The sequence below is a fragment of the Gouania willdenowi genome, chromosome 6 (genome assembly GCF_900634775.1).
Source record: "Gouania willdenowi chromosome 6, fGouWil2.1, whole genome shotgun sequence".
Taxonomy (NCBI): Eukaryota; Metazoa; Chordata; class Actinopteri; order Blenniiformes; family Gobiesocidae; genus Gouania; species Gouania willdenowi.
In genome coordinates this window covers 32,048,986-32,121,074 of record NC_041049.1, presented here as the reverse complement: position 1 = coordinate 32,121,074, position 72,089 = coordinate 32,048,986, and the positions used below count along the sequence as shown (strand labels likewise).

Genomic DNA, 72,089 nt, shown 5'->3' with positions numbered 1-72,089 from the left:
CGATAAGGGCCAGCAAGTTCCCCACATGGAGGCTGTCGGCCGTGGGGTCAAAGCCGCAGTACACGGTCTGTGCTCCGGACAGCAGCAGAGAGGGGAGCCGGTCTTGAGCCGCGTCCTCCGGGAAGGAGCCGCTCAGCACACCGCGTGTGTGGAGGCCGAGGAGCAGCCCGGAGCGAGCCGAGGCAGAGCTGTGGAGCTCAGACCTCCACAGGAGAGAAACAGCGGTCCCTCTGAGCAGAACACGGCGTCCACACCGCACCATGGACGCTACCATGTTGGATAATGATACCGGAAGTAGAAAAGCGGAGACGGAGAGAACTGTGGGTAAAACAGCGCCCTCTAGTGTACGTAGTGCTGCTGTAATGTTAATAACAGGGCCGGCTTTAGGTCATTCAGTGCCCTATGCAAGACTTTTACGTCTTTATGTCTTGAGTTAACAACAACAATGGTACAAAATACAAAACATTGCAATCAAAAGGTAAAATAAAATGTAAAAGTTTCAGTTCAAGGAAATTTCTACTTTCCTGTTTGGTTTAACTAGTCAGTAACACAAACCTTAAAACAAAAGAACACTGTGCACACAACACAATAAAACTATACAGAATAGAACAATAATTAAAATAAAATAAATATAAATATGCATAAATAATGTCATAAGATCAGCAGGTATAGTTACAGATTTTAATAAAGTTTAGGATTAGGTTATAACCCTATATCGCAAAGTTTTTTAGGGTTAGGTTAACGGTTAGGTTTAGTCTTAGTCAAGTGACCTAAACTGGCCAATGACTGACCTATCACGTGACCTAAACTGGCCAATGAGGGGCCCTGCGTACGTTAGAATGTGAGTATTTTGATATGGCAACCGTACGGTTAGCCACTGCCTTTGAAAAATAATATGTAATTAAGAGAAAACATGTACAGTGATTGTAAAGGGTGCCCCTTCAGCAGATGGCGCCCTAGGCGCCCGCCTGGGTTGCCTGGCGGGACAGCCAGGCCTGGTTAATAATATTAAAACAGGTGCACTTAATAGTGTTGTGTTCAAGACCACACTATCCGAGACCAAGACTTGCCCGAGACCAGAATGCACCGAGACCAAGACAAGACCAAGACTTTCGGGAGCCGAGACCGAGTCAAGACCAAGACCGAGACAAGCTGAGACCAAGACCAAGACCATAAACATTTTTTTTTCAATTTAAAAAAATGTATAAATAAATAAAATTATGGCAAGGTTAAACAGTTAAATAACTTTCTCTCTTTAATTTTAGTTTATTTTAAATACATTTGACGGACAAAAAAAGTGCCTGCAAAAAATTTACTAAAATATAAAAACTACTTCTGCTACTGATAAATTCACAATTATTCTACATATTTGAAAACAAGATTTTTATGTCAGCTGAATGTACAGCAAGTATTTAAAAGCATTTCTGCCAAGAAATAATGATTCTTGATTCTGATTCTTTCAGTTGTTCAGGTCAACAGGTCAGATTTCACAAGATAATTTTTTAGTTTGAAAAAACCTTTACACAGGCCATTTTTATTAATTCACTTAGTTGATATAGTTTAATTTGGTTGCTGTAATATAACTAGGATATTCAATTAACAAAGGTTTCCAACTGTAACTGTAAAAGTGAAACTTTCTGAAATAAAACTACAAACAAGTTGTCAGCAGTCTAAAAAACATAGAGCTACAGGTAGATGTGAAACTAAATAAAACAAACTCAAACCCTGGAACAGTCATGTAACAAATTAATCAATAGTTCTTGTTGAGAATTATTATTATTCTGGATACAGTGGAAACAGAAACTATAAAAAATAATTATATTGTGAACCTGTTTATATTGTGGGGAACATATTATATACATACATGTAATTGGAGTCTAAAGACACAAAAAAAAACACCACTTTAAAAAGATAATAGACTAATTAAAGACCTCTTTACAGTTATTTAAGTCATTCTGGGCTAGTGCAACTCTGCGGCGATGACGCGCTGGTAACGTCATAAACCAAGATGGCGGCGGCCCGGACAACAGCCGACATTATGTAATAAAGCCTTAAAAGACATGGATATAATGAAAAGAGTGGATGGACAGATGCATAAACATGCAGACTTTCACACGGACACACACGGACTTATTAAACACACACAGACTTATTAAACACACACGGACTTATTAAACACACACGGACCTCAGTAAACACGGTAAACGGAACAGGTTTCACCGCTCGGCAGGCACTAGGACCCAGAAGCAGAGTAAGTGCGTCCCCTATCCAGCCTTCACAGGCTGTAATATCATCAGTTTATCATTTTACCAGTTGTTAGAGCTACTGTCTTTACCAGGGAGATAATATTTATTACTGGTGATTGTTTTCTGGAGTTTTACTGGGATTTTTACCGCTGATTAGTTCATATCTCCCTTGTGCTCCGCGGTCCAAACTGACACCGTAGCCACACACGTATGAGTGTCACACACGTCACTCAGTCACATTAAGGAAGGTTGTGGTCATTATACGGGGTGGATTAAATAATGAATAAAGGAATATTTTATCCCGTTCTTCTCCGTGTTATTATCACATTATAAAAAAGTTTAAAAATAGCAGGAATTAGTGCTGGTCTCGAACGGTCTTGACGGAAAATCCCGAGTCCGGGCAGCCCGAGTCCGAGACAAGACCGAGTCAAAATGCTTCAGATTATAATATAAGTAATATATATATATATATATATATATATATATATTTTATTATTATTATTATTTTTTTTTTTTTTTTAATAGTGCATGAACTTTACATCACACATTTTTTTAAACATCAACATCATAACTTTAATTGTCTGAGTTATTCTATGGAGGACCAAACCTGCCAAAATTGTAAATACTTAAATAAATGTATAAATAAATATTGGAATAAATATATACAATAATGAATAAATAAATGGGTGAATAAGTGAATAAAACGAAAAAAACTGTTAAATAAATAGAACATAAATAATTAAATGTCTTAAATTTATTTATACTATTATTTATTTATACTTTTTTCAGGTTTGGTCCTCCATATTATTAAGTCTTTTCACTCCGGTTTGTCAAGCCCCGAGAATTTCAAACCTCAAGCTCCGCCTCCTTTTTCTTCTTCTACTGTTTCTTTATGAGGTTGATTTAACCTGAGGTTGCACTACTGCCCTCTACTGGAGGAGAAAAGAACTAAAGCCTTCGCCTATGTGTATTTGGTTAGATTATTGAATTAGAACGGGAATCAACGGAAAATAAGCACAGATAGATGTCACTACATTACACCTACTATATCGTATGCACTTCAGAACGGGGCATTATCTCATTAGCATAGGGCTTCTCCATCACAACGTGATTGTTTTTTAACCGATGAGAAGTCGTATCTGATTGGCTGCAGAGGGCGCTACGTCCTCAACCAATCAGGAGCAGGTATGAGATGAATGCGAGCTGTCAGTGAAGACAGAGCAGTTGCAGTTAGTGAGCATTGTGAAGACAACTGTTTATGTGACTTTTAAAGCATCTGAGTGGAAAATGTCCCAATTTCTGTTCTCTGGAACTTCAGCTGCTGCAAGTAAGAAAGACTCAATGACAAACAGGGCTTTTATACTTTAGAGAGGGCCTTTAGACTGGAAAGTGTGTGTTATTACAGTGGTGTAGCAGCAAGTATTTATGTCTCCTCATAAAAATAGTTCCTGTATTTTATTCCTGAGATGGATAATTAAGCAATATCACACCAGAGGGAGGGCTGGTGTGCTGAAATATCAGCACTGGTGTAGATTTGATTGTTGTAAATATCTGTATCTATCTAATCCTTATTTTTAACAGTCTTTTACTTAATTACTGTATACAATTATTTAACGTTTATTCTCTCTAACGTTTATTCTTTTATTTGTGATTATTTCTTGAGTGGCTGTAACAAAAGTAATTTCCCCCTGGGATTAATGAAGGAATTCTGATTCTGATTCTGATAATCATACCAGTGCTGATATTTAACCCAACAGCACCACCTCAAGTGTGATATTAGCTGTTGCCAGGCAACACATAAACGTTTCCTAACTGACCGTTGACTAATGTCTGTATAAAGTCCCAGTGCTGTTGTTGATCTATAGCAGCAATTACGTTTTCAATTACCCATGTTCAATTACAATTAAATTAAGATAACAGTGAGCAGTATTTTTTCCCAATCACAATTAAATTACAATTATTTTTTATCCTCAGAAAGTCAATTACAATTGTGTTTGTAATTCTCTTACGATAACAGGTCCTAAATCAGTTAAAACACACTAAAAATTAATTTCTATCATCTAATTTATTTCCTATCCATTGGTTACATTGTTAGGCTTCCTAATCAATGAAAATATAAGTTCTAATATTTTTGTCGTGGGCATCTGAGCCTTTTATGTGTCAGTGTACCCCTCAATTTTTATATTTTTTTAATGGTAAAATGTGGAAAAGCTGGATTTGAAAAATATTTTAATAATTGTTAACTACATATGTGTAAAACTGTAAATAAAACTGTAACATGGTTCTTTAATTTTTTGTGTCAAATTTTAATTGACAATTTTTATAGAATTTACATGGTAGTTACAATTACAAAATTAAATTTTCTGAATTCAATTACAGTTTAATTACTCTTACAACAGCAACATAATTTTTCAAATGGGATTACAATTATAATTACACCAAAATTGTACTTAATTATCAATTACACGATTACAATTTTAATTGACCCCAACCCTGATCAGCACTCATGGAATGACGTCTCTTTTCCAATCAAATTACTAACTGTTGTATGAGTTGCATTGAGTCCCTTCCAGGTACCAAGTCCTGTTGGAAAATGAAATCTGCATCTTCATAAAGTTGGTCAGCAGCAGGAAGCATGAAGTGCTCTAAACTTCCTGGTAGACGGCTGCGTTGATCTTGGACCTAAGGAAACACAGTAGACCAACACCAGCACATGACATGGCACCTCAAACCATCACTGACTGTGGAAACCACAATACAATTATGGAGAAAATATGTTGTCCACTACAGACACATACACAGACTGAACTAGTCTGTACTCACCCTCTGTTCTTTCTTTCTACTGCAGCAGCTGAACTTCAGGTTCTCCACAGCAGCACTGTGGATTACTCCATCCTGGAGTGTGTTGGTGAAGGCAACTTTGGGAAGGTGGTCAAGTGCCAGAACCTCAGCAACAATGAGACGGTGGCTGTAAAAATAATCAAGGAGGGCTTTGAAGAAGATCTTGAGCATGAGGTACTTGTTTGTACCTTCTATCATATTTGAGGGCTCAGGTTTTGCTACTTCTAAACTCTATGAAGAATATTTTTTGTTATTAATGTGTAATTACTTCAACATAGCAATGTACATTTCAGGACTTCTGTTCTCTTCAATGCAATTTTGGGAATAAACATATCTATTTTTATTTATTCATAACCTAATATTCCATGTACATATCATATCAATATACATGTAAATGTAAAGCTGATTTACACTTGTTTATATAGCTTTTGTACCTATTACTTTATATATTTATTCATATCTAATCCAACATTGAAAACAAACTTTGTTACCATTTGCACTTTTTTGATATTTGCAAAATAACAATATAAGATTATGTAAGACCTGTTGGAACCAGATGATGTATTTTAAATCAAACTGTACATTCTTCTTCTTTTTTTTTTTTTTTTTTTTTTTTTACAGATTTCCATGCTGAAGTTAATCAGTGTCCTTGATGCTGACCACACAAATTTGCTCAAATTTTATGAGCATTTTGTGTACATGAACTACAACTGCCTGGTATTTGAGATTCTGGACGTCGACCTTTACACTCTAATGGAAAACCGAGAGTGGGAGTACCTGAGTCTGACTGAAATCCGTTCTATTGCTGAGCAGGTATGGTTTATAACATTTGTTGTCAGTGTGTGTGTGTGTGTGTGTGTGTGTGCGTGTGCGTGTGTGTGTGTGTGACCTTTTAATCACAAATTAATGCAATATCATCCGACCAGCAGCAAAAAGGGGCGTTTTGGTTTGTAAGCGGGTACACCCCCTTTAAAGGCAGATACACCCCCTTCTTCTCATTCATTTTTGAATTCTAACTTAACGTCTGGTCTTGATCGGTATTTCATCTGACCAGCAGCAAAAGGGTTAGGTTGGGGTTAGGGTTACTTCTACTTCTACTTAGACTATGACGGAAGTCAAGTAGCGGAAATGATGTATTTTCAAACCCTTTCTTATTGGTTGGTGAAAGGCCAATCAGATTGGTGTAAAGCCTATACAGCAAACAGACAATGTTTATTCTAATCCTGTGTCTTCTGATCTTGTTTCTGCAGCTACTGGTGGCTTTAGATTCCCTGAAAGACCTTGGAATCATTCACACTGACATAAAACCTGACAATGTCATGGTGGTCAGTGGGAAGATCCAGCCATTGAAAGTCAAACTAATCGACTTTGGTCTGGCTATTACAACTTCCAGCATGGAGCCTGGCCTTGACATTCAGCCTCTAGGATACAGGTAGGAGGATTTCTCCTCACATGGCTTAGCTGTGGTTATGACAAACCTGTAATGCATTGTATTGATTTGTTGGTCACAGATTCTCACTCTTAACTCGTGTCCTTGCTCCTCAGGGCTCCTGAAGTCTCCATTGGCCTTCCATTCAGCGAGGCCATCGATGTGTGGGGCCTGGGTTGTTTGCTCACATTCCTCTACATTGGAGAAAACCTCTTGTCTGTGTCCTGCGATTATCAGATGATGAAGCGTGTTTCAGAGCTTCTTGGTCTACCAAAGGACGACCAGCTCCAGGCCGGGGTTCACACCAGGAGCTTCTTTTGTGAGGCTGAGGGAAGCCCAAAATGGCGATTGATGGTAAAACTGAAGTTTTTTTTTCGGCAAACCTGAGTTCACCAAAGTTTAACTTTACAATGAACTTCATGACACTCATCTTGTTTTCCCAGACACCAGAGGAATATGAAGCTGCGAACAACATCGTTCCTGAGGAGCAACAACGTTTCGTTGAGTTCTCTTCTTTGGATGATCTGGTTAATGTAAGTTTTGAATTAACATTTTCTATTTAAACATTTGTTTTTTGTCAATTTAAAAAAAGCAAGTTTTTAAGTTTAATAACTCTTAAAACATGGATGACATAGATTACTGTTTAAATATTCTAGATCATTTATTTGGAAAATGCTATTCATGATGAATGAGAAATTTCCTTTAAACAAAATCTGATGTAAATTCATGCAGTGTCCAAATCTATTCACTGTCCTGTTATTAAGTCTTGACTGCCATGAAGCTTGTGAGATATCCTGACCATAAACTACTCACTGATATGCCTGATGTGTGAGCTTGTGTAATAACCAGTGTCTTGTATTAAAATGCAGGTTCATCCAGGAGAAGAAAGTGGTGAGGCTGAGGACAGAAAAGCCTTTGTCGACCTGCTGAAGCATCTCCTGTGCTTGGATGGAGATGAAAGGATCTCTCCCTGTCAGGCTCAGTTTCACCACTTCGTCACCACATCCCACCTCAACCAGCAGGAGACCAGCAGACACTATCAACCCTCCTCACAGGCTGATAACACAACCTGCCCTGCATCTGGTGAAGAGTCTGTTCTGGATCAAGCCTGTGTGACAGAATCAAACGATGGTGACAGACTGAATTTGGCCGCTACATCCTGGAATATGTTCTATGTGACTATGCCAGAAGAAGAACTTTCCCTCTCGTCAATCAGTTGTGATGCCTTAGTTGCAGAAGCTCCACATGATCTCCCTCCTGTAACTGATGTGGACCTGGTTTCTGTTCCCACTCCTCATACAAATGATCAAGTTCTGGATCAGTCTTCAAGTGGAGCAAAAAAACATTCTTTGATGAAGAGGATTCGAAGGCTTTTCCGAAGAATCAAGACTTTTTTTGTTAAGAAGTGAATCCTTATACATGTAAAAACATATATGTTCAATAGTTGGTTTTAGATCATTTGGACTTTCACAGATATATTTTATATATTTTTTATATTAAACAAATAAACATGTAAATATTTATTCTTTTGTTTTTGTTCCATGTTTGTGTTGTAGTTTAAGAGCCTCTTAATTTTATATAATAAGTTACTTAAACTGGAGGTGATCAAAGAACAGGTGGTTCTAGAACCTTGGTGTTCTGATTGACTCAGATTTGATCTAACTGCTTATTGTTAGATTAAATCAAAAACAGCCTTCCACCACCGCTGCAGTTGGATTTGCAGGTTTGTAAATTCTCTTTAAATTTTTGTTAAGAACTAATACTGAAACACACGCTAACACAAAACAATTCAGTCATAAAATTGTGACCAGTGACACCTGCAGAAGGGGCGGAGCCACGGTTGCCCTGACTTCCTGTTGTACTGGTCGCAAACCTAAATATCCTCTTTGTCAGATATTTGTCAGTTATCTGTATCAATGATCCTGATCATGGTACCATGATCATTCACACACTATTCCCATTAATAACCATACAGTAGGTCCAAATGTATGGGCATTAGGGCTGGGCGATATGGACCAGAACTCGTATCTCAATATTTTTTTCTCGAAATAACGAGACACAATATAAATCTTGATTTTTTTCAACTCAATAAAATATTACCAAAAAGACCATTATAGGTTAAATTTGCTGCAAAATGCCACACAGGCATATTTATTACTAAACAGCTACACAATATGTGCCATTTTTGGCATTTTTCTTCTAGGAGAAGCTAACAAGCTAATGTTAGTCCGACAGCAACATCAGTGTAATATAACATGCTCTGTTAAAAGCATTTTACTGCAGCGCTTCTCTCTCTCTCTATGTGCCACACACCTCCACAGCAGCAGCAACAACAACATGTCACTTACAGCAGCCACACGGAGGCTGCTGCACACACATGAACAACACATGCACTACAGAGTTCTACTGTAACAATTACAAATCAGACAAAGTAAATCAAGCAGCAGTAATTACCTTTCAAGCAGGAAAGTCACCAATTCCATCTTCTACTCTTCCAGACCATACACTGACGCGCTCCAGCCCCGGGAAAGGGGCAGGAACTGTGAGCAACAGCTGTCAAAACAGCTGATCAAACACAATCCTGGCTCTGATTGGTTCTTTTTGCTCGGTCGTGGTGCATTTTGCCAAAGGCTGCAGGAGCAGCAGGGGGAACGCAATGAGCCTGTTTTTTTTACACAAACTACTAGTTTCGTGTAAAGCTGTCCTTACATACTGTAGTGACAGCTTTAGCAAATATGACAAAAAGTCACTTTTATAAGAGTTGCAGACTGCACCTTTAAGCCTGTGACGTCATCCACAGGGTTATGGAAAAGTGGATAGGAAAAGAGATAAAAGGGACTATTCGGATGCATCCTGCATCTCAGTGAGTGATGAAAGGGAGTGAGATATTTCGGGATCACTCCAAAAGGACAAAGTCGAAAGAGCAGTAATGATTGGTGTACGGGCTGCACATCAGCTGAGGGAATGTGTAAACAACTTCCCATGATTCACTGCTGCTCATTAGAATCAATGCACTCGGAGCTCTTCTTCTCTCCTTAATGGCGTCTATACGAAACAGCAGAGTGGGAACTGTCGCACCCTGTGGCCACAGATTTTTTTGGGTCACGGTTTTATTTATCATCTCTCAGTAAACAAAAGAGGTTTACATTGACTTTTTTTTAAAAGTTTTACTGATTGCTAGATCAACCCAAATCAGCACAAGTTGACATTTTGACTGAAAAAGCTGCTAAATGATCCTGAATGCTTCACCTCACATGGAACTCAATGGACTAAAAGGGGCTCATCACGTCACCAATGACGTCATTTCAACATGGCGGAGCACGGGATAAATTGCATTTAAAATGAATACCATACTTACTGTGGGTGTGACATTTTCAACACAACAGATATGTAGAAAATAAAATCACATAATTCTTAAAAAGAAATTAAATTATATATATATATATATATTACTGTTGTGTTCAAGACCACACTATCCGAGACCAAGACAAGACCAAGACTTTCGGGAGCCGAGACCAATACCAAGACCATAAACATTTTTTTTTCAATTTAAAAAAATATATAAATAAATAAAATTATGGCAAGGTTAAACAGTTAAATAACATTCTCTCTTTAATTTTAGTTTATTTTAAATACATTTGACGGACAAAAAAGGTGCCTGCAAAAAATTTACTAAAATATTAAAACTACTTCTGCTACTGATAAATTCACAATTATTCTACATATTTGAAAACAAGATTTTTATGTCAGCTGAATGTACAGCAAGTGTTTAAAAGCATTTCTGCCAAGAAATAATGATTCTTGATTCTGATTCTTTCAGTTGTTCAGGTCAACAGGTCACAGATTTCACAAGATAATTTTTTAGTTTGAAAAAGCCTTTACACAGGCCATTTTTATTAATTCACTTAGTTGATATAGTTTAATTTGGTTGCTGTAATATAACTAGGATATTCAATTAACAAAGGTTTCCAACTGTAACTGTAAAAGTGAAACTTTCTGAAATAAAACTACAAACAAGTTGTCAGCAGTGTAAAAAACATAGAGCTACAGGTAGATGTGAAACTAAATAAAACAAACTCAAACCCTGGAACAGTCATGTAACAAATTAATCAATAGTTCTTGTTGAGAATTATTATTATTATTCTGGATACAGTGGAAACAGAAACTATAAAAAAAATAATTATATTATGAACCTGTTTATATTGTGGGGAACATATTATATACATACATGTAATTGGAGTCTAAAGACACACAAAAAAACACCACTTTAAAAAGATAATAGACTAATATAAGACCTCTTTACAGTTATTTAAGTCATTCTGGGCTAGTGCAACTCTGCGGCGATGACGCGCTGGTGACGACATAAACCAAGATGGCGGCGGCCCGGACAACAGCCGACATTATGTAATAAAGCCTTAAAAGACATGGATATAATGAAAAGAGTGGATGGACAGATGCATAAACATGCAGACTTTCACACGGACACACACGGACTTATTAAACACACACAGACTTATTAAACACACACAGACTTATTAAACACATACGGACTTATTAAACACACACTGACCTCAGTAAACACGGTAAACGGAACAGGTTTCACGGCTCGGCTGGCACTAGGACCCAGAAGCAGAGTAAGTGCGTCCCCTATCCAGCCTTCACAGGCTGTAATATCATCAGTTTATCATTTTACCTGTTGTTAGAGCTACTGTCTTTACCAGGGAGATAATATTTATTACTGGTGATTGTTTTCTGGAGTTTTACTGGTATTTTTACCGGTGATTAGTTCATATCTCCCTTGCGCTCCGCGGTCCAAACTGACACCGTAGCCACACACGTATGAGTGTGTCACACACGTCACTCAGTTACATTAAGGAAGGTTGTGGTCATTATACGGGGTGGATTAAAGATTGAATAAAGGATTATTTTATCCCGTTCTTCTCCGTGTTATTATTACATTATAAAAAAGTTTAAAAATAGCAGGAATTAGTGCTGGTCTCGAACGGTCTTGACGGAAAATCCCGAGTCCGAGACAAGACCGAGTCAAAATGCTTCAGAGTCCGAGACAAGACCAAGACTTTTAAAGTTTGGTCTCGAGACCAAGACCGGTCTTGACCACCACAACACTAGCACTTAAGCAATAGTTTATAAGATTTGGGGGCATTTCATCAAACCCAGCTTAGGGTTTATTAACTGGAACGACCGTTTAATCAAAGCATAAACACCTCATGTGCTGCAAACCTGCCCCTGACCAGGTTTAAGCAGCATGCTTGGTTTACCTGCTGCAGGCTGCATGACACACTCATATGAAACCACATCATCATTTTGAAAGATGTTATTTTGTGGTGCTTCAAAACACTCAACAATGATCTAAGAATGGATTAAAGAATCAAAAAGACTTTGGTTCTACATTTTCGCACCGTCTAATATGGGTAAACCAGGTAGAATTCGTAAGCCTGGTTCTTTTAACTTAGATCAAATACCCAGAGGGACCACATTTTACAATGCAAAGCGGCCATTTAAATCTGAACATGTTTATGTAATTAATCTCACCCTTTGACTTGCAATATTTATGAGAAAATTACATCTAGTTGCCATTTAAAAAGCTAAACCTCATCATGTACGATGAATGAAGTGAAGAGATTCTCATAAGGCAATGTAAGGTAAGTACCTAGTTTGTGTTTAAGCCATCCATCCATCTATTTTCAGACCTGCTTTAATGCATTGGCTGGCTGAGGATCTTCTTCTCACCACCCCCACTGTGATGCGTGAAGGTAAATTGTTATTAGGGGATCCTGTAATGGAACATGTGATATCTGTGGTGTTCTCAGTCAATAGTTCAATCCACAGTGTGGATGGACTAAAGCACTTGTGTCAAACTCAAGGCCCGCAGGAGACAGTAGAGAAACATTAGGTATTGTGTAAAGTACCAAATAATTCAGTCGTAGCTATCTCAAGTTAACAATCTAAAGAGGCAGTATTATGAAAAATCATTTTATAATGGTTTTGCTACAGTGATATACATCCATTTAGCCTCATTCAGAGGACCAAAGTTGAAAAGTTTTGCTCCCTTGTTATTCCACATTTTGTAAAAAATCAGCTCCAAATGGGCGAGTTGGATTTTTCCAGTACTTGACATCACCTAGCAGAAACTCCTGGCTCCTCCTACCCTATTAGAATGTGAGCTCCTCCTTCTCAAACTACCTCACAGCTAAAACAAACACTGTGGTTTATTGTCATATACTGTATGTAAAGCTACTACAAACACAAAATGTGTTCTCTGCATTTAACCCATCCCTGAGGAGCAGTGGGCAGCACCAGTGTAGCACCCGGGGAGCAGTTCCATTTTTAGTATCCGTTATATCGCCTCGTATCACTTTTGACTGGATCTGACATGTTTGTGACACAATGCGAAGCAGCGGTGGGACAAAACAAATGATTATCACCTTAAATGCACTATTCCTGTAGTTATTAGAGATGTGGAGAAGAGGAAGGTGACTAAGCAGCTTAACACTCCGGTGACTGAAGCAGCTGAATGGCTCTGCTGCTGATGTGATAAACACAGACCCTGAAGCAGCTCTGAGATGGATTCACAATAACAATAGCTGCTTAAATAGCCATGTGTTTTACTGTAATGTGCAGTTTTTTGTGTGGATTGCAAAAGAAAATTGCTTTGATGATCACTGATCTCCCTCGCAAAAGCTAGACATGAAGTCGGCATCTACAGACACGTACACTCATGGATATGAATGATGGCCTCAAAACAGCCTGTTTATAGAAGCGTCCTGAAATTGACTTATCAGAGGGCTAAAACAGGTGAGTTTGGGAAAATAAACCTCAAATACTATGTTGTTGGGGCTCTTAGAACAATTGGAGATGGGTAAAAAATTGCATAATACTGGACATTTAATGAAACTCCACAATATTTTGAGGGGCTTGCAGTTTTCCCATGCTTATATCACTAGAATACAGTCATTTTTAATTGAAAATGGTGGAAATAACTTTTCACAAGCAATTCAACAAAATTCCTCGAAATCACATAAAATGTTTACAAAAACAAGAAGTTGTAAAATAAAGATCCTGCAGAGCCTGAAATTGAAAACTGAGGCACAGTGATGTCTTTTTTCCCACCTAAATTCTGTGACCCACTTGAGATCAAACTGGTTCGAATTTGGCCCCCGAACAAAAATGAGTTTGACACCCCTGGAAAGATGAGGAATGATGGGCATTCTCTTATCTGGAAGGTAGTGGTGTCTTTTGAAAACTGTCTCTTTAAATAAAATCCTTTAAATGTGAAGAATGTATCCTTGTTCATATTTCACTTTCAATAAAAATGAAAAGCAATTCAGTCTCTTCAACACATCAAAACACTTTAATGAGTTGTACTTGAACCAAAACTCACCAGCAGGTCTGATATCTGCAGCGTTGTGTGAGGAGGAACAGGATGAGCACTGGCAGAGCCACTGGTGTAATGTCTCTGAGCAAACAAAGAGGATGACCTGAGGGGTCAGCATCTCATTGGGCCTCGTGCTCACTGCATGGCACTATGGAATGCCAAAACATTTGCCAGAGAACAGCAGAGTTGGCAGGTCCACCCTGTACTTTTCACAGATAAGAGCAAGTTGGAACAGACACGAGATGGCCTGGAGATGCTTTGAAGAATGTGATGTGACCTGTTTGGTGGTGGCACATGTTGCAGACTGACAACAGCTGTGAAACCTATTACCAGACCTAACACTGTCAGACCTTTTGCTGGTGCAGGGTTACTGAGTTTCTCTTGATGCACGTTCCTCAAATTTTATATACTGTATACGCAACTTCAATAAAAATAACCACTTGTTTTTGTTATTCATTTTTTATTTTTGGTGATTAAACTGTTTTTTTTTGTACTCTGGAAGATTCTTTTACACTTACAGTAACATAACAAGTGCATCTGTCTCCTCCAGTTTTCATGTGTTTCACTGTCAACCCCATAACATTGCTTCTGTGTTTTAGGTGTAGCTGCAGGGTTGGGTGGAGGTCTGTGGGGAAGTTGTTGAATGCAACCCACTGTGGAACAATTCTTAAATAACATGTTATTGATCTGATTTAGCAGCTTATTGTGTCACTGCTTCATGTCACCATTAGCCACTTTTCTGACCGGTACGTGAGGGATAATTAACATTAATGTTGGCTAAACTGACCGCAGGTGAAGATATCATTATTACCACCATGATTGTTCCTGTTATGGAGCAAAGGCTTCTGTGGCTAAACTTAGCACTCACCACTCCTACCGTAGTCAGTAATATAGACAGAGTTTAAATTTCAGTCAAGAAATTAGTAAAATTGGTTAAAAAGGAAATCAATCAAGGCATTAAGGATGGTTGTAAACCAGCATCATCTTTTTTTGTTATGTCTTAACTTTTCAGTTCATAATGAACAGAGATTTTTTTTAAATATTTGTTATCAGTGCAGAAGTTGATCACGCAATGAAAGGGTCGTTGACAAAAAGTTTAAGTTATTGTTGACAAAATTAACCGTTCTTGTATGAGTGCTGAACCATCCAGGATGGAGCCAGATATTCACTCAGACATCACAGTGAAGAGGTGAGGAAAAAATAGTGAAAGAAAATAAACAATTCCAGAGCTTTTAAACATTTCATGTCACATAAGCTCCACATACAACTTACAAAAACATGAGAGAAGTCCATCCATCAGTGACTTTAACTGGACTTTTATTATTTTGTCATTTATTATTGCATCACTCTGATGTTAAACATACAAATAAAATATTACAAAAATATATTTAAAGACTTGACCTACACCCAGCATCCTCATCAAAGATGGGCTAAATTAAACGTCTAAAACATGCGCCAGCCTTTGTGAGAAACCCATCAACCTCTCATTGGAAGAACAACACACAGATGCATGTACATTAAAAATCTCTTTATTTTTAAATCCATTTAATGTCAATTTTTTTCCACTGTTATATACATTCATTAAACTTTTACAGTATTGTTATCAAGCCACAGTCCACATGAACAACACATCAAAGGACGTACTCTGCTGTCACTCCGCATGACATTACAGTCATAAGCTAAAAAAAAAATAAAATAAAATCCAATATCTACTGCCTTGGGATGCTGCTCCTCAGCCAACACTTCTCCGTCACTTCTAGAAAAACAGCAAAGTTGATCAGTATTAATTGTGTGCTATAAATCTTAACTCAGAGTGGAAAAAAGGAACAGATAGACATTTTCTGTATCCTGAGCTAGTTCAACAAAGGAAGACTAAGATTCCCTGATACGAGTTAGAAAAGCTCCCTTGTTCTTTGAAAACAAAACAGACACCACTAGAGGCACGACAACACCAATTTACACTCGACTTGGATTCAGTTTACTGAGAGACGTCTTGGAAATAAAATCTGTCAGTGGTGCTGTGTAGCATGGGATTACCCTAAAATAACAGACATCAAATCTGAGTGTTTGTGAATCTCTGGTGTTTTATGGCATTTCCGGGTTCTAAGGCACACATCTTTTATGGATCATCCCCCAGCGAGTCCTCCAAGTAACTATGACATTCAACCATCATGAAGAAGCTGAAAGGTCACAGAGTTAGTATGATGCTTGAGGAGTACTAATCTCTTGTAAATAAACACGTCCAAAAGAAAAAAAATGAGAAATGAAAAAATATACTGCACTGTAGTAACTGTAATAACATGACGACAAATGTGAAGTGTCATCTACTTCATTCTAAACAGACTCGGATGCAGTGTCCCCATATAAATGCATGTTTGTTCGATTGAAGAGGCAGCTATGAACAGCTTTATAATCATAAGGAATCTTTGTGCATATATTACTTTATTCGCATACTAAATGTGCAACCTGAGTAGAGAGTAAAAAAATGACAACCATGTGAGATCAGTGCAAGGCTGAAACTTCCCCCTGCATGTGATAAACATACCATATGTTTTCCTTGTATTCATATAGAGCAGAGCAGTGCAGCTCCATCAGTCTGCACTTTTCACTGAAAACATTATATTAAAGAAATGTCCCCTGTGGGATTCAGATCTGTGGATATTTAGATTAAACTCACCTTCTTCCTCCTTAAATCTATGTACAACGAACTCATTAGCGGCTTTTCTAATAAACAATCATTTGATGTAGTTTAGAAGAGAAATATGATACAACAATATGCAGTCGAGAACATTTCATCACCATGAAGTTTGACACATGTCTAAGTATTCACTAAAGTGAGGGCTACTAATGTTAATCATTTAAAGACATTTATACATCTGAAAATGTCATTGACGCTGCACACAGATTTCAATGCGACATCACAAAGAGACTCTGCTATTTGGTCTAGACTCCATTTCAATGAGTTTTTCCTATTCAGACGAGCACGGCCTCATTTTCTAAGTTACATTAAATCTAAAAAGTAAGAGTCAGAGCAAAATGCAAGAGGAGTCACACACTCACATGCAGGTATGATGATCGGGGCTTTCAACAAGTTCCAAACTCTCCAATTTACAGGATTGGAACTAAAATGGGATGCATTTTCAAGCTGTGGCTTGTCATCATGCTTTTACTTATTTGTAGAGCAATAAAGGACTACTTGCTGCCGGTAGACAGCACAACAAGGTTGACATTTGATAAAAGTGATTTGATGTGTGCTGCAGGGCGGTTTCAGTGCATTAGGTGTGCTACGGCTCACAGTAGGCCAAAAAGCATTAAGGAAACTGAACTGCTAATTCACTTCTCACCCATCATGTTACTAGAAAGACTACTTTGTACAATGTTTGGGTGTTGCTGGAGCTAATACCAGCTGACTGAGAAAAACTGGATGCCTTTACATCCACATTTACATTTTCATTGCTCTCTCAACAGATTTAAACCAGTAGAGCTGCTATCTTGCATATTTTAGACTTTTTTCAACAGTAAACTTAAATAAAATAAGTTTCTCATTAGAAGTTCTTTGCTGCAGAACTAGACGGTAACACATAGTTTATTCTGGTATTTTGTGCAAAACAGGAGCCCTTGAGAACTGGGTTTGGATTGTTTATCACCTAATGTAACTGTGATTTTAAAGTGAGGATCAGAACAAACAAACAAAAAATCTGAGGTCATACCTTGCAGTGTGGGCTTTAAACTTTGTGATTTATCTAGTTGGAGTGCCGATCATCTGCACACATACAAAGGACAACACGTCTAGTGAAGGACCTGTAGAAAAATTGCAATGTGTGTTTAAAGTAAATCTCTGCTTCCCATTTAGCTACGTCCCTATATGCAATAGGAATTCCTGCTGAGTTTGATAAAACCAAAAGAAAATACTGTGTTAGGTGTTAAACATTTCCTGTATCTTTATAAAATATGGCTTTGAAGACGTAGAGTTCCAATAAAATATTAGCTTAAGAATTATGTCACCATATAGAAACAATAGAGCTGGTGTGCTAATAGCCATCAGATTCAGTTCATGAATCATTCTCTGGTTGCTACTATGAAGTTCTCTAAATCAATGCCTCTGAAACATTTGCATTCAAACATTCTGCTGGAGTGGTCATCATAAAGTGAAGCTTTTCCTCTCAAGGACCAGGTTTGGTCAGAGATTGCATACACATTTGCCTACAAAGTGGCTCAATCAGCTGCATCTTCACATGTCAGTGTGATGTTTCTGGCTGTGCAGGTCCACACATTTGTCCAAGATGGAATGAAAGTCCAAACTCCCTTACTGCATTGAGCTTTCTCAGCGGATTCCTCAGTTTGTGTCCCTGACGGAAAGAAGAAGACTGTAGTTCCTAGTACATGTCTCTGTAAATCTCCTGCAGCAGTGGGTGCAGGGAGGTGTCCTCTGTCTTTTTGATCTCCTGCACTAGCTGCGCATGCTCCGTCACCAGCTGCCGTAGGTCGGTCAGTTTCTGCAGTAGTTTGGGAAAAAGGAACGTGTCATCAGGATGATTGGCCAGCAGATGGAGCTGCAGGACCTGAACAATGTTCTCCTGCATCCTTTCAATGTAAGCCACGTTGACCAAACCTGGTCGGTCTAAAAGCAAAAAAGCAGATAGGAGACTGTTAAAGGGCATGATGGAGTGGCAATGGATCAAAAAAACATATCTCTGGACAGATCCGACTCTTGCAACTGGTGATAAGAAGAGAAAAGTAATCACATTAGGGTTATTTCATGTCATTTCACAAATGGCCCATGCACTATGGGCTCAAAAAATTGTGAACGTTTTGTTTGATTGGATGAATACTTTTTGAGATATGGCCTATTTAATGAGGGGGGTATGTGTCGATTTCCGTGCTTCCTTATTTTTCTTCCATTTTCAGCTGTCATTATCTCAGGAACTACATCACAGTCAACTGAAATTTAGTATAGTAATACAGATCCACCTATTATCTCAGATTATAACAATATCTGCTATTCATCCTATCCATTGGACATGCCAGACCCACAAAAATCTAGGGCTGTAGTCAACCAAGGAAATGGTCGGTCGACCAAGACTATGGCACACGTAGCGATTAGTCGACCAAAAAAAAAAAAAAAACAATTGGAGAATGAATGAGCAGGTGCAGAGGAGGACGAGGAGAAAGAAAAAGAGAAACAAATATTTAGTTTTGGCTTTTTGTGATATGAACCTTATTCAAGCTTTGACCAGATCCCGACAAAGCAAAAGTGAAACCTAAAGGTCTGACAGATATTAGGTATTTATATCAGAGCCCGACCTGAAACCAACAATTAAAACCTATTCTTTTTTCCTCATACAAATGACATATTTACATTTGTTTTAGTGGTAAGCCTGCTTTTATTAATAATAACTGTTAATGTCAACATCAGATCAAGGCACGGGGAAACAAACCCATGTCAAACACAGGTGCGCAGGGCACCAGAAACAGCAGTAGATCTATTATCATAATCATATCATATATGGATAATCCATATGTTCTTGTACAGAAAAAGGATTGATTCAATAGTGGATGCTTGTGCTTCAAGCCTGTCTTAATTAGTTCCCTCTCTGCTCTGAGGACAGAGCAACACTTTTTTTTTTTTGCAGTCAGCACTCACTCACACAGCTGTTGCTGGACATAGAATCATGTTTAGGCATTAAATGAATTATATTTGATATCTAATCCTTATCACTTATACAGTATAAGCATTTTTTTTTTTCAATGGTATTGAAACTGATACTATTGCTGGTCGACCGATGAAAATCTTGGTCAACCACGACGGCATCAACCAATTAGTTGACTGAACGACCAAAGTTGGCAGCCCTACAAAATTCGCAGAAAGTTTTATGGGGTTTTGGGCTCAAACATGTTTGGGCCTTCAGTAAACAACTTTGCATATGCCTCAGCTCTCTGTAATTTGATTGGATTTGAGCTACAGCATGTACATGTACATCAACTGTTTAAATCCTTAATGATTAGTCAGATATATGCATTGGTTCTTGGGTGACAGTCTCTTGAAAGCCTAAGAAATACTTTTTTTTTTACTATTTTTATTGGTCCATAACTGCATGTGGGAATGTAAGGAAAAAAATCTGATCTCGGTTTTAATTTATAGTATAAAGGTTACTCTTTCTTGGGATATAAAACAATTTTTCTTTATGCAACCTCTCATTTTTTATTTTGAACCACAACTTTGGGTTATTTCACCACTCGCGGTCATTGAAAATGCTTGACATGAGGTCATTGTAGCTTGCATCTATCTTATAATCATTTGTTTGTTCACTATTAGTTTTTTTAATAGTAACATATCATATTCATCCGCTCAAACTAAAAATTGACAGTCTGCCTATTGAATAATTAAGAAACAATTGGTAAACATTTCTGAATTTTTTGAGACCGTAGTGCATGGAATGTCCTGAAAATTTGTTGAAATGATATGGAATGAGCCCTAAACAACTTTTCTTTCCAGGATGCAAATTCTGTTTTGATTAATTCTCTCAATCACCCTCACATTCTAACCCAAATCCTTTATTATACCACACTTGAGGAAACTAGATTCTGCTTTGCAAGATCCCAAAAATAAATTAAACAATTAATATAACAGCCATCCTCCATTATAAAATGGATAAACTAAGTTCCCCTTACCGCCGCAGCAGATGATAGCAGCCACAAACAGAGCCAGGTCGCTGTCGTCCAGTTCCAGCCCATTGAACCTCATGGCGAACTGGAACTTTGGCTCCATCATGTCGCTGAACGGTCGCCGTAGGCTCTTGAGAAATTCCCGTGTGATGAAACCTGATCCGTATGCCACAAGAATTCCGTCCTTGTTCATACTGGCGGCCAACATGGCGAAGAGGGCTTCATGTACTCCATACTTTAACAGAGTCACCTGGTCATTCAGGTCTAGGTTAGAGAAGCCGGGGACAGACTTGGCAAACTCCGTCAGCTCCGTGACGGTTTCCACAGACGCGCACTGGCAGACGTGGAAAATCCGCACTTCCGCCTCTCTGTCCTTGAGCATTCCAGCAGAACCGACTATTTTGGCCACCAGTGTCTGCTCTGCCAGCTGGAGGGTCTCCATGTCATGGATGACAAAAGGCTGTGTGGAGTAGAGGACGACACATTCTTGTGAGCCCAGATTAAAAACATGATGTAGCACAGACAGAAGAGCATGCTGTGATACTGCTCTACACAAATAAGCCTGACATCAGTTGACATGTCAGCTAAACTCCCTGTGTGAACATCTGACTGAGTGTGTGCGTTCACTTTGTGGAAATTGAAGGGAAAGCCAGAAGACCTTGTTGTTGACATGGGAAATCTCCAGGGAAGAGACAGTTACTCAGCTGTTATGTGATCATGTGAGGAAACTATATCTAAGCAAAAATCAAAGGTTTAGAAGTTAAAGAAAGCAGCAATTGAGGCTTTGTGAAGGAAAATGAACCCATAAGTGAATATGTGTTAAAGCAATCGTATTAGCGTTAGGAATATTTTTGGCGGTGACAGTTTCCACAGCAGCGGACTCTACACCTGCTGCTGCATCTCATACTGTATGTACGCTGACTCATGACTCCAGGCTGAGCTACAAGGAGAAAGCATGAGAGACAAGTTGAGAGCCGATTCTGAATGTCCACACAGGAGCTCTCAGTGGCTTCAAATCAAACAAAGTTTAATCTTATTTTTGAGTCAGTTAAATGAAATGTAGTTTTAGTCTTATTTTTGTCACCAGTTCTTTCTATATTTGGTTTGACTAAATTCCAAATTACTGGGGATGATTAAAAGGATGATTTAGTCAAATGACTATGATACAACCCCCCTCTCAGTGGTCAGTCAAAGATTTTAGGGGCCGCAACATCCAGCGTCCAACCTCTAAACTTCAAAAATAACAAAACACTAAGCCTGTATCAAAATGATAGTCAATCTAATATATGAATGGGTAAGAATTGTTCATGAACGTTGGTGGTGATCAGAGGTGTGAATTGGCGGCCACGTTTCTGTCAGTATACCCCAGCTTAGCTGTGGCTTCAATGTAGCTTACCACCACAGGTATGATGTAAATGAATAATGGTTTCTGTGTACTTTGATTCTCATCAAAACTAGCGCAATATAAATACAAGCCATTATCATTATTATTATTATTATTATTATTATTATTATTATTATTATATAACAAACTGTCAAGCAGGGAACAGGAAAACCTCTCTGCCCATGTCTGCTGCTGGTCGATGTTGCACCTCTCTTTCTTCCAGTCCTCTATGCCCGTTTATACACTTCTTCCTCCCTCTTCACCTGATTGGTGATTTGAATTAGGTGTTTAGCTGAGAGAGGAAGGGCAGGCTGAGGCTGTGTTGTAAATCGCATGCTAACATACTACTCATACTACCGTAAGTATGACATCAAAATTAGTATGTAGTGTGTTCACATTAGATAATAAGAAATTATTTACTATGCGAGAAATACACGGATGTATACTATATCGTAACATTTTTATAAGTATGTGCAGTGGGCACACTAGTCATTCTTAACTGCCCCAGGATGCATTGCAAGCGAAACATAAAATCATCCTGGGACCGACTTCAAGCTAAAAGTCAAACATCCCCTTTTCAAAACAAAAGCATCTCTTCTGGTCTTCTATTAGTTTTTTTTTAAATCCTTTTTTTAAATAGGGTTCTTTTTTTAAGTTAACCAGAAGTTTTGTCAGTAACACAATGGAGGGTCTCCAAAAATCTCAAAATGTCAGCATGAAATGTGTTTCCATGAGTTTTATGGATCAAACGACCACATATTTATATTCTACTTGGTCACTTTCTCGCTTAAAATGTTTTCAGAACTTTAAAAGGTGGAGAATCAACACAAATATTTAGCATCAGTGTGCTTCAGGTTTTTGTCGTGGGTTCGAAATGCATCTTGGGAAACTTGGAAGTATAATTCAGTGGGAACGGTTCATCATCGGTCATCATCCTAATCATATATATAGTATATTTATATATAGTACAATTTGTAGTGTATAGTACAAAGTATGCCATTTCAAACACAGCCTGAGAGGCCAAGTGGCACCAGCAGTAACCAGTTACCTTATCACACACATTTGACTTCCAATGTTCATGTCCCACCCATTCGCACCAACTTGCCCTCATCTTAATATTTGCCACCAATTGGTTGAAATTAACTCACTTATTTTAGTCTTAAAGATGATTTTGGCCTTTTTGACAGAAATGTGAATCATTAATCATAAACGTTTGAGCGGGAAATGGCTAGTTTCAATTCAAATCAATGTTGTTAATATAAGACCAAATACAACATAGTTATCTACTGGAACTCATCAAATTTAATTAGGTAATAGGTTGTAAATGTAATGTAAAATCCAACGTTTACAGAAGCAGCATGAGGTAAAGTTAGTGGTAAGGAAGGAGAAAACGGAAGAGAAGAGAGAAAGATCAGAACTTCCAGCTCCAACATGGGTGAGGTCAGAGAAGACATAAACGATTAAGTTTAGAGATACTTGGAAGCATTCCCAGAGAAATGAGTGATGCCTGAGTGACACACGATGGATCAGCTCCATACTAAACCCATCGGGTCTCAAGTTGAATGCCAATACAGGTGTCCCAATTATTTTATAAATTAGATTTTTTTTATATATTGAAAATAAAAAATTGATCTTCCATACAAGCTTACAGACTATATTCCACGCATTATTATTTCACTATTCAAACTCAGTCTTTATGAAGAAGTTGTCAGAAGTTTGTCACTAGCTACAATAGTTAGAAATCATACGGCAACAGCTATACTGTATGTTATAACCAGTAGCCTTAAAATGTAGAAAATAAGAGCCGACAGTGGCCCAAACAACAGGCTTTTAATCTGATACTTAGATCTCCTGAGTCTTTGTGAAGTCTGTGTCTGCTCATTGAGCTTGTTGTGACTGAATCAGGTTACACCTCCACACATGATCTCCCCATGCTTCAGTGGCCATTCCTGACCTCCATTTCATTTAGATTAAAGAACACAGTTCAAGGGAAACACTTTCAAACACTCTTTTCCTTCTTCTGTTTGTGTGTTGGTAGCACACAGCAAGTTCTTTTTTTGAGCTTTTACATTTATGCTTATTTTTTTTTTTTTTAAGTTAATAAACTTGTTTAGAATTTAAATAACCTATTTTTGTATTTCTTTCAAAATGTCAATTCTTCTGAAAACTCTTCTTAAATTTGTAAGAAATTCTTCTTAAAAACATTTTATCCCCATAACAACCATATCAAATAAGTTGTTTAGAAAAATAATAATACAATAAATAAAAAGAAAGAAAATTTTTAATAATGAATAATTTGGCTGATTGGACTTTCATTTTGAATAAATCTATCTCTATTACTTTGCTAAATATAAATCAACAATTCTTTCCTTAAAAAGTAAAAAACTGGACTTGTCATTGTCATTTGTCAGATCATTTTGAAGCATAACTGCAAATCTAAATAAATCAACAAAAACAAGACAAATATATGAGTCTACACATGCTCTGCCTTTCACTCACCAACCCACTACTCAACGTACAGGGGTGCTGGTCTTTCCCGTTAAGATGGTTCGAGCCTTCGACTTATTCATGTTGAAGTTTTTGAGGTAGGCTTCGTAAATTTGCCGTGCTAGGGTCTTCTGGTCTGCAAGTTGAGGATCCTCCACCTCTCTGTCCACCATCACCATCTCCGCCTTCAGCTTCAGTTTTTCCGACTGTGGCATCCGACCAAAGCGGATGGCTGTGGAGAGACGAGGAGTTAGGAGTGGCCCTGGATCAAACTGAAGATACACATGGACTCACAGCTCAGCCATTTACTAAAACATACTAACTCCTAACCAGTGACGTGCAGTCAGGGTAGGCAGTGTCTACTCAAGGGTGGATTAAAATGAATGAAATATAAATTTTGATTATTTGTTTTGATTATAATATAATTTATTTTTCAATTTCTGGTAGCCTACAGTACCTATAAGTTTGAAAGTGTCAGCATTTTGTGCTTTTCATAGCCCAAATGATCATCTCCTGGTACAGCAGAGACGCTGCACAAGTCACTCACACTCCTGCGCTGTATTACGGTGAAGGTCACACCCTCAGTCATATCGCCAGTCATATCGGTCTGCCAGAAAACGCAGAGCAGCAGTGTGCCTTTGGGAGAGGCCACACTGCTGCTCTGCCTCTGGCCCTCATATCAGTGTATGGATGTGTTTGCACATGCGCAGTTAGTTCCCCAATATGAAAACCATTTACAGTGGGGCAAAAAAGTATTTAGTCAGCCACCAATTTTGCAAGTACATTTTCATCATAAGTATACCTCAACTATGAGAGACAAAATGAGAAAAAAAATTTCCACAAATTCACATTGTAGGATTTTTAATGAATTAATTAGTAAATCCCTCGGTAAAATAAGTGTTTGGTCAGCTACAAACAAGCAAGATTTCTGGCTCTCACAGACCTGTAACTTGTTCTTTAAGAGCAGGGGGCCCCAATCTTGGTCCTCAAGGGCCACTATCCAGCATGTTTTAGATGCTTCCCTCTTCCAACACACCTGATTGAAATGACCAGGATCGTTTTATCAGGCTTCTGCAGAGCTTGATGATGAGTTCATCATTTCAGCAATTATTAGAAAATGGAAGACGTACAAGACCACTGATAATCTCCCTCGATCTGGGACTCCACGCAAGATCTCACCCCGTGGGGTCAAAATGATCACAAGAACGGTGAGCAAAAATCCCAGAACCACACGGGGATCTAGTGAATGACCTGCAGAGAGCTGGGACCAAAGTAACAAAGGCTACCATCAGTAACACACTACGCTGCCAGGGACTCAAATCCTGCAGTGTCAGACATGTCCCCCTGCATAAGCCAGTACATGTCCGGGCCAATCTGAAGTTTGCTAGAGAGCATTTGGATGATCCAGGAGAGGATTGGGCAAAAATCATATGGTCAGATGAAACCAAAATAGAACTTTTTGGTTAAAAACTCAACTCGTCGTGTTTGGAGGAGAAAGAACACCATACCTACTGTAAAGCATAGGGGTGGTAACATCATGCTTTGGGGCTGTTTCTCTGCAAAGGGACCAGGATGACTGATCTGTGTAAAGGAAAGAATGAATGGGGCCATGCATCATGATATTTTGAGTGAAAACCTCCTTCCATCAGCAAGGACATAGAAGATGAAACGTGGCTGGGTCTTTCAGCAGGACAATGATCCCAAACACAGCGCCCGGGCAACAAAGGAGTGGCTTCGTAAGAAGCATCTCAAGGTCCTAGAGTGGCCTAGCCAGTCTCTTTGGAGGGAGTTGAAAGTCCCTGTTGCCCAGCAACAGCCCCAAAACATCACTGCTCTAGAGGAGATCTGCATGAAGGAATGGGCCAAAATACCAGCAACAGTGTGTGAAAACCTTGTGAAGACTTACAGAAAATGTTTGACCTCTGTCATTGCCAACAAAGGGTACATTATTATTATAAAGTATTGAGATAAACTTTTGTTATTGACCAAATACTTATTTTCCACCATAAATAAATTCATTAAAAATCCTACAATGTGATTTTCTGGATTTTTTTTTCTCATTTTGTCTCTCATAGTTGAGGTAAACCTATGATGAAAATTACAGACCTCATCTTTTTACATGGAAGAACTTGCACAATTGGTGGCTGACTAAATACTTTTTTGCCCCACTGTACATAAAAAGGAAGATTACTACGCTGCCTTTGTATGTAACCGTGCTATGCTAAATGCTATGCTACGTTCTCTAGCTAGTGGGCGGGATAACAGTGGCAGGATGACAGCGCTAGAGACGATAAAGACATTTTCACAACTTTCTTTTTAGGAAAAACAACAGCTTTTAAAAGATGAGACCAACACCTGAGCTACCAGACTTTCAGCTAAGGAAAGGTCAGAAAATTGTTTGTACTTTCCACAGTGAATGGAAAGAAGGATTGGCTTTGTGGATGTACCTCACTGAACCGACTGTTCTGCTCCGCCGTCCGAGGAGTTATTGTTGTCATTTTCTCAGTGATTCTGTGTTTCCAACACAGATGTGCTGCCGTGTCTTGAGATATATCTTGTTGGGAGAGTATGGAGGCTACTATTGAATAATTGTATAAGTTTCTTTAATGGCATTTTACAATCCTGATTTTGTTAGATTAACACTTGCCAGCAGAAACATGAAATTGTCATTGGTGTCGACATTGGTGGTCTTGATTTGCAACGCCCTGCCTACCCAACCCTAGTGCTCACGGCACGTCACTGCTCCTAACATGAAGTTACACTTATAAAACATCACCAACAAACACTCAATATTTTAAGTGAGTTAGATTTCACATTAAGGCTTTGTTCAACCACTTTGTAAAGAAGTACAAAGTAAACCAATGACCGGTTTGCATTGGAGGACTAAAGTTGCAAATGTATGAGAAGACAATGGATTGTAAAATAATTAAACAAGTGATATCAACCATAGTTAAGCTCTACCAGTAGTCAGATTTGAAGTACATGTCCTCAATTTTGTTAACTAGTGTGTTAGTACACTACTCTCGCAATAGTACGGCAGTAGTAGTATTTTTACTAGCAAGCCTTAAATGCTAGGCAGGGAAAAGTAAATTCAGGCTTCCCATTGGCCTACCAATGAGTGGCTCATACCTTAATAAAATTATCTATATAATGCCTGGTCATTGACAAAAGCTTCTGTCCAAATTTTCCTGCTGATTCCTAGCTAGCTTGAAGAATGTTTCTTTTGGAGGGTTTCCAGTATAAAGTTAAACCTGCTAAAGGAACTTGATGTGCTGGTTTTTCCCAAAATTCTATCTGGATGGTGGTGAAAAAGATGCCATCACACAGATGCACTGTGTAGGGACATGCCCACACTTCTCACACAACCATGTGAGAATGTGCGATCTTGCCAGATTTGGTGCGACTGCAGCCAGGGAACACAGAGTGCTGTGAGTAAACAGAAAAACATAGCTGAACAAGGTGTCTTCCCTTTTAGGGGTTAGAAAAGGAACAACAAATACAGGCTGATCAAATCCTTGCATTACACCCGTTGAACTTTCAGGGAGAACGAGAGGCAAAAGTAGATCTGGTAGAAGAGCTGCTGTATGATCACAGTGAATGAGTGAGTGTGTGTTTTAGGATCTCCATAGCATCTGCAAGCAACAACAGATGCTACACTAATATATAAAATTAATATTACCATCAAGGTCTCCAAATGAAAGATACCCCTATTTTTCGATGATCAGTGGTAGAGAGAAGCATACAGTCACTGCATGAGTTGTGTTTTGGAAGATGGTTTCAGGCTTACATCCCTACTCTGCATGCCCCAAAGTGCAAGTAGTAAGGATTACCAGTCTTTATTTTTACTGTACTTGGATTGTGTAGGCAGGCAACAATTTGATTTCCCTTTCTCTGGGTCCCCAATTTGGTCGTGAATGGTTGTAAACACATTTTTTTTGTTATTGTGCAATGGATGAGTTGAAGAAACTTCTATTTGTGCAGCAGTATCTCAGCTGTGTTGAGTTCAGTTAATGTTCTTGGGTATTGAGAGTTAGTCATGCATTGGCTCCTGTTTCACCATGCTTTAGCAGACTGAGTTCAGATAAAATGCACCACAATCTACATAGTTTAATGATGATGATAAGATATCAGCTCTAACCTTTGGCCTGCCTTATGTGATGCAGATAATCATCTATAGTACATTTTGATTGGATTGACATTTCTCTACATCTTAAATTTCAAAAGTGAACAACAAACATTATTGCCTGCATGAAAGTGATGCATATCAGTAGACTGGAGTCAACTACTTTATAACTAAATAGTATATAATATATTAACTATATATTCCAGCTCCCTAAAAAGACGGCTCTTTCAGCTCCCAAGCTTCTCAGATGTTTTGTATCCTACATTACTTATTAACAAATGATCTGTAAAAATAATATATATATATATATATATATATTTATATATATATATTTTAAACAATAAAATTTCAAGTATTTGTTATTTAGAAAATTTAAATGTATATTTAACAAAAAAAATTTAAAAGGTCCAGATAATATTCCTTTATTTCTAGGTCCAGTTAGTGTCACTGATGGACTGCTCTCATGTGTCTGTGCAGGTTGTTTGTGGAACCTGTGTGATATTAAATGTTTAGATGGCTCAGTCTACACTCTGCTATGGAACTGTCCGTGACCTGTCCACTTTACGCACATTTCTTTCACTCATTTCCCTCACCTCCGCATAGTGTTTGTCTAACTACCTCACTCTCTCTTGGTCAGTGTGCAGTGCACAGAATAGCTTTGCATCTGTAGCCCCTCCCCTCTCCACTTACAGACACAAACACACATATTAATAATCATATATGAATAAAAAACCAAGACAAATCAGCTTCCAATCAGGAGCCTACATCCATTGTTTACATCTATCATTACACTACTATATATCCCTAAATCATTTTTTTTTTCTCTACCCAAAGTTTAGGTGCGCAAACACGTATTGCATCTTTTAGTGCGGTGCATATTGTGTGTTTTGGGAACACATGCACACCACACCATGTGCACCCTGATCATAAGTAATATTAGGGAGATGATGAACATGGTATACAGTGAGCTCACATGTTTTTATACTAGATATGTACTGTACATTGGAAATAGTATAACTATGTTTCTATTATCTAACCAGAATTTTTCTTCAAATATGAAAAATGGATGCAAATTGAAAAGCCAATTCAACATTCACTGTTATTGCTAAAAATACAAAGTTTTAGGAGAATCACAAATCATGAATGAACAGCTCACAACCCAAATTGGATAACAGTTGGCGAGATGCGCTTTAGTTACACATTGGAGTTGTTTTTCTTTGAGAGGATACTGACATCTTCCAAACCACCTGATCCCATTTGACTAATAAGATTACAGGTGAACTTTTCCTAACCTTGAGTCGACAGTTTAAATGGACACAAACTACATACTACATACTCTATCACACACATGCCTAAACACCCAGGAAGGTTCTCCATAAAAGTTTTAATGTTGATTTTAAGTATGAGCCCTACACAAGTCCTTTACTGCAGATGGAGCAACACTGAGGAGGGATGAAACCCCCTACAGTCAGCAGGAAGGGCCTATTAGATTATTGCTCACAAAGTCCTTGGATCATCAGAAGATGACAAAGCTTCTCGATGGGGGCCTGAGCAGAAGCCAGCTCTAATTAAGAAGGGAGGACGTGATTGATGGTAAGCTAAGCATTAAGTCTATCTCCTCCAAGCTGGCATGGGGGATAAGTGTATGACTCGAGGAGAGAGAAGAGGGGTTTGATCTGTCTGATCCATCACTAGTAATGACTATTCTTTGTTAACAAAGTGAAGCTATTGCATCATGACTTCTGAGGAGAGTGAATTGGTATGGCTATGTTGGTTAAGACTGCTGGAGATGTAATTATTATTTTTTATTTTAAATCAGATTAAGACATAGTGTAGGCCTCATCGAACAATAAATTGAAGATCACATGCTCGAGGAGAAAATGTAAAAGGTTAAAATTGCCACTCCAAGGTTTGCTTTGATCTCCAGTGGAAACATTCTCTTTTTGACATTTTCAGAAAAGTTTTGTGCATTGCATTGTGGGACTTCATTCTTACAGCTATTTCTTGTGTTTCTTCACCAGACAAGCTTGATGCTTAAAACCATTTTTGTTCTACTTTTTTCCTGGTATTGCCTGTGACATCACCTCACTCTTTGAAGTTGTTGACGAACTGGAGATCCATAATAACCTTTGGTGGGAACAAGTCACTGCTTCTCAAGTCTCAAGTCATGTCACTAAAGTCCAAAGTCAAGTCTCGAGTCAAGGCTGTTAAAGTTAAAAGTCCTCAACTATATTCTACAAGTCTTAATAAGTCATGAGAACATAATGTACCACAGATAGTGTCACTTTACATAGCAATTTTATTCAACTGATAAACAATGAATTACTTGGAAAGAGAACATATTGGTCAAATAATAGTGATTTAATCTAAAAAAAAAAAATGCTTTCATAAACAAATCAATCCAGCCTATTTTGAGATTTTAATTTTTTACAGTTCTTATGTTAACCAAACAAACAATAATCATACTGGAAAGTAGAACGGGGTATATTTTTTCCAAATCTTCTAATAATCACTGTATAATCTCTAAATCCAAAGGATATCGCTCTTGGAATGATTTTCTCTGCTAGTGTGTGCACGTCTCAGCCCAGCTTAATGTTTACAGCTGCTTCCTGATTGGCTATCTGTTTTTTTTTTAAAGGTGAACCTGTCAATCAAAGTCCTGTTTGCCTTCAGATGCAGAGTGCCATCTCACAGGAGCTTGAGCAGACTTATTAATAATAATTACATTTTATAAAAAATGTTGTCATGGAAGAGTAGGAAGTCAAGTCTTCCTGAGTCAATATGCTCAAGTTCGAGTTAAGTCACGAGTCATTTGTTTTCAAGTCTAAGTCGAGTTGCAAGTCCTTCATGATTTTGTCAAGTCGAGTCTACAGTCAACAAATTTGTGAGTCGTGTCTGGGTTGAATCCGTTATGTAACTCAAGTCCACACTTCTGATAACACCACCCATACTGGAGTAGAGCGCTGAAGTTTACCAACCATTATCTTGGTCTTAGCTACATGATAAAAAGGCTGACATCATCACCTGGAGCCACAACACAGATTTTCCAACTAAAATGACAACAAAGCAAGCTAATATGAAGGAAACCTCTTATACCTTCACTGAAATCACTCACTGCTTGATACAACTACCTCAATATGCAGCCCCTCCCTGGACCACCGCAGATTACGGCTCCACTGCACTCAGATGTCCATTCTCTCGCTCTCCAGTTACATTTGGATTTATGAAACTCAATAGACTTGCACTGCAACAGGATGTGTGCATGACAGAAATACTTTGAAGCCTGTAATCATTAGAATCCATGAGAAGGTTGTCATCTCAATTCCTCAGCATGACAGATACTCGGTCACAACACTATGTCCCCAAGTTCACTACCAGCAGTGTGTGTGTGCAGTGTGTAAACTCACTGATTGCATTGACCTTTTTAAGAATCGACCAACAGACCCGCAACACACACCATTAAAGTATGTATCGGGGCACTGACCCAGGCCCATGTCATGCTGTGTATACACAGTGTAAACAGTGAGCACCAGGCTCACAGCTGGATAAACTCAGCATCAACTTGAACGTTCTCTATAAAATAAGAGGTGCAACACCAATTTGAACTAATCAGTTACAAATGTTCACCCTGTGTGGTTTCTCCTTCAACACTAACAAATCTATCCAGGCAGCATTACATTTTGTCCTAGGTGTCCATGTACGACAAAGTTAAATATTTGCCATGCAACAGTTAAGTTGTATCCTTTTTTAGAGGCAATAACTGATTAATTCACTTTGTTCCATGACTACCACAGACTGGGCAGTGATGTTGCTGACCAGACAGGGAGATAATTTAATCGGTTTGACAATGCTATCGTCTCCCATAGGATTTGATCCTCATCATATATAAATTTTCAATAGATCAACCTTGTTTTGATTTAAAAAAAAAAAAGTAGGGCTTGACTCTAGTGTATGTTCACTGGTTGGCATAACCCAGGTGGAAGTCAGGAATTAGTTTTTGAAACACATCGTTTATGCATTGTATGTCTTCTTAATGAGTATTGTTGGTATAGTGGTGACTTTTATTCTGGCTACAAAACTTACCTTTTCATTCACTAAACAAGTTGTTGTGCTTTATTTTTTTTACCTATATACTGTATATGTATATATAAAAAGAGCTACTTTCTCAACATTAACAGAATAACAACAGGTGTGAAGTTTCAGGGAATAAGGGATGTCAGTCACACTATTATAACATTTAGGCCCTGTTTATGACATTTTGGTCGTTTTTACGTTTTTGTTTCCACAAAGTTTCGCATTCACACGGCAAAGTTTTCAAACGATCTCCGTTTGCATGCACGAAATATGTCTCTGCTGATCCAAGTGATGGTGAAGTAAATCAACACCGTTGGAGAAGTACCGTTAAATTCCAAAGAGTGAGGCACACAAACTGGCACACTGGTGTTGGCCATCTTTGTTTTGGGCTTCCTATCCACACATGCTTTATAAACTTAGTTGTGCACTAGGAATGTGCAATATTTTATCGTTTATGATTTATCGTCAAAAATATTCTCACTGGTAAGAATATGTCATCCCATGATATAAACAATAAATTCCCATGTCGGAAATTAGCGAGGGCCACGGGCCATTTGTCCGTCAATTTAGCCAAGAATGCCCATAAAATCCTTGTTCCACAGGCCAAAACGCTCCCTGTTTGTTGTCAACTTATTATTCTCTGGAGCGAAACGCTGTTTACGGGAACTCTGCAGCGAAGCCTCCGCGTTGTGCCCCACGCCTTCCGCCCCCAGGTCTCACACCCACAGATGGCGGTGCTTGTCACGGCTACCTGAAGCTGCTGAGCTGCGATACATCATGGACCACTACTTGGTTAAAACCAGACAACCATCCAACAAAGTGAACCAATCCAAGTTCCTCTGTCATGTTCACCCAAAGTTCCACAAACACGGGGACAGAGATGAACCCGTAGCAACGATTATGAACTGGAAACTCAACTAAAGCTAACTATGCTAAGCTAACTCACCGACACACAGACTGGGCTAAGAGCTAATGCTAACCACTCCATATAAGGAATAGACAGAGAGCCATCGATTTGTTTATGGTCAGATTTAACACTTGTATGGAAGGATAAAAACTACACGTCACATGTTAGCACAATATTAATGTCACTATTCATCTGTCCAAACTTGTGAAATGCAATATTTTTTAATTATATTTCACGTGTTCACAGACAAAGCTGGCCCCATTAGACTAATGTAACTATTGAGATTATAACACCTTAATATACTGAATGATTAAATCATCAGCTTGATCTGGTTTTAATTTAATTCATTTAATTTAATTTAATTTATTTTAATTTATTTTAATTTATTTGTAATTTAATTTAATTTATTTTAATTTAATTTTCACCTCACTTTTTTCTGCTGAATACATACTGTAAGTATTTGGGTATTAAGTAGTGCTGTTTATTAATCCTTGTCCAACTTTTAACATTTTAGTAAAAGTATTTTAATTTTGCGTATTTAGTTGTAAAATGTCAAAGTTTCTGGCCTCTAAGGTTTTGCTATTGGCTGAAACAGATTTTTTGGATTGCCCTGAGTCATCAACTTTCACTGTTGGCCCCGCCCCTCCTATAAAAGCTGAGAGGAGGGAGCAGGGTTTATGTGTCTATGTATGTGTGAGGCCGTGGTGTTCTGAGGCTCATAGTGGAGCAGGGACTGTTTGTGAGTAATATATCGTTTATGGGGCTGTGTGTTTATGCTTGTGAGCTGTGTATTATATATGCTGTAGTAGTTGAGCAGGCAGCGGTCTGTTACTGCCAGCGTTGACCAGCTGTCTGAGTGGGCGTGTCTAACTGAGTCAGGAGTAAAGCCCATAATCAAGGCATTTTGGGAATTTCCCCCCTAGTGGTAGGTCAGCAGAAAGCAGGGGTTTAGTTACACTTTAAGTGGCAATTTTAACCTTTTTCATCTTTTTTCAAGCAAATGATCTTCGGTTCATTGACCTATCAGGCCTGCACTATGTCTTTATTTGACAAAAAGTTATAATCTCCAGCAGCTTAAACATGTAATGTACATTTTTACTAGGCTCTCTCTCTCTGTGTGTGTTTGTTTTACAGGACTCACCATTGTGGGACATTCCCACAGACAGGCACTTCTGAAAGCGGCAGTATTGGCACTTGTTGCGATTCTTCTTTTGGATTTTGCAGTGGCGCTCACACTTGTCATACTCCAGCTTCAGACGAATAGTCCGCCTAAAGAAGCCCTGGACCAGAGGAGGAAATAGGATGATTTTTGGATCTCAATGTCATTCAAAACTGAACAACAACAAGGTCTTAAAGTGCCTAACCCTAAGTCTCATGGGATACTGTTTGTGTTCACTCTGGCCACACATCAGCTTGTCCCAGGGGCAGAGATGTAAAGAGGAAACTAACAAAGGCTTTAACTACAATCTCTGCACATTTAGTTCAGAGCAGTAATAATGTTATGTCATATACTGTACAATGTAATGTCATATACAACATTGCTGGCCCTACAGTAAAATGTGTCCCTGAAAGTTACCTATCCTGTTGAGGAATAATATGTAATAAAATATAATAATCTGTAAATACACAAGAAAACAACCTATTCAGAATTGTAACTTTTTGATTTATTTAAATTTCTCTCTTAAAATTCTCTCTTAAAAAAAAAAAATCTTTGGAATTTTTTTTTTGATTTCATATATAACAGTAGTGCAAAATATTCATCATCATTAAACTGTAAAATGCAACTTTAATGGGAAGCGTGAGGTTGAGGTGATGCAAACAAATTTTTTCCCACTGCTAAGGAATCTTTGTAAACCAGTTGTATTTTTCTTATTGATTTATTTTTTAATTATTATTATTTAAATGGTTACCTTATTCAGATGTAGCTTACATATATGTTCATAACAGGAACTATGCACAATAATAAAATAATATTTATAAACTTGTAAATATGCAGTAGGAACTACTCGCCATTGAATAAAGCCCTATTAAACTGTGGAAAACCATAACCATGAATAAATATTTGCTCCCTGGTAAAGATAGTAGCTCTAACAACTGGTACAATGATAAACTTGGTGATATTACAGCCTGAGCATTACGGGGCAGAATTTACTCCGTCTCCGAATTATTTCAGGGTTTTAGTATCTCCCAACTTTTGCACTACAATATACTTTGGCCGAGTAACTCCACCCGTACAAATATACATGAACCCCATAGCAATGTAGCTCTCATCATATTTACGTTTTTTTGCAGTGATAGCGTCTCTGTCTGAGGCTGCATGAAGGGGCTCCGCCTCCAACTCCTCAACGGTCTCCATAGCCATACTAGCTGGGCTATACACAGACGAGTGATGTACCCCTGCTAGCATCTTGGTCCACTGCACACTGTGAATATTTAGTTTCGCTATCGCTGTCAGGTGACGCTTAACTGTCGGTCGACTAGTTGAGGTAGTGACAGTGGACATGGAGTCGACAATTTATGTCTTTTAACCACTTCTTCATTTTCAACAGCTCGCTGTGCACCGTGAAATGAGCAGCAGTCACTCAAGGGTGTAAATCAATCAATTATGTGAGAGCAGGGCGTACCCCTGGGGGTATGTGCACCCCACTTTGGGAACGTAGGGTTTAGAGTAAACAAGGGCAACTGGTGGCCCGGGGGCCACATGTCATCCACAACTGAATTCTGTGGGACCCCTACATTAAATACAATAAATGACTCAAAAACACATCCACAGACTATTAGTATACACCAAATTACAGAAAAATAAACAAAACAACAAAAGTGACCACAAAATGCAAAACAACAAAAATGTGCAGAATAACAAAAATAAGAGACAAAATCACACATTACACATAACTCTACAAAACACACAAAATAATCATCAAAAATATATATAAACAACAAAAACAGAGTAAACCCTGGTAAATCCCTGTGTTAAATGTATTCGAAAAGTGGTTATTCTAAATGCTGACATTAATGTTGATGTCACATTTTTATACCCCTAAATGCAATGAAAGTTGCTTATCACTGGTGTAAAAGCTGCTACACAAACTAATGTCCCACTCAGCAACTGCTTCAAAAATTTGAAAGAAAATGAAACAATTTCTTTGTTACTTTGTGGCACAATGTAACTTTGTTTAAAACGAATTACTGTTTTTATTTTTTTATTGTAGAATAGAATAAAGTTTATTACCATATGCACATGTCAACAACCCCCCCCCCCCCCCCCCCCCCCCCCCCCCAAAAAAAAAAATAATAATAGGTACAACAGAATTCTTGTGCATGTCCCAGAGTCAGATTAAATAAACAAATACCTTAAACAAGTAATAATTTTGTTGACCAACTAAAAGTAGATAAAGACTACATGCAAATAAAGGCAGGATGACAAAAAACTATGACTATAATGCATGGAATTACTAACAAAAATTTAAGCCCAATTTTGATCAGACTAATATTGTCAAACTCATCGCTAATACATCAATATGATATTGATAGCCAGGGAAGTTGGTGTGAAATGGCAGAACTTTGTTAAATAAGCCAATAAGAAGCAGTCTGAGTGTGAGATAGTATAATATATTTTCATTTTGAATTCAATCAAATGAAGTCTAATTTTCATCAGAAGTCTAAAACTAAGACAAAGAGCTGTCTAATAAGAAAACATGGCAACATGCATATTGGTGTAGGGAACCAAACCACATCAAGCCTAAAGGCCCTCTTTCTAACAGGAATTAACCAAGGAGCCTGTTTCTTTATCACAAACTGTTTGCAACATAACTGTCACAGCAACTTTGAGGCGCATAGCTAACCCCACTATGTGGCCTTTTGAACGCAATAACGCAGCCGACAAGACCGGCCCAACACTTTGAAATGTTCAGTACGAATTCTTTTTACGACTCCACACGGGGAAGAACATCCGTCTTCTCCCTCCTTTACAAACAGATACTTTTGGGATGCTGTAAGATCACAGAACTGTCCCACTGACCCCTGACCCCCTCTGGTGAGATGTCACAGAAGGACACTTTCCAGGCCCCTTCTCTGAGATGTGTCATCTCAGGAGAACAAAGAAAGTGTATTATGTTTGAAAAGTTACAAATGAAAACATTATTGGAATGGTTTCTGCAGAAATTGAAATTGCAAATATTGTCTGTCCTATTCCACTCTTTTCAGATAATTTAATACCCACAGAATGCTATTTTAAATGTTTCATCATGTTTACAAGTGCTTAAAATACCAGAAAACATCACAAAAGTTAGTTTAAGGTATCTACTGCAACCATATAGTAAAGAAGGCATAACATGATTTTTGACATTTACGTTTACGAGTAATTACAAGTAAACTTAATTAAATGGTTCGTAAAGTAATGCTAGGCTATTTTCCAGTCGTGTTTGGTATCAAACTCTTTCATAATACATGATATTTCAAGATATGATGTCGAAAAGATCATTTGAATATAATAATAATAATAATAATAATAATGCATCAGTTTTATATAGCGCTTTATCATAGACACTCAAAGTCGCTTTACAGAATTAAGACATTATTCTTTCACTCCACACTTAGTGGTGGTAAACTACTATTGTAGCCACAGCTGCCCTGGGGCAGACTGACGGAAGCGAGGCTGCCATAGTGGGCCATCGGCCCCTCCGACCACCACCAACACTCACTCACACACTACATTCATACTAGGCAATGTAGGTGAAGTGCCTTGCCCAAGGGTACAATGACAGATACCACTGGGTGACTGCCACCCCACTGTGGCACCTGGAATTCTCAGTGGTCTCCCATCCAACTACTAACCAGGCCCAGACCTGCTTAGCTTCCGAGATCTAACGGGATCGGGCAATGACAGGCTGGTATGCTGAACTCATTATTATGGTTTATGTGTAAATCTAGGAATCATTTCTCCTGTTTGTCATTGTCTCACATATAGACACACCCCACACACAACCACTAACAGCCAGCTGAGATGCTGACAACTTTAAACCAATCAACGAAGCTTCCCTCTTGGGAGGCGAGTCTCAAAGATAATCTTTTAAAAGGAAGAAAACCGCCCAAAGTTTCAGTTTTGGGACGCTGGCATTTCATGCTCAACGCGTTTCCCTTCCCCACCTTTTAATTTATTTCATTTTATTTTTAGTTGAAACAATTAGATTTTTGGAATCAACAGCTGCTTGGTTCGGACGAATCCAGCATCTAGTGACGTGCGTAACAGCCGAAAAAGAAGCCCGGCCCGCGACCCATTGTGGTAAGCCACGAGCCATTCTCTAACCCAGCTGCGAAGGCCAGAACCGCCTGGATCGGCTGAAGGGGCTATACCCTGTTGAAAGGCAACAGAACTCAACGGTGGCACATCCTACTACATTTCTAGAATAGTGATTTCACGTTCTTACATATAATCCTCACATTTATTAGCCTAGAAGTGCATTTTATCGTGATTTAATTATCCCATTTCAATTGATATTTTGACTGTGTTAATTGTTGAATTTTGAATAAAAGGTTAAACATAATCTTTGATTCCTCTGATTCATTAAAGCTGCGATTATGGTGTAGATGTTGCTGTTAGAATTCACTTTTCCCTGATTTCACATTGATGGGTTTAGTCTAAAAACTTAGACATATTTCTCCTGTTAAAAGGAGTGGCACCCTGCAAAATTTGAAGTAATATTAATAATCATAATTAATATTCTTATTTATATAACCCATTATTAATAACTCATCCTCCTACATTGGTCTAAACTGAGTGTAGAAGATTTCTGGAAAATGTAACTGATCTTTTCTTTATTCAAGATTAGATCTCATTCTGTTATCTGTTCATGCACAGTCATGCCCAGGTTAGCCTTTGCACTGTTCTTTACAACTATTTCTAGCCATTGTTGTTGACTTATTTATTTGAACTGAGTGGAATTGCAGATTAGGAGTAAAGAAATGCATTGAGCTTTAATTGTGATTGTGTATTTTGTTCATAGAGCAGCTGAAAAAGAAAGAACCATTCATAAAAGTATTGATAAAGTATCACAATGAAATAGTTTTGCTATAAGGGTTCTTCGGTTGCCCTTAAAAGAAACCTTGGACCCTTCTTCAACATGTCTGGTAAAAATTAACTTCAAGATTATTGAGTGACTATGAGAGTCTCAGATTTTTCTTGTGACATGGTTTTGTCTTTTATCAGTGCTGTCCATCCAAATGTGTTTTGTTTTCAGGGGTATCCAAACCTTTTTTTTGTATTTACAGATGGCCAAATACGGAAAAAATGCAAAGAACCTGGTTGCTATAGATATATCATAAATGTCAAAGTTAACATATCTTATTAATGCTGATAATTTCAATGATAACCACAATTTTTTTTTTTTTTTTTTTGAAAGACATCTGTGGTTCATCAGAGGATAGTTCCTACCATTGCAGGCTTGGTGCAACCTTAAATGATGATGCATTATGGGAAGTTGAGGCCTAACACTTCGAGGAAGAGTAGTTGTTCCCATGCGCTCTTTCCTGTGCAATGCGCTATGAATGTCAGTAAAGTGCAGTGTGTTTCAGAAGAGGACTAGAACTCTGGACATCACGTGATTAGTTTTGTTTAGAGAAGATGACAAGTATAATGCACCCGGTGTGCTTTTTACGTATTTCAAGTTAGCCATGAAGAAGGATACAGTTTCAGATCTACAGTACCCAGATATATACAACTACTTCATTGACTTTCCGTTGTCTTACTCGGGGAATCTTTGAAAGGAAACAAAAGCCTGGAGGGGTACAAATGGATGGATGACATGAATCTTCAGCATTGGTGTCTGCTTGCTAAAGGTAGAAACCATTATCACTAGCAGGGTAAGTGGAAATTGTTCTGCAACTACCAGTTAAAATAAAATTCAATCCTTGTTCCTGCTAGTCATTCTGTAGTACTTAAATGTACAGCTAAGGTTAGCAGATCTACTATTGGTACTTGTACTGTCATTGAGCACCCTGGCAATTTCTCTTTGCCTGGAGGACTTCCTGTGAAGTGTTGCCTTGTCAATATTCCAAAGCAAGCACCCTACAAAGTTCCTGTCATGGTCACCAACACTTCAGAGGCTGACATTTTCACCAGTCTCAATTTACTTTTTCTTCTTCCACTTTTGTCGTGAGAAAAAGAAACAATGATGTTTGACTGTGTATAGATGATTGGAAACTTAACCAACAGACTATTGGACACATACGCTTTGCCCGATCTTTAAGAAACCTCTTCTCCACTTACTGGTCCCAAATGTTTTTTCAGTGGTTGAGCTGAATTTCCAAATAGAAATGCATGAGGAAGATGAATCCAAAACTGCTTTCGTCACTCCACTTGGATTCTTGTAGTTTAATAGAATGCCGTAGGGAGTAACAAATGCACCAAGAACATCCCAAAGATTGATGGAGTGTCAAGGCAAAAATTGTTAGTTATGTTTATTAACATATTTACTCATATATTTACTCAGAGACCTTATTCTTTTTAAGGCTTTAAGTTGAGACTTTTCATTTCTTCTGTCTCATGTTTTCTGCTCTCTTCTCGAGGTCAGCTTCCCAAAACACATCTTATCCCTCAGACACAGAGGTATCACACACTCACATGCCTACACACACTCACATAGTCACACATACACACCCAATACACATCCATTCATACACACAAACACCATACACGCACACACCTCCAACACTCACGACAATCAGGAGATACCAGAGAACTGGTTGTTTTGACCTAAAGAAGAAACTGTCTCTTTTCACCCTCTTCTTTCACCTCCACCCTGTCCTCTTTATCTCCTGGGGGGAGGAGGGAGGGGGACTGAGGGGGAATATACGTGATGAGTTAGAACTGTGCCACTCGATCATCGGACGTCCGCCGGGCGGTCACTAATTTTTGTCCATCTTTGTACTCTTTTTTATTTAGTTTTATAATAAACCTTTTTTTATAAAATCATCAATGCCTCGCCTGGACTCCATCACTCAACCAGAGCACAAAATCATGTCTCCAAATGAGATCAACCGCAAATTTGCCGTGACAGGAGAAATGCAAGATCTTATTCTTTTCTACAGTACACATGAAAAACACCAAATCAGAAAGTGGTTGGCTGCCTTATCAAATTATTAATCTGAATTACACTATAATGCTGGTAAACAAAACCATTGATGTTGACGTACTCTCTCAAAAGCTCCAAGACCTCACATTAAATGACAAGAAGGAACAATGCCACATAAATCTAACCTAACAGAGCTCTACTCAGTGATAATTGTAGCCATATGCACAACTCATCTTATCAAAGCATACTTCCATCCCTGTCCTGATCACCTTGAGTACCCACTGTTTGAATCTTTATCTATTTCCACTGACACAATTCCAACCAACTATTCAGACGAGCATGATGTTGTTTTCCTGGTCCCACTCTGATATGATCGCAAAACAGCAAGCAGATGGTAGCATTAAAAAAATAATCTACCAGCAAAAAACTGAAAAATGTATTCCCCCTGCGGTAAGGAGAGATTCCAGAACAGCCATTTTTACTCTGCGAGTTGCTTTTCTGAAAAAGGAAAAGTAAAGGCCAAATATTTTACCAACTAGTTTTACTTCCCTAACTTTATCCACTGTTTACACAGTTTACATAATAACATGGGTTATATGGGCATTGACTGAACTCTTGATCTAGTCAGAAACTGGTTCCATTGGCTAAAAATGTCAGATTATGTGAAACATAAGTTTGAAACTGGCAAACACTGTGTACAGGAAAAGTCTATCCAGAGAAAGCAGCCATACTAGTAAATATTCAAATAAATCATCCTCGAGAACTGCGATGTATATATTTCGTCATTCTAGAGCCTAAATAACTCTATAACTGACCAAGTGAAACTGACCGATTCGCAAAGTTTGAGGTTGCCATCCCCCCCGCTAACCAAAAAGCAAAACCAGTAGCCAAGTGATTGTAAGGCAGTTTTATTAATTATTTCAGCATTTCAGAATGGCTGCACACAGATCTAAGTCCGGATTTGAAATCAAAACTAATCAAAGAGCTATTTAATATGACTGGCACCCAAAAAAGAGAGACTACTCCCATCATCAAAGGATACATTCCTTTGAACTTTTCAACAGAACCTTAACATGCTGGAAAACCTGGAGAACAAACAGAAGTCAAAGTGGCGCAAATACTTCAATCCTCTTGTAAATGCCTACAACTGTACTTGTAATGAAGTAACTGGTTACACAACATGCAAGCCCATGTTTGGATATGCCTCTCTCTTGCCTATAAATCTAGTCTTTAAGTTACCTATAAGTACCAAAAAATGCCAAACTCAAAATGAGAATGTTAAAAAGCTTAAAATAAGATTGGAAGAAGTTATAACTTGCATCTCAAACTGCTTTAAAAATTGCTGAAAAAACAAGACCTGTTTAACAGAAAAATGACTGCATCCCATTTGACCAACATCAATATCAGAATTTGTGGCAAAAAAAAGAAACTGATGTCTACATTGTTATTAGCCATGGGGAAGACCCCCCAGTTTACAGAGTAAAGCCAGAAAACAAAGATGGTCCAACACGTACACTCGCCATAGATCTTTTACCTTGTGTTTTCCTCTCACCTATGCAGGATGAACATTTTCCACTCAACAAAAGCATGATAATGAGCAAGGTCTTTCTAGTGATTGTGGTGATGAACAAGGTACTATGGATTCACCAGGGAACCGTTCAGCATGTGTGTTGATTTGGATGACAGCAATAACATTAGATTCTCCATTATAGACATCCCATTCTGCTACACATAAGGAAAAGAGTCCAATTCTGTCAAAAAACCCTGAAATTTATTTAACTGAACCTTATCGCTACCTGTACATCTAACCTGTGTGGCTAACAAAAATGTAAACCTTCAGGAATCAAATAACCAAGTTAAAGCTGCAATAGAATTTTTGTCTATATCTTCAGTGGGTGAGCTGTTACATGATGAAAAGAATTAGAAAGATGACCAAGTCTAAGTAACAAAGACTCCCATCATTAACACACTACATCGCCAGGGACTCAAATTCTGCAGTGTCAGACATGTCACCCTGCTTAAGCCAGTAAATGTCCGGGCCCGTCTGAAGTTTGCTCAAGAGCATTTGGATGATCCAGAAGAGGAGTGGGCGAATGTCATATGGTCAGAAAAAACCAAAATAGAACTTTTTGGTAAAAATTCAACTCATCGTGTTTGGAGGAGAAAGAACACCATACCTACTGTAAAGCAAAGGTGTGGTAACATCATGCTTTGGGGCTGTTTCTCTGCAAAGGAACCAGGATGACTGATCCGTGTAAAAGAAAGGATGAATGGGGCCATGTATAGTGAGATTTTGAGTGAAAACCTCCTTCCATCAGCAAGGGCATTGAAGATGAAACGTGGCTGGGTCTTTCAGCACAACAATGATCCCAAACACAGCGCCGAAGGAGTGGCTTCGTAATAAGCATTTCAAGGTCCTGGAGTGGCCCAGCCAGTCTCCAGATCTCCAGATCGCAACCCCGTAGAAAATCTTTGGAGGGAGTTGAAAGTCTGTGTTGTTCAGCGACAGCCCCAAAACATCACTGCTCTAGAGGAGATCTGCATGAAGGAATGGGCCAAAATACCAGCAACAGTGTGTGAAAACCTTGTGAAGACTTACAGAAAACGTTTGACTTCTGTCATTGCCAACAAAGGGTACATTATTATTATTAAGTATTGAGATGAACTTTTGTTATTGACCAAATACTTGTTTTCCACCATAATTTGCAAATAAATTCATTAAAATCATACAATGTGATTTTCTGTATTTTTTCTCTCATTTTGTCTCTCGTTGTTGAGGTATACCTATGATGAAAATTACAGGCCTCTCTCATCTTTTTAAGTGGCAGAACTTGCAGAATTGTTGGCTGACTAAATACTTTTTTGCCCCACTGTTTTCATAATCACAATATTTTAATTATGTCATTATATTGTGACTAATATATATTTATATATTACATCAAAATCTTATGTGGCTGAGTTAGGATTTACAGTCTGCATAAACAGGACTGAATCATAAAATAACCTAATCGCACATGGGCTCATCTGTGAACAGTCATATTTACAGACCTTGGAGTCACTGTTAGCTTACCAATAAACGGGAAGAGATTTGTCACCTTTACAATAAGTGTTGACGAGGCCACTGGGAGTGAGGCCCATGGCCAAGGCATGCTGACTTGATAATACTGTATCATGTTTTTCTGCAGTCAGTGCCTGCAGTTAGTTCCTGATCTGTGGTTCACGGCTCAACTAGTCTGAGACACTCTGATGTTCTATCTCTCTATCCTGTTCTGTTGGTCCTTCTGTCCACTAACCCCAACCAGTTGAGGCAGATGGCTGCCACCACTGAACCTGGTTCTGCTGGAGATTTCTTCCTGTTAAAAGGGAGTTGTTTCTTTCCACTGTCACTACATGCTTGTTCATGTGGATCTTGTTGGCTTTTCTCTTTCTTATTATGAATTTTATGTCTTGATAAGTGCGTTGATTTGACTTTGTTGTAGATTGCGCTATACAAATAAAGTTGAATTGAAATTAAATATATATATATATATATATATATATATATATAACAACAACGTAGAAAGGAATATATGCATTGCATATATTCATGGATTTAATGCTCAAACTATGGATTTAGACATTTGTTCATACAATTTCTGATGTTTTGGTAGTTTTTTATATTTCTTTTGCTTTGACTGTTTTGGGGCGTTCATGCATATGCATGAGTAGACGCAGACTCCATGCTTCGCTCATGCGAGGGAGATCAGTATTCACCATAGCATTTTTCCTTTTCTATCCACACACTCCACCAAAAAATGACATTACAGTAAAACGCTTGGCTATTTTGCGGCTATTGTTATTGCGAGTCTAACAAACGCTGTTTCAGGGTGTGTGTGTGTGTGTGTGTGTGTGTGCGTGGTAGCAGTGGAGTCAGTCATCTGTTTCAAACACTCACCGGAGTGTTAAGCTGCTTAGTCACTTTCTTGTCATCATCTCCTCTTCTAACCACATGAATAGTCTATACAAGATGATAGTTCAATGTTTTGTCCAACCGCTGAGTTGCATTGTGTCACAAACACGTCAGATCATGTCAAAGGCGAATCAAGGAGATATAACGATTACTAAAAGTGGAACTGCTCCCTGGGCGGTACACCGTGGCTGCCCGCTGCTCCTCAGGGAGGGGTTTAATGCAGAGAACACATTGTGTGTATGTAGCTTTACATATATGACAATAAAGTACAATGTATATTCTATATCAAACTGCTGTTTGTTTCACCTGTGAGGTAATTTGAGAGGGAGGAGTTCACAGCCTTATGTAGAGTAGGAGGAGCCAGGATTGTCAGGAGGAAGAGTTTCCACATTGTGACGTTACACCGTGAGAAAAATCCAACTAGCCCGTCGAGAGCTGACTTTATACAAAATGTGGAATAACAAGTGAGGGAGGAAACAGAACTTTTTCAACTTTCTCTGAATGAGGCTAAAGGGAAGCATATCTATAGTGATTTTTTTCAATAGACTGCCCCTTTAAGTTATTGGATGGATTGGCAATGAACATGCAAAATCATAACCTACATTTTCTAAAAGAAAAAAAATAACTGGTTAGGGAAAAAAATCCCATTACTTCTGTTTTGTTGACTCAATTATGGATCCATTTAAAAACAATGTGGACAACTAAGGACTCTAATCTTGCTTTAATTTGGAGGCCTGCCTTTTTTCTGTGAACTTCTAACACTTTTATTCATGGTTTATAAAAATATTAAAGCAGATGACTTGTTCAATGTACTTGTCCTGACCATGGATCTGACTTTGCTTTGTGCTGATAAATCACTGTACTTTGAGAAACACTTGACCTCACCTTGCAGCCCTCACAGGCGTGGACACCATAGTGGTAACCTGAAGCCCGGTCAGCGCATACTCGACACTCCAGGCTGAGCAAGGAGGAAGAAGAAAACTCCTCCTGGTTGGCTCCCAACCCGTAAGCCCCCGACGATGGGCTGGAGGCTGGTGTCAAAGCATCTACAAAACACAGAGGTCTGAGATTAAATGTGCCATTTCACTCCCTCCCCAACTGACGCAGCTACTGCACTAATATTAGATGGTAACAATCATATGAAACATGGTAAAGCAGTATTTCTCAACCTTTTTGAGCCAAGGTACATCTTTTATTGAAAAAAATCCCAGGGTATACCACCAAAAATGAAGCGTTATAGACTATATTAACAATATATAGTCATTCTTATGAAGTGTCTTGAATAGGAATCAAATAAAAACAAAGAAAATAATAATCTGCATTTATTCTTATCAAAGTGTCATGAATACAAATTTAACAAAAAACTTCTCATATCATCTTTTGCAGACTTGATACTTGTAAGTTTAAAAAAGGCATTAAATGTGAATAGAAGTACAATTGAACTTTATTCTGTTAGATAATATATAATTTCACATTGTATTATATAATACTTTATAAATATATTATTATTATTATTATTGATTATATTACACATTCTTATAAATCAATTTTGTTCTGTGTTGTTAAACGTTAAGTGTCAGATTTGACCCAAAGGCGGTTATGGAGGAATTTGATGTTCAAGAATGAACCAAATCTAGTTTATTAACATGAACAATGAAAACTGAGTGGCAGTTGTGTGCCGTTATTTTTCATTATTAAATTTTTTTTATTGCTGCGTTTCACACAGAGGCAAACACTCTCACTTTTTGTTTTTTTTTTAATCTTGTCTGCACATGCTGTCAAAGGTCAACACTCCAAAAAGTGCAATCACTATGAGACAGCAATGCATGTTTTGTTATTGCAATAAAATAAATTGATTTATTCTATTGCTTAATTGTGACCATCACCAGCCCTCCCTAAGGAAGGGTAAGAAATCTTTTATTAAAGGGAGGATATAAAAAGGGAGAGCAGTGTTACACCTAAGTGGAGAGGGAGGGGGAGGGGAACGGGAGCAGGGAGCAGGGGGGAGAGACTCAAGATAGGAAATAAAAAGGGTGGGAAGAATAGATTGTTATACAGTGAGGGTGAGATGTGAAGTTGTAGAATATATTGTGCTTATTATGTTGTGTAATCAAGCCAGTATAGTGACAAGTGTGAAGCTTAGCTATAATGGTGGTGGCTGTGGACAGGGGGAATGAGTGAATGGTAGTACCTAAAGCAGGTATTTGGGATTAACGTGTCTAAAGTTAAGCCCAGTATGAGTTTTATCCCACGGCGTGCCAGTGCATCTTATACCAGTATATGTGCAAAAAACTGCTACCGCAAACCCACTACCTTCATCTGTTCCTCTCAGAGTGAGAGCAGTCCTAAAGCACAGCAAAGTACACATGTGGTGCTTATAGCGAACAAAAATCACATGGTGATTTTTTATTGTGTATTTTTATGAATATCACAAGTTAAGGTAGCTTTATATGCAGATATCCACAGTGGTGGGGGTCTCCTCTCTGCTCTGACCTCCAGGTGCGGTCAGGAGCTGCTATGAAACTGTATGTGCATTTTGGGATGGGCTCACGGCAGTACAATAGCATATTTTGCAGACAAAAATTAATTATTTTTCAAAAAAGTTTTTTAGACCAATAAGGTGAAATTGATTAACTTCCCACGGCACACCTGACAATCTCTCACGGCACAGAAACTCAAAAACCCTGTGGTAAAGCAACAAACAGTGAGCATCCCTCTCCCAATTTATTTCTCTTTGACAAACATACATTTTCCCTAAATTTTGATTTTGAATTCAAGACAATTCAAACACAGATCCTTTAAGTCATGAAAGTAGTGAGGAGAGCCTCAGTGGTTTAGACATTTTTGTGTTCCACATCCTACAGACTCTGGATTGGAATAAGGTCAAGGAAATTGGTGTCAAACTGACTTTTGTGTTAATTAAACCATTCCTGAACCACTCCTGCTTTGTGTCAGGGAGTGTTATCATGCTGCCATCAGCAACACTGCTTCTGTCAAAAGTCTACATGGAGCCAAGTTTTCCCAACAGAACTTTCTCCAAACACTGTCTACACAGTTTCATCTTACTGTCTGTCAATTATTTTAAGACAAATCAAATGGGATATTCCAATACCCAGAATGAGGGGGATGGGGAATTAGACATGCATGCTGACTGAAAACAAAAGAAGTCCTCATGGTATAATAAAAAGGATTAGTGGGTTCACTACACAAGACCAAAATTGGAAACCACAGCTCTAATCTTCCACATCACTGGAAGATAACATGGTATTCATAAAGTTCCCCACAAGTGGGTAGAAGTTGGAGAGCTCGATGTGCTGGTAGAAAGTTGGAAAACAAAGACACAAACAAAATTAGCTCATAACAAATGTGTTAAAACACTCAGTGTTTGGGACAGAGCTGCGTTTCTGTCTGGACACGCTGGATAAGAAAAGTGTGTCAGCTTGCATCTATTCCAACCACCCTGTCATGAACATCCCGTGACATCACTGCACGCACGCACGCACGCTGTGATCAAACTTGAACACTTTTAGAACTATTCACAGATTATTCACTTGTTGCATAATTTGGCTGCTGTGTAAATCTCCAAGACATCAATTTATAGAGGAGGGAATGCCACAGCAAACTGGATGTTTCCTGAGAGGTTGTGCAGTGTGTCGGAGGAATGTTTGAATTCCTCTTTCAATATGGGGCGAAGAAAAGGGCCAGGAATGGAACAGGGGAGTTGGGACTCAAATGTGAGCAGAAATCTATCACTGTTTGTTCTACTGAAGAGATTTAAGTTTTAATCATTTGCACTAACCCACATAAATTGGAAATAATAAAACATCTTCATGCATTCACATGCAAACTACATACTACAAAGCTGCTGGCTATGATAAATAACATTCTTTAAACCTGTATTACAACCAAAAGTTGTTCTCATCCACGACTGATGCCAGTGTGCACCCAAAAACACTAAGTAATATTTCTGGAGCTTTAACAATTTCAAAGTTGTGCCAAAACAATAGCCAATGTTGATTTTGTAGCTTTCCACAAAAACATTGAAATACGGCTATAGGGAAATTAATAAGGGTATAATATTTTACAAATTGAAGTATTAAAAATGAACAACTAAAAATGAAAGTTCAGTGAACTACATTTACTTTTTATCTTCATTCCTTGCACTGTTCTTTTTCAAGAACACCAACATGTCAACTTTTTCAGGCAAGAGCCAAAGCCATTGCATATCCACACTGACTTTTTCCCTGCTGTGTAGAAATCTCATGGCGCATTCACATCAAACGCGTCAAAAGCATCAAAACCGGCAGGTAAACATTCACAATACATGGTGGACGTGCTTCTAAAGAGCGTCGGAGGTCCCGCCACGCGCCTCCTGTGCAGTGCGTTTTGAAGCTTTTCACGCGGCGGACGCTTTTGACGTACGTCCGGCACCTCCAACGCGGCCGACGCTGGAGTTGTGATTGTTGCAATTTTGGGGCATATCGCGGCGCGTCGACCAATCAGGAGCTTAATGAGAATAATGAAAAAAAAAAAACACTAACCAGAGGCGGCGACAGATAGAAAGGCGCTCTTCTGCTGGAATAGAGCGCATGTAGTTGGTGTGCTGGTATGAGATGCGAGCGCCGATACGGGTCAGCAGGTCGTCAAACGGCATGGGAGAGACGGAAGTAGTGCTGAAAGCGACTCTCGTCCTAGCGCAGCTTTGGTGAATCCAGAAACGGGGCCGAGGCGTAAAAAAACCCAAGCGACTCTCTCGATGATGTAGAGCCGATGAACGGGGGCTGGTGGCGGCGTGCTCAGCAAGGAACTCCAAACGTTATTCTCCATTCAACCACACTTCTCTATAGCCATCTAACATCACAGTGCACACACTTAGTCACACCAAAATACATCCGACCAGAAACACAGTCTTCTCAACCCAATGTTCCCCACCACTTCACAGTCACTGGGTGAATTATGAATGTAACTGATCGCCACAATATCATCCACTGTATGAACACAACTGGCAACAGAGAAGCCCTTCCCCTCAACTCGCGTCCCGAGCATCTTCGATGCTGGTGACAAGCGTCTGTAGTCAATGAGCACAAGTGTCCAACTACGAGCTTGAGACGCCTGAAACGCGTTTGGTGTGAATGTACCGTCACTCTGAAGAAGTGGAAGAAGCTTGAACTGTGTCAGCTTTGTGTTTAACCTTCCTCAGAACAGAAGTATGGTATTCCTGCTGCTGGTGTTGCACTTCACATCACAAATATTGGAGGGAGCGCAACCAACATTGCATTATGAAAAACGGAGCTATACTTTAAAGTGCTTTCTATCAGCCATACTTTTTGTGTTGATTGAATCCGCAGCTACTGACATCATTACGCTCTTGTGTGTGCAATGCTGTGTTCATGTCCAGCATGGAAATTCACCTACTCTTCCACTTCCTCATAGTCACAAGGACACGTTTAGGTACCAAAACATGGTATTGTGAATTGGTTCTCGGTAGTAGTGAAGGAATGCGGTTGGTACACTGAATCAGTACCCACCCCGGCCTACACAAGTAATTTTTCAAAAAACCAATCATTTGTGATGGAGTCAAAAACAAACCTAGCAAGCAGCAATTTAAACCTTTGATTTGTTCAATCGTTTTTTTTTTAATAAATACTATTTACTGATCTATGAGTGAGGCCTACAATAAGTTATTAAATGTTATTAAAAATGTATCTCCCTAGCAGCTTTAGTAAGAACTGTTTAATCATTCACTAAGGAGAATCTTCATTCTATCACTTAAAAAATTAAGTGGAAATAAACAAATAACTAAATAAATAAGTTCAACTAAAATTAAAGTCAGTGTAAAGTAGAAATAAATTAGTGTCATTGACCACTGAGCCAAATTTGAAAGATGAAAAAATCGCCAAGTATATAAAATTAGGTTTCAAAATCATGGAACAAGCACTTTTCTCTGCTCTGAAACGCTGGGGGCGTGTCAGTTAGAGGCGCTGGAACCACGCCTACGCGCGGGAAGAGAGAAAGAGCAGTGTGAAATAGCGTCGATAGTACTTCTCCCATTGGTTTTCCAAAAGTGTCAGTGGAAAGGTATGCTTTGCCCCAGTGCAAATATTTGCATCTCTCCCGGGTCGAGTCAGAACTGCGTCTGCTAAGAGGCGAAACACACAATTGCGGTGCAAAAAAAACAAATGTGGCACCAGCGGATGCCTTTTATTCCCCCAAAGTCCAAATATGTGGTTTATTTTCGGCTTGGGGCCGAATTGCGCCCACTGGAGGCCGAAGAAGTTTGGTGTGCTTCAGCAGCAGGGTTGGATTTATGGTAATGATGGCTCCATTGCATAAGCGACTATGATTTCTGACCCGCTCAATAAATCCTGAACACAGACATTTGAAACACCATTTGTGAAGCCTAGCTACACAATTAAATGATAAATGGTTGAATGGCTTTGTACATGTTTTAAGGAATACATTTATGACCTATTTAATGTGTTTAGAAGAAAATGGCTGAATTTGCTTTACACAGACTTTAATTATGATGGGTAATATGTATCATCTGTCTCTGTTGAAAACTAAAGAGGACTTGATTTTGTTGCTGATATTTTCTTTTTGAATAACTGCTTGGTCATTAAAAGCCCTAAAATTGGGTCGGTCAACAAAAGTTCAACTAACAAAAGAGCTGCTGAGAGATTGAAGGGAAGCCTTGAAGGTAAATAAGCCAAAGTGTCTGAACAATCAGGAGAAAAACAAGAGTTAAAAGAGGCTCAGAAGTAAAACCAAATGACTGCTGCTCTGACAAAAGCAAATTACAATGATATATGGGGGGCAACTTGGAATTGACACAACAGTGTGACATTTTATTTACCGAAAACAGTAGAGGCCTCAGAGCCATTACTGGACGACTGGTACTCAGGCACGTCAAAAGGGTCAAGGGGATTGCCGTTGATGGACTGGGAGATATCCTGGTGCTCCTCCATTCCACCTATGAAGTCCTCATTAGTGCCAAGAGGGCTGTCTTGCACTGTGTCCTCCAGAGGAGAAGGGCAATGGTATTGACTCTCCATGTCAACCATCGTTATGGAGCGGCGGGCAAGTGGTGCTATAACTCATCCAACTGAAAAACAAAGAGGAGGCGTATATGTTACTAGCATGAAACCTGTAGCAAAATCAAACCCTTAAATCCACAAATGGCTAGGATGAGATGTGAAACATGAAAGTACAGGAGTGATATTCAACCCAGTGGCACAACCCACCAAGAGAGGTCATCTTGTGTGCTGTAAAGCCCTGTCCAATTAGACTGGGTTGGTCCAAAAATGTGAGTCAATTTGTCCCATGTCTGAGGTACAGACTATTGACGTGTTCTATAGGACAAAGTAACTTTAAAGGGCTTCTTTTCTGATCTGGTGTAAGTAGAAGTGTATTTACTTGCCCTTTTGTTGTATTATATATGGTAGAAAAACTATGATTGGTTTGAAGAAGCTAGAATCTCATTTCTGTGCCTAATGATCATGCACCGACGATGTCGCAGTTTGCAAGCAGGAACTGAGTTTTTGGTTCTGAATAGATTTTGTTTGTGGAGTGTGCACTGTGTCCGTGCATGGGTTTTGTCACTATTTACACATGCACATTAAGGGTGGCATGGTTAGTGTGATCAGTCACAGCGGCTTTGAGTCAATTCATCACTCGTAACTGTAGTTTTGTTGTTCAATGACAAACTAAATAAAAATCTGATTTGATTGGTGCATTGTTGTATCATCTTTCATGCAGGAAGTTGCTTTACGGCAAAGCAAGTCAAGTTACATTTTCCTCCAGTTCACTTTTCCTACCAGACAATCTATCTAGTGGTTGATTTGTCTGAGTCAGGAAGTAAAATCACACACCAATAGGTCAAATAGGGATAGGATTATAATAAGAATTAACAATACTATTTATACCACATGACCGAACCCACACATTTACTCCCAACAAGTGTGGTTGATGTTTTGAGGTCGTCCATACTGGGATGTGTTGCACATGGGTTATTAAGTCTCCAAAAAAATGAAAGGCATGCATTATGACAAACACAGACCCCCTTCAAGTCCCTGTCCAGATATATTAACCCCATGCTGACATGGTACTGCAAAAAGAGAGACAGAGGACGGAGGGGTGGAACCCTGCAGGGGCGAATGTAGGTCACTGGGCTGGAGAAGACAGGCCAGTACTGTGACAGGTTACGATTTGGCTGAACTGCATGAGGTGTGGAAAAAAGCATTAAGTAGAAGACGTAGACATTAAATGTTCAAACTTGTATACAAACCTAAATTATTTGCAGAACTTGTGATATCTTTGGAGCAACCTAGTTTAAATAAGATTATTTTCTCATAGCTCAACTAATTATCTGTAATGTCACAGTAGTGTGTCCTGGGACAGTGGTTAAAAATCACTGCTTTAAAAACACCAAACAAGGGGAAGTGGATAGATTAAAGTTGATATATGACTGCAGGACAGCAGCTGCAGGTTGTTCTCACCATTCTTCACCTCAACACATGACTGGCTTTGGTTTAACCTCAACTTGCCTAGCTCAGTGTAATGCATTTCAGTCTATTTGACAGGAGGGAGAAGGACACAGCATCAAAAGCATCTGCCCTCAACGCACTCTGCCAGTCTATTTAAAAAGTCTAATGACAGGAATGACTGGCATCCAATGAGTAATATAACATTGACTTTTTCTTAAATGAAACTGACAATTAGAGGTGAATAAATTGAATTGTTGCTTTCTAAAAATATCCAGACATTAGTTTGGTATTGGTGTTTTGTAAAGTGTAACAAAGGAACCAAGTAAGTTTAAAAAATTTTAATAGGATGTGTAGATGTGTGATCTTATTGACTAATTTCATAAACAAGTCTAAACATAGACAATAAGAGACAAGATCCCTAAATTCAAAGTCCAGCCACGTAGGAAGCTTTGAATAGATGCGATAAGGACGAGGAGTGATTATGTTGTTACTTTGCAGCACCCTGCCTCCCAGTTTGGAAACATCATACTTTTTTCACAACGATTTTTCAAAACCTTTCCAAAACATTTTACCAAATTTCCATGATTTAGCTCTGAACCGTTAAGATCTATTCAAAACCATTAGAGTGCAAAAATGAGCATGCCTTGTACTAGTATAACATAGCTCTGTAAGTGTGCCAAGGTTCATAACAAAAATGTGGCACAGTGAATGCAAGTTGTGTCCATCACTTATCTATCATATAGTATCGCACGATATCTCAATTGCCTTTGACGCCCATTTTGCAATATTTATTAAATATTGATGCATCAGCCATTGAATATAACATTAAACAACAACTAAGTGCTACCATGTTTAATTATAAGATGAATTCACAAATGTGCGAGATTTCGTGATTCCTGCTTAATGATTCTGCTGGTATGCAGTACTTTCACTTTGAGATAATGCTCAATATCTTTGGGTTTAATATATCTTAAACACTAAAATAAAATAAGCTATATTTCCAAAACAGTTAAATTATTTCATGAGTTTTCAAGACTGGAAAATTGGTTTTTCAAATTCCATAATTCTTCCAGGAATTTCATGACCGTGGGGACCCTGTACACTAAACTATTCCAGTGGTGCAGCCCCTTGATTCGATTCCCAGGGAGGACCTAAGAAGCTTTATTTGTAGAGGTGGTAAATTCCACAACACACACAAAAAAACTTACAATTTTGTAAGTTTAAGCCTTTAGAGAAAAATTAGTTTTGTCTTATTGTATTGACTTCTCAGACAGAGATTACTTGTGATTAGTTAATTTAACATGTCTCACTCATTCACACTAATTTGCATCTACCTTAAAATTAGGCAATGACTGGATGTTCAGATGAATTATTATTTAAAAATAGTATTTTCCTGATGATCTGTATGAATGTGAAGCAGACTCATGATTTCTGATGTATTATGAAAATTCAAATCATTGGTGAATTCTTGAATTCAGGAATCCACCTGCTCTATTAGGACGGGCCAAATGCAATGCAGCTATGGCACGCTTGGTCACCCAATTCAGGCATCCCAGTGCAATCTTCTCTGAAACAAAATGCTTGAAGCCAAAAATGATTGTTGTAACATAGTCAAAACCGAAAGAAAGGGAAATGTAAAATTGGAAGCTCTATCAATAGTGATTATAAACGCAGCTACAATCTATATACTGTAGATCAATGGTTCTCAACCTTTGTCTGACATCTTGCTCAGAATACTATCTTAAATTTCAAAGATAAGTGGAATGAAACAGTATTTAGGGCTCTATTCTCCCGCCCGGACTTAAGCGCTTTTTTAAGCGCCTGCAGTTACGCACTTCTCTTCTACACGTATTCTCCAGTCCAGGCTGCTGACACGGCCACCGCGCATAAGTAGCCAAAAACTGAGTATGTGTGAATGAAGGCGGGCTGAAGGAAAGCAGGCGGTGATGTCATTTTTTGGGCTGTCTCGAAATCACGGAAGATGGAGTTTCCCATATAAGAGAATTTGACTTGCCACTTGTTTACAAAGTGTTTTTTGCTGCTTTTCTCCTGCCATGTTTCAAAAACACTAGCAACAACTTTCCTCGTGTTGGCCTGCAGGCTAGCTTTGGCTTTGAGAGGGGTGGGGCGGAGGGGAGGAGCTTGCATGTGTGTGGATTAAACAACTCAAAATTAGTATTAATAACATGTGTGTGCCAAGCTTTAATATTTGTAGATGTACGATATAGTGGATTTGTTTTCTTTAGCGAATAAAACATGTAATATATATATATATATATATATATATATTATTTTTGAATAATCGTTTTTTTTTTTCTTGATTGTCATTTTTGTAATCGTTGGGTGTAATAATCGAAATTGTAATAGAATTTCGATCAATTGAGCAGCCCTGAATGAATGTGCAATAAAATTAACAAATGTACAATACAAATCTCACTCAGCTGCTTAAGATCTTTACTTGGACACTCAGCTAGCAGCTTTATTGAATGCCTCGCTCTACAATGCACTTTGTATGTATTTGTGAATGGAGGCAGTGTTGGCTCAGCTAACACAAAGTAGAGCTCTTTAGCATTCAGCCTTCAGCTCCTGGCCAGCAGGGTTCACTCAGCACTCTCTCATTACGAAACTGCTGGAAAAAGTTAAATAACAGGGTTTAAATCACATGCATACATTACATGTGTGAGATTAGATGAAAGACTGATGGTTACTCGAAGTACAGTATTATCAGTATAAGGGATAATGCAACGTAACAACATTTTATGTCAGCACAGAGCAGAAGACGTTTTATTTACGTTATACACAAAACATGTCCTTTCCTGAACTCATGACCTACACACCAGCAGCTTTAAAGTGATAGACCAAGCTAACCCTGTGTTGCCACCAACATAAACAGAGAGGCGATTTGCTTCAGAGGTGTACTGACTTGAGGCGAGACTCAAAGGGTGTAAAGGAATGTTGGTTAGGCCACATTACAGCGTGTTTATCTGCTGTATGCGAGCGAGGCGGGGGAAACATAACTGGGCTTCCCATGGTAACAGCTCGCCTTTGTCTCCCAGGTCAAGACTTCTCATGTGCTCACTCAACCAAACATACAGAGGGCAGCGTGCACAGAGAGAGGAAGACAAGCAAGGTCATCTGTGAGCTTCAGGCTCAACATTTAAAATCTAAGAGGGTTCAGCAGGAAAAGAAAGAGATAAAGCAGTTACAGGTTCAACATTACAATACCAATAATGCTAAAGCACTTTGAAATCGAAGGTGCTGTTACTGAGCGGACTGGCAAAAACCTATTCATGTTGTCACTAGGGGTGCTAAAAGAAATCTAAAATCAATTAATCGGGGCTCCTTGGTTCCCGTTGTTGCTGCCGGCCTGGCTGCACCTTGGGGCCCGGGGCAGAAGTGACTATTGCACAAATATTGGTCATGGACGCACTGGCCTTGGGCTGTGAGATAAACTTCTATTGAGTGCAATCTTAGACACTGTGATCCCAAATACCAGTTTTACCACTCACTCCTGCCCTCTGTTCTTGTCCACCACCACAGCTGGATGCTGTGTCACCCGCTTCAATTTCTCCACACTGAGCTGATTACACAACACAATATGCACAACTATAACAGCACATTTCACACTCTCCTTAAAATAGTCGACTCTTCCCCACCACTTCCATTGTACCCTAACTCCCTCTTCCCTATTCCCTTCCCCCTCACCTAGGTGTAACACTGCCCTCTCTTTTTATACTCTTCCTTTAATAAAGATCGATTACATACATGTTGCAAATTGTAATACAAACCATGCGAATCCTCATTTTGCTGGCTGTCATACAGGATTTATGCAGCTTTTACTGTAATCATATATCATCACAACACGTTGAGTAACACACCCAGGGGTGTTGCTAAATTGCAAGACCCGGAATTTACAGTTGCTTGCATATTGGCCAATATTGATATCAATTCGACCTTATATCAGCGTGATATCAGAGTCATTCATACTCATATTACTCATTTTGTAGTGTCTAATGTTAGAATTAGAAAAGAGTTATTACTTAGAGAAAAATGGCCATCAACAGAAGTAGTTAACTAATGTTACCCATTAGTTAACATTTTGACCTTAAACATCAGAATATTCTACAATTGAATAAAATAAATGAATAAATAAATAAATAAATTAGAAGACACTGAAAAATAATATTAGGTTTTTTTTCTGATAATGGAACCGATCAATATCAAAATCGAATCTGGACAACCCTAAATAAGATTGCCCTCTACCTTGCAGCATCATTATAATTTTAATAATCACACATAACTTACATTATGATGGATTAATGACTTTAAGATCTGAATGCTCATTTAAAAAGGTTTGTTCATTGCTTGTTCATAAAGTTTAAAGACATTGAAGAGATTTGTCACTCAGTGAATTATCAGGATCTTGCCTCTTAACATCCATGAAGTGACGCCATTAATAGGAGACATTTAAAAAGGATAAAGGGCTCCTCACTGTTCGTATGCAGCCTGCACACCTACCTAACAATGTTTTGGTGCCAGTGCAGAGAAGTTAAGAGCTCAGTGAACTTGGATGGTGTGCACGTTTTTTTATTCAATAGAAATGTCTCCATTTGGTTCTCACCTGTGTTAAATCAGAGGCCAAAGGTGTTTTTCCTGACCATTCCAGCAGGGCCAAGGACTTCATTAAACCATCCAATCGGTAGTAGCGACGGGCAGTGTGTACAATCTAATCTTTCCATTTATGTTGCCATGAAAAGGAACCACCCTGCTGTCATGTGACCATATAAAGTTCCAACTACAAAACAAACAGAGCAAAAGCCAAACAAACAAGAGCACTCAAAGAGCGCAAACCTCCGCTAAGTTTAGAGGCGCAAAGTCACCAGCAGGTGGTGTTGTAGAACTGGTCAAACATCCACATTATGCTCCAAAATTTGTTATGGATACTGTATCCACAATACCAATATGGACAGGCAGTGGTGAAAGCATCGCCTCCTAGTCGGAGGTAACTATGCTGTTGCTTGTATGAAGTTCCTTTAGAGTCTTAGAAATGAAAACCACTACAAGAGTAGCCCTCTTTCTCTTATTCATGTAATGTAAAGATGTCTTATCTTTCACCTAAAAGTGCCATTGTTTAATTTTTTTTTTTAAACAATGTTAAATAAACTGTAAAACAAAAACAAGAAAAGCAATAAAGAACGTGGAGGATCCATTTTTCAGTTTTAGTTTGAGTAAATGTTAACTTTTCTGCAGGCTACTCTGGTTTACTGAAGTCCAGTGTAAGCAAACATTTCCCCTGAATGACGATGACATCATGCACTGTATGGTGCTGCTTACTTTTCCACTTACTCAAGACTGCATTACCCTGATATGCTAAAGCAAGTCTTCACTGGTAAGGCGAGTCTAGCAGTGAGTAAACCACAACTGGTGCCACCAGAGAGGCAGGTAAAGACTGAGGTTACTGAAGAACATAGAACCATGCAGGAGTCAGTGCCAGATTGTTAAATTATGATAAACATCCTAAAGTATATGTAATAATATAAAAAAGAACGATACAGCAGTATCATAATAACAACTTAATATTAAATTGCACATACAAGATAAACAAATTATTCAGCTTGCTGAAAAAAAAATGAGGGTTTTTTTTTGTGATAATGGTTAACAGTAGCGTTTTGTTTGTGGCTTCATTAAAGAGTATTACCTTAGTGTTTTCAATTTTGGAAGACAAGTATCCATAGTATGTAATTTGTACAGCAATAATAAGGACCATTAGGTACTAAAATAAAGTTGAGAAACTAATGTCAATGAACAGTCTTCATGTTTACAGTATTACTGTATCTCCAGAAATAAGGTCAAAGAATGAAACTACAATGAAATAATTGTATGCATACCTCTACAAAAGTAGGTTAAACGTGGTCAAGCACTGAGCAGATTACAGGATGTGCTTATGGAACATCCCTGATTCATTCCATATAGTCCGATGGGTTTCTGTCACCTAGCCCTCCACATTATAACAGACAGCCACGACGCAACCAGTAAGCGCATAAACATGCTTCACCAAACTCAATAAAACACGTAGAACATCTCATACAAGAAAATAATAGAGAAACTCAAAGACCAAAATCTCAAGATTAAAGCCTTAGCAGTGATCACTCAGAGTGACGATTACATCACCATACCATTGCAGAGCATTCAGACTCCTGGGTTTACTGATCAGAGTTCAAAGATATATTCTACCCAAAGTCCTGTGACGGGACAACAAAGACTTTCAGACCTAAAAAGAATGAGGACGATCACATACATACGACGCAAACCAAGAAGTGTGTCTGGGCTTGTCCGTTGAGGACAAAAATGATATAGAATACTGACAACATGGATCGATTGCAAAACATCATGAAACCTGTGAAATTCTACGAACATAGTCAACTCATTTTTGATAAATTCCAATTTTTAAAAAAAACTTCAGTCCTACCTTCTTTATCCAAAAACATGACGTCTCCATAAACTAGTGGTGCCAGACAACATGGCATCCAGCCACATCTAAAAATGACCCCAATCATTTAGGGCATGTGTGATGGCCCACATGTTAATGTTTAATCCACTCATCTTGTGGCCTGACAAGCCTGTCAGAGGAAGTAGTGGTCACTGAGATAGAACTTGAGCCGATGGGCTGACGCGTCGCTCTGCCCATTTGTTTGAATTGTTGAGCTTAGCCTGGTCCAGGCCTGCAATGTAAACAGTGGTGTGGACTCTTATCATCTGGTGCTGATATGTGGCACTCTTATCGTTATGGAGACAGACCAAAGTGCACGCTGGGGAAGTGATTGACATTGGACTTTAGCTTAAGTCTGTGACGAATGCGCCTTTAAGACAGCCAACAATTGATTCGATCAATGGGTTACTTAGACACTATTATGCTGAACAACTTCAAGTAAATTACTGGGGCACCTAAAGACAGACAAATACAACCAACTTGTTTTTTGGTTCATTTTAAACCCTTGAGAATTTAGTATATTTATACTTTACATCTTCAAGTATTTCAACATATGAAAAAGTTTTTTGAATACTCTAACCCTGTATTTGGGATATTATCTGTGATGAGAAATATAACAGAAGGCTATGAATAGTGCTCTGAACACGTACGTTTATGAGCTGCATTGAGATTTTCTGTGAAGAAATTCTGTCCCGACTGCAGCTGATTTGAAAAGTAACTTTGGCCTCGTGCCCATTAGCTTATCCCACAGATACCTCTCGTAGCAGCTCGGCTTGAAGCGGTCCTCGTATATCACCGAATCACGTCCGAACACAAACGTATTAAGTGTGTATAACGTACCGATATTATGGAGCTAACGTCTGGCTAACTCTGACTTAGTGTCATTATGTGGCTCAGAGATGCAAAAGAAATGTTTATGTGAGGTTTTTCTCTTGTTGTAATTGCAACCAATAACTTTACGCTCAGCTATTGTTCATAAACTGTAGACCAACGGAACACTGTTGCCTAGCAACAGTTAACAGGGTAACGATGTAACAATTCACTCAACTCCCGATACAATTCGATTCACGATACTGGGTTCACGATACAATTCTCTCACAATTTATTTTACAAAATGGGACTGCAGACAAATGATGACTGAAAAATATTCCTTTATTTTTTGGGGGGAAAAAAAACTAAAAATACTGTACTATTTTCCTTTTATTTTTCATTGTCAAAATAATCCCTTGAAAAACTATTCAAAACAATGCAATTTAACTAAAAATAAATCTTAAATGAAATAAATAAAGGAATAATACAAATGAAGAAGAAATCTATTAATTTAAATTCTGGTTCGATATTAAACAATGCAAAACTGCAAAATAGTTATTTTTCTTTTTAAAAGTGCAACTGAAAATGTATTTTGTGCCTTAACAATTGGACTTTAAAAAAAAAAAACGTAATTTCACTGTATTTACATCAGATGTTTGTTTGGACCAGCAGAGGGCGCTGGTAAGCCAGTGGTCGGTTGGCATGCAGAAATTCTTGCAGTGAAGAATAGATGCTATGCGCTAGCAGACAGAGCTAATAGAAAAACGTGAGTCTTACAGATATTCATGTAATATTACAGATTCTTTCGGTGCTAAAGGGGAAAGGACTCATTAATAAACATGTTTAAGAGTAGAAGGCGGCCAGAAAGAAAGTAGAAGCAGATTCCGCCCGCCGTCTCCGCTTCTGGACAAGAGGATAAATATATATAACCCTCTGCTGTTTTAAAAAAAAAGTACTGCGATTCAATTTTCAGATAATCGATGTGAATCGTGATACCTATGAATCGATTTTTAACTGCCTTACGATTAATTGTTACATCCCTAGTTAACAGGAATCAACAAAGATGCAATGCGTTATATCCTGTGTAAAATGGCAACTCTCCATAGTTGATGCCCGAAGGTGTAAAGTAATTCTGTGTGTTCTTTTTTCAAAGGTTCACATATTTTGTTTATTAATAATACATTAAACACATTTTTTGTTATATACATTTTCACTATAGGTACCCTTTAAAGGTTCATAAGGCAGGACCTAGAAATCAGACTCCATAGTGACACCACGGTGGTTAGTGTAACTGCATCCATCAGCCAAGCCACTTTTTTCCCCGTGTGCTGATCTGATGATGACATTAACAGTTGTCTGTTAAGTGTTAATAAAAGCAGGCTTACCACTAAAACAAACATAAATATGTAATTTGTATGACATATGCCCTTATCAGAGTTCCCGATAAGGACATTCAACTCATTCAGGAAATGTTTTCTGTGTAAGTGAGGTTGTTTAAGGTCATATAAAGAAGTGACACACCTGCTGCAACACAATTAATTTAATCAAGGACTCACAAAAGCTAGAACTGCTGCTACCCAACAGCACAGTGTCCTCAGAAAACTCCTCAGCTCTGTGCCAAATCCTGGCTGCCATGGGTCACTTTTACCCTTATTTACAAATGAGCAAATGTCTTGAATCGGATCACTCATCTCAAGGATTCATTACAAATTAGAAAACCACTTCAGCTGTTCTGTTTCAACTGGAGCAGGAGGTTAACAATACAACTTGAAACCTGGCTTCAAATTTTCATAAACGTAAAAGTTACTTCAGGACAGACTTCCGGTAATGTTGGCTGAATATTAAGTTGTTTTATTAACTAAGTTACTTGTCTTAATGTGGTATTCAAACCAACTGCCACTCAAGTGCTAAAGAAAACTGCTCATGCTCGGGTAGTTTGTCTGAGTTTTTAGCCCCACTTGCCAATCCCATTACTACAGACGACAACATGGAAGCCAATGCTGTACTTCAAAAGTCATCTCAGGACAATACAACGGCCAAACTCAGCACTACTTTGACAGTATTTATATTAAAGGTGGGAAGAAACATTGAATTACAAAATAGATATTTTCTTTATAATTTTTTTTTTTGGTGTTGACAACTTAAAAAATGTATTTAAAAAAAAAAATGTATGTTTAATCCTTTCATTTACCATGTCTGCATATGTCATAGGTCATAAATTAACACTACATGTAGTGTTGAAATGTGCAGTTGAAATAAATGCCAAGCCGACTGACTGACGTGAATGAAGTGTATGATTGAACATTTGTTTTTTGATAAGAAACACAAATAATTTAAAACTGCAATAATCGTTACTCTAGAGCCGGAATAAATAAATTTGAATCGTGCTATATATTGAGTCAGCACTCAAGTCTAGGAGTGTGATGATATCTCAATACGGCAATATATCACAATATTTTTTCGCACGACCGATTATCGATACTCTGGCGCTAAGTATCGATGTTTTTAAATTTTCTTTTTTTTTTTAAACCTTTTCTGCTTTTCACTAAAATGTGCAGGTTACATCTGTTACTGGTAAGAAAGACACTATTTTTTGTTTACAGAAAGCACTATTGGAGATACCCATTTGTTTACATTGGTATGTTGACACTTACTGTATTTACAGAAATGTTGCACTAAAATAGTATCACTGTTTATAGGATACTTTTACAATTTATTGTCTTTCAAAGATATAAAATAAAATTTTTATTTTTTCCACTTTAACTTTTTTTTTCTTGTTATGTCATAGATTATCGTAGATTGATTTCTGACCAATATATTGATAATCGCAGTATCGTCATATCGTGAGATAATCGATAACGTGAGCTTTGTATTGCGTATCGTATGGTACCCAGAGGTGTGTGTGTGTGTGTGTGTGTGTGTGTATATATATATATATCAATCAATCAATCTTTATTTGTATAGCGCCAAATCATAACCAATGGTATCTCAAGGCACTTTACAGTAGAGCAGTCTTAAGGACGGACTCTTCATTTTATGGATACACACATATGCATATATACGTATATACACATACATATGTATCCCACACCCAACATGAATTCATCATGGCGGCAAGGAAAACCTTCTGTTAAGCAGCAGGAACCTTGTGTGGATCCCATTCCTATGATGAACAGCCATCCACGTTATGCTGTGTTGGGTGTGTGCAGAGGAGAGGGTGGAGACAGAGCCGCTGAGACTCTGTAACTCCACACTGAGGATCCCACGGACCTGCAAGACAAAAGCCAGAAGGAGTACAGGAGCAAACACACAAGGGAAGAAGCAGACATAGAGGGAGTGTTTGAGAGAGGAATGGGACCCTCTCCGGTCCCTCTCTAGCCTAAATGACCTCTCTCTTAACGCCCTCTCCAACCTCTCTCCAACCGAGCATGCCAGACCCCCCCCCGGCAGTCTATGCCTATTGCATCTTAATTATGAGCTATGAGCTGGTTCCTAACTAAAAGCTTTACCAAAGAGGAATGTTTTGAGCCTAACCTTAAAGGTAGAGAGGGTGTCTGCCCCCCGAACCGTGGTTGGTAGATGGTTCCAGAGAAGTGGGGCCTGATAACTGAAAGCTCTTCCTCCTATACTACTTTTAGAGACAAATGGAACAACGAGTAGTCCAGCATTTTGAGAGCGTAGTGTTCTGGGGGGATTGTATGGCACTACAAGCTCCTTGAGATAGGCTGGTGCCTGTCCATTTAGGGCTTTATAAGTGAGAAGAAGAATCTTGAATTCTATTCTATATTTTATGGGAAGCCAATGCAGAAAGGCTAATACAGGAGTAATGTGATCTCTTCTCCTAGTTTTAGTCAGTACACGTGCTGCAGCATTTTGAACCAGCTGAAGTGTCTTAAGCGACTTGCTCGGGCAGCCTGCTAAAAGAGAATTACAATAATCCAGTCGAGAGGTAACAAAAGCATGGACTAGTTTTTCGGCGTCGCCCTGAGACAGGATAGATCTGATTTTAGCAATGTTACGGAGATGAAAGAAGGCAGTTCTTGAAGTTTGTTTTATGTGAGAGTTGAAGGATAAATCCTGATCAAATAGAACCCCAAGGTTTCTAACAGTTGTGCTTCGTGCCAGGGTAATGCCATCTAGGGCAGTTAGGCTAGCATAGGTTTCTCTAAGGTATCGTGGGCCCAGTACAATGACCTCAGTCTTGTCTGAGTTGAGAAGAAGAAAATTTTGGTCCATCCAGGCCCTAATGTCCTTTAGACAGGCCTCAAGTTTAGATAGCTGATTTGTCTCACCTGGCTTCATTGATACATACAGTTGGGTATCATCAGCATAGCAGTGAAAGTTAACAGAGTATTTTCTCATAACATTACCAAGGGGGAGCATATAGATACAGAAGAGGATTGGACCTAGCACAGAGCCCTGAGGAACCCCGTAGCTTACTTTAGTGTACACAGAAGACCTATTATTCACGTGTACAAACTGGTACCTATCAGATAGGTAGGACTTAAACCAGTTTAGGGCAGTCCCTGTGATTCCAAGTAATTTCTCTAATCTCTCTAGTAGAATATAGTGATCTATAGTGTCAAAAGCTGCACTAAGATCTAATAAAACCAGCACTGAGAGTCGTCCTTCATCTGAAGCCCAGAGTAGATCATTAGTTACTTTAACTAAAGCAGTCTCTGTGCTGTGTTGAGCTCTAAAACCTGACTGGAAGTCCTCGAACAGGCTGTTGTTTTGAAGAAATTCACAGAGCTGAGCCGCCACAACTTTCTCAAGAATCTTTGAAATAAAAGGAAGATTAGATATAGGCCTGTAGTTTGCTAAAGTGCTGGAATCAAGAATAGGTTTTTTGAGAAGGGGTTTGATTACAGCTACTTTAAAGGACTGTGGCACGTAGCCTATTGATAGGGATATATTCATTGTCTCCAACAAAGATGGGCAGACCAGGGGAACAACTTCTTTAAACAGCTTAGTTGGGATCGGATCTGAAAGGCAGGTCGATGGTTTGGAGGATGAAATAATAGAGTTAAGTTCCTGAAGTCCTATATGTGTGAAACAGTTTAGGTTAGGCCTATTTACATTTAATGGTACAGCAGGCCCAGGTGAAGGCAGGGAGTGGCTAATTTTATCTCTAATCTTATGAATTTTATCGTTAAAAAATGTCATAAAGTCCTCACAGCTGAGGGCTAAAGGAATCATGGGCTCAATAGAGCTCTGACTTTGTGTTAGCCTGGCTACAGTGCTGAAAAGGTACCTCGGATTATTTTTATTTTCTTCAATTAGTGAGGAGTAGTATGTAGATCGACTATGTCGTAAGGCTGTCATGTATTTACTATGGCTTTCTTGCCAGAGTATTCGTGACTCCTCTGTTTTATTGGAGCGCCACATTCTCTCTAATTTACGGGTTGTTTGTTTGAGTGTGTGAGTTTCAGAGCTAAACCACGGAGCTTTCCTCTGACGTTTAATAGTTTTTTTTCCCCTCAATGGGGCAATTGAGTCCAAGGTGGATTTTAGTAGACTAGCAGAGCTATCGACAAGCAGATCCAGTTGAGAGGGGTTATAATTAATATCATAGTTATTTATTGGATGGTGCACTGAGTTTAAGGCAGCAGGAATGGCCTCTTTAAATTTAGCCACAGCACTATTGGACAGATTTCTACTCGTAACTATTTTATTGCACAGTGCGAGATCCTCTAATATAATGTTAAAAGATATTAAAAAGTGATCTGATAGCAGAGGATTTTCAGGGTAGACTTTTAGTTCATTAATATCAAGGCCATATGTTAGAACAAGATCAAGAGTATGATTTAAACGATGAGTAGCTTCATTAATAGTTTGAAAAAAGCCAACTGAGTCTATTAGGGACATAAAGGCTGAGCTCAGGCTATCACTATCTTTGTCCACATGGATATTAAAATCTCCTACTATCAGTATTTTATCAGAACTGAGGACTAAGTTTGATATAAACTCAGAGAATTCTGATAGAAATTCAGAATAAGGGCCTGGAGGACGGTAAATTATCGCAAATAAGACTGGCTGGCAGGTTTTTGATTTGGTATGAGATAAATTTAAAACCAGGCTTTCAAAGGAAGTGTAGTTGGCCTTTGGTTTAGGATAGATTAGGAGAGAGGAATGATAAATAGCTGCTACACCACCTCCACGGCCTATGTCTCGTGGCATATGAGTATTTAAATGACTGGGAGGAGTGGCTTCATTTAAACTAACATATTCGTCTTGATACAGCCATGTTTCAGTTAAACAGAATAAATCAAAGTTATTTTCTGAGATAAGGTCATTTACTAGTAGAGATTTGGATCTCAGTGATCTAATATTTAATAGAGCACATCTAATGCTTTTATGTTTTGGTGTTTCTAGATTTGAGATTTTAATTTTTTTCAGATTTTTATAATTGATAGCTCTTTTATTTGATTTTATGTTAAAATCATTGTGAAATATGGGTCGAGGGACAGACACCGTCTCCATAAAATAATATTCACCACCATCACAACAGTTGCCATGGCGATGAACACAGCTATCATAATAGCAATGGGAGGGAAACTGTCCTAAGGCAAGCGCAGAGGGGCGTGGAGGACTCCCCCTCTGTAACATGGTCTCATTCATGAGATGTCATAACAGTGACTGTGCCATGTTTTCTGATAGTAGAGATGCTCCCTCCAAAGTAGGATGGATTCCATCTCTTCCTATCAGGTTCGGTTTTCCCCAGAAGGATCTCCAATTATCAATGAAGCCCACCTCGTTTTCTGGACACCACCTCGATAGCCAGCGGTTAAATGATGACATGCGGCTATACATGTCATCACTGGTCATATTTGGTAAGGGACCAGAGAAAATTACGGAGTCAGACATTGTTTTAGCATAAGCACAAACTGATTCAATGTTCACTTTGGTTGCTTCCGACTGACGACGTCGGGAGTCATTAGTGCCGACATGGAGGACTATCCTATCAAACTTACGATTACTCTTTGCCAGCAACTTTAGATTTGATTCTATGTCGCCCGCTCTGGCCCCTGGGATGCACCTCATGATGCCCGCTGACTTCGCTAGCTTCACGTTTCTCACTATGGAGTCGCCAATTATCAGAGTTTGTTCCCCGGTGAGTGTGTTGTCCTCACGGAGGGGGGAGAACCTGTTTGAGACGTGAACATGGTGGTGTCCCGAGCGGCTTTTTGACCTTCGACTATGCTTACCACGGACAGTAACCCACTCATTGCTGGCCGGGGGGGAGGCTAAGCTAGAGCTAGCGCTAGCACGGTCCGCACCGGCTAGGTCCTGCTTGCTAGCTTCGGTTTTGGTATCAGGGGTGCGGAACCGCTTCTCCAGATTGTTGATCCTTGCCTCCATATCTAACAGTACGCTACACTTTATGCAACTACCATTGTCCCTAAAGGAGGACGAGGAGTAACTAAACATCTGACACACCGGGCAGGAGAGCGGAGGGGAGGAGAGAGAAGCCATAGGTGCTAAATTTAAGCTAAGCTAAGCTAAGGACAAAAGGAAGTTTAAAGGAGATTACACTGCCTATAAGAGGCGAGATTGCTTTTTACTTAACCTTCATACGTTTAACTCTACGGTAAAAAATTAAAACAAGTGTTTTCAAGGCTAAAATATCAATGACAACAAGTTTGATTAGAGTTAGCAGAACACAGTAGTAGAGCGCTGCAAGCAGCGGTAGAGCGTAAACAGGAAATGATCGATACGTCACCACGTCAGCACGTCACCCGTCAGTGGTTCTATATGCTTGTATTAATGTGTATATATATATATATATATATATATACACATTAATACAAGCAGCCATTAATACCACGAGGTTGGAGTATGAAGTAACTGGATGATGTTAACCTACGCAATGCAAAAAAAAAAAAACTTTTTGTAATTCCAGATATCTGTAATACATGTGAGAAAAGAAGGGAAACTTTTTCCATTGTGTTTTGGAAAGCAATAAGATACACAAGTTCTGGCAACAAGTGCAGTGACAGAAGACAGTATATTCAACATATATTCAACTACCCGTATTATTGCAATTTTTTCATTAGGTATATACTGGGATAATATAAAGACCAGACTAGAACTGACCAGGAGTGAGTTCTGTAATTACACATTACAAAACTTAAAAAAGAAACAAATCAATGTACCGGTATCTAGTTACATTCTAAAGCACAAAAAAGACAAAAGAATTTCAACTACTTACAGATTACGGATTTGTCCAATTCATTGCTTTTCCAAATTCCCATGTAATGTTAATCACAAATGAGCAGCCGTTGAAGTTGAAAAAACAAAAGAGTAAAGTCACTGAGGCTTAATTCCAACAGACTGACAAATGTACATGTTAATCAACAATAAAAAGATCAACGATTACATCTCTGTGAGAAAAGGTTGAATCCAATGCTTTGCTGCATTTCACATGTTTGGTAATTCACTGAAGCCTCTTAAAAAGTGATCCAAACACTATTTCAAACAAAGGCGATTTTGGAGAAATTTGTAGAAGTAAATTTTAAAAAGCTAGCTGGAGCACACAGCGTTCCTCCTTAGCCTCTTTAGTCAAATCAAACAGACTGTTATCATAATTTAGATACACCATTCTTTTTGGTGAATTAAGTCTCTTATAGTTAGCAATGTTGCTGTCTTTTTAACTATTTAAGCAGTTTACATTTTAACGTGTCTTCAGAGATGAAAATATTGTTGGCCGGGGAGACATTCTCCTACCCTCTTATGCTTTATTTGAAAAACAGATTACAAATGGCAATCTGCTTATGTACCCCTTGGGTTACCCATACCCCTATTTGGGAAATACTGGTCTAGCCATCACAATGTGGTCCTCTATCATTACACGTTTCATGAATTCAGGATATTGAATGTTAACCTGTGTAGAGGGCTTAATGTTTCAGCTGATTGGGGCATGAGTTGTGTACATAGGATGAAATGAAGACAGTTTGTATCCAGACTGATGCTGAAAGCTTCTCTCTCTCTCCTCTGACAGCTGTGTGTATCTCATTTCATTTTCCAGCCTGACTGGAGTCCTTAGTTCCCCCTTTCTGACTGCCAAAGCAGCCTAAGGGTTGGATGACAGAACAACATGCCATACCACTGCAGCAGAATCAGCAAATATAACAAAAGAGCAGCATGTTTCTTTGGTTTCCTGTGTGCAACGAGGAAGAAGCAGACGAGCATAAGTGTCTTTTACATATTCATTTCACTACAAAATGTAAAAACACATACATCATACTTACAATATTTTACACACAAGCCACACAGCAGGCGTTATGAAAGGTCTTCATTAAATTTCCAAATAAATGAAAAGAACAACCTTATGAGTGTCTGTGTCCTGATTCAACCTTTGTCTGAGAGTCAAGCAGGAAAACTAACATCAGATAAACAAAGAAAGGAATTTGTTCCCTTTTTAAATCCAAGTTAAAGGCACTCTCTATTGCCTATGACTGAGAGGAAGACTTTTGTCTTGCATTATTATTATTAACATGATCTCACGAGGAAACGAGACCCTGTCACGAAAATAATAATTTCACTTTTTGGGAGAACCCGCTTGGAGATGGATAAGTGCACAGCACAGGAGGAGAGCAGAAGACTGACAGTGATAAAGTGTTCAGCGCTGCAGCTCATGTTCTCAATGAGAATTCGAACAGAGTCAACTGTTACTGTATTTAAAGGCGGATTTGCAGCTATGTTTTGGTTCGTTGTCCTGCTGCACAACCTAAGAGTGCTTAACATTTAAGGCACAAAATGATGGCCGGACGTTCATCTTCAGGAATTTGTGGTAGATTGCACAATTCATTGTTAAATCAATCACAGCAAGTCGTCCAGGTCCTCAAGCAGTAAAGCAGCCCCAGATAATCACACTGCCACCACCATGCTTGACTGTTGTATGATTTTTTTTTCTCAATTTTTGTTATATTTTTACACCAGATGTAATGAGCTGCACAACTTCCAAAAAGTTACCTTTTTGCCTTGTCGGCCCACAGAATACTTCTCCAAAGGTTTTGTGGATTATCAAGTGGTGTCTTGACTAATGTGGACGAGCCTTTGTGATCTTTTTTGTCAGCAGTGGTTTACACCTTTGAACTTCAGCATGGATGCAATTTTATGGCTGAGTCATAACACTGACCTAAACTGAGGCAAGGGAGGCCTGCAATTCTTTGGATGTCGTACGGGGATAATTTGTGACATCCTGAATAAGTCATCGTTGCACTTTTGCAGTATTATTGGTTGGTTGATCACTCCTAGGAAGGTTCACTACTGCTCTCATGTTTTCTCCGTTTGTGGATAATGGCTCTAAACATGGTTTGCTGTAGTCCAAAAGCCTTGGAAATGGCTTTGTAACCTTTTCCAGACTACTAGACTACGTTGTTTTACATTTGTTTTTAAACTTCTTTGAACCTTGTTTCTTTTTGAGATCTTGTAGACTACTTCAATTCGTCTGTCATTTTATATTGACATGGATTGGCTTTGTGAGATATTAAATTTAGTTTGATTTTCCAAAACCTTTAAGTATGATAGATATGTAAAATAATCAGGAATCGGGAAGTGGGCAAATACTTTCTTGGCACTATATGAATTATTTTTATAATAAATTTTGGTGCATATTCATACCCACATAAACATGCATTACCATTTAGACAGTGCACCCAGAACGCCCCACCCATTTCTTCCTTAATCTCATCATGCTGCACTTTAACATCAGAAACAAGTCCTGTTA

At 38.6% G+C, this 72,089-nt stretch overlaps 3 protein-coding genes and 1 pseudogene across 3 annotated transcripts in view; 1 reads left to right on the top strand and 3 right to left on the bottom strand.

The window, feature by feature from the left end:
* yars2 (tyrosyl-tRNA synthetase 2, mitochondrial) overlaps positions 1 to 279 on the bottom strand; it is a 10,930-nt gene extending 10,651 nt beyond the window's left edge. Inside the window, exon 1 of the mRNA XM_028450097.1 lies at positions 1 to 279. This exon is cut by the window's left edge and continues 493 nt beyond it. Coding sequence (XP_028305898.1) covers positions 1 to 274 — 274 coding nt within the window. The 5' untranslated portion in view covers positions 275 to 279.
* Positions 280 to 2,787: 2,508 nt separating this feature from the next.
* Positions 2,788 to 14,517, top strand: LOC114464211 (homeodomain-interacting protein kinase 1-like). The gene is made up of 8 exons (XM_028448268.1): positions 2,788 to 3,573; positions 5,095 to 5,261; positions 5,709 to 5,900; positions 6,338 to 6,519; positions 6,633 to 6,870; positions 6,960 to 7,049; positions 7,386 to 7,691; positions 14,512 to 14,517. Exons 1-8 carry the CDS (start codon positions 3,534 to 3,536, stop codon positions 14,515 to 14,517), a joined length of 1,221 nt encoding a protein of 406 aa, XP_028304069.1. The 5' UTR covers positions 2,788 to 3,533.
* Positions 14,518 to 18,288: 3,771 nt separating this feature from the next.
* On the bottom strand, positions 18,289 to 52,662 carry pparab (peroxisome proliferator-activated receptor alpha b). The gene is made up of 6 exons (XM_028448904.1): positions 52,428 to 52,662; positions 46,460 to 46,620; positions 34,695 to 34,833; positions 24,482 to 24,681; positions 20,585 to 21,038; positions 18,289 to 18,533 (listed from the first exon to the last, which is right to left on the bottom strand). The coding sequence occupies exons 1-6, from the start codon at positions 52,633 to 52,635 to the stop codon at positions 18,289 to 18,291; spliced, it is 1,407 nt and encodes a 468-aa protein (XP_028304705.1). The 5' UTR covers positions 52,636 to 52,662.
* Positions 38,342 to 38,462, bottom strand: LOC114466301 (uncharacterized; annotated as a pseudogene).
* Positions 52,663 to 72,089: the final 19,427 nt, after the last annotated feature.

Bases quoted from the DNA above. Each gene is read 5' to 3' on its own strand.
- LOC114464211 (XM_028448268.1), top strand. From the start codon at position 3,534: ATGTCCCAATTTCTGTTCTCTGGAACTTCAGCTGCTGCAA. The intron at 5,262-5,708 runs GTACTTGTTTGT...TTTTTTTTACAG, and splicing joins AAGAAGATCTTGAGCATGAG to ATTTCCATGCTGAAGTTAAT. The intron at 6,871-6,959 runs GTAAAACTGAAG...TTGTTTTCCCAG, and splicing joins GCCCAAAATGGCGATTGATG to ACACCAGAGGAATATGAAGC.
- pparab (XM_028448904.1), bottom strand. From the start codon at position 52,635: ATGGTTGACATGGAGAGTCAATACCATTGCCCTTCTCCTCTGGAGGAC. The intron at 46,621-52,427 runs GTAAATAAAATG...TGTGTTTTGTAG, and splicing joins TGAGGCCTCTACTGTTTTCG to ATGCTTTGACACCAGCCTCC. The intron at 21,039-24,481 runs GTACGTTGAGTA...TACTCCACACAG, and splicing joins CGGGAAAGACCAGCACCCCT to CCTTTTGTCATCCATGACAT.